This window comes from Onychomys torridus, chromosome 7 (genome assembly GCF_903995425.1).
Source record: "Onychomys torridus chromosome 7, mOncTor1.1, whole genome shotgun sequence".
Lineage (NCBI taxonomy): Eukaryota > Metazoa > Chordata > Mammalia > Rodentia > Cricetidae > Onychomys > Onychomys torridus.
Window position 1 is genome coordinate 33,015,729 of NC_050449.1, and position 72,089 is coordinate 33,087,817.

Genomic DNA, 72,089 nt, shown 5'->3' on the forward strand with positions numbered 1-72,089 from the left:
GGCTCTTATAAAGCATGTATGGCTCTTTAATGTTCAGGAGACATAAAAATGTCATCCATGAAACAACAGTTCAACAAATGGCCCACACTAAAACTTTTGCTAAAGATTGATTTTTATATTTAATTGTGTGAATGTGTGTATGTCTGTGAGGGTGTGTGAATGTGAGTACAGTTGCCAGTGGAAGCCTGAAGAGGGCATTAGATCCCTTGGAGCTAGTGTTACAGGCAACCGTGGGATAGCTAATATGAGTCTTGGGAATTGAATTCCAGTCCTCTGCAAGAGCAGCAGATACTCTAGACCACTTGGGCCATCTCTCCTATCCTGGCAAACAGTACTTTAATGTGAAAACCTACATTTGACCACATTTGGAGTTTGTTTTGTTTTGTTTGTTTGCTTGTTTGCTTATTTGTTTGTTTGAGACAGGGTCTCTTTATATAGAAATTCACTATGTAGGCCAGACTGGCCTCAAACTCACAGACATCTTCCTGCCTCTGCCTCCTGAGTGCTGGCATTAAAGTCATGCATCACCACGTCTGACCTGAATATTTTTTTTAATTATGTGTGTATGCCTGTGTGTCTTTGTGGAGGTACGTACACATAAGTGCAATTGTCAAGGAGGCCAAAAGAGAGTTCTTAACACTCTAGAGCTCAAGCAATTGGATACTGGGAACTGAACCTGGATCCTCTGGAAAACCAGCACACTTTTAATGACTGAACCATCTCACCAGCCCCTGGATCTGAGGAAAGTACAACTGATGAAACATTTGCTCACATGGAAACTCAAGAAGAAAAAAAATAATATAGCAAACATGCTGCTTTAAAACTGTAACTACTTCTCTAATTCGAAATTGAATCAATCAATAAAAGACCAATCAGCAAAGTCATAGTACAAATAGACACTTTAATATTGGTAAAACAGTAATCTGGGGGAATAAGGACATTTTCTAGGATAAGGTATGTGAAAAGTTAGTGTTCGAGTGATCATGGGAACCCTGTTCTTCATGCACTAGAAAAAAAAAAAACACTCAGGTATCAGCACAGCACAACCTACATTAATTCTGAGTAAACCAGGCCACAACCAGACTCATAGGCCTAGTGGGTTAATGCTAGTTCTAAGGATTTCATTATCAACCTATTACCGGATGATTAATGGTTAAGAATGGATGTCTATTCACAAATATGACTCAACTCAAATCACATAGGCAGGAAAAAGAAGGAATGGAGCATAGACTGACAGTAGGGGCATAAAGAATATTCCCAACAGTAACAATAGACAACACGAAACCTTGAGGCTCTGTGATCTTGAAGTTACATTGCCCCTGAAGCTGGCTTTCAATTTACCTCCAACTTCTTCCAAGAATGGGAAATTTCAAATCATCTTTGAGTATATAATGTGTAAATGATAAGTATGTAAAATGGCAGGAGAGTGAGAAGGGGTAAAGACAATTCTCTAATCCAGGCATTACCTACCGGAGTGTAATCTGTTTTTAAAAGCTGAGAGAAACATTACTGCATGCAAATGTTTTGTACTACTCCAATATAGGAGATAGTTTCTATGGTTACCATCACTTGTCAGAGGGGATACACAGACACTGAAACTTGTATCCAGTGGGAGCTGGGTAGTCAAAGTAGTGTGATTACCCTTCACTTTTATAGTGGAATACAGGTCATAAGGTACTCAAGACAAAAATCCATCTCAGCAGAAGAGAAGGTGAAGGACTTAGCAGGAGGCAGAAAAAAAAAAGACTTCTTTCTCCTGGGTATCAGCCTTTAAAAGTAAAGATCGAGGAACTCACAGATGTCTTCAAGAGTTTATTGGCAGTACGCACATGCTTGGTGAAGCCACGGGCTGTGAGGAGAACAAGAGTCAGGGCTTTGGGATAGCAGATAGGAAGGAAGCTCTTTCCTTGACCCCTCTCAGCCTCTCAAGACATTACCCTCATCCCTACTATCTTTCCTCCTGGCTTTTCCTTTCTGTGTGCCCCAATTTGCCTTTAATCCACTCTGATTCAGAACTTTCATCAGCAGGGAGACAATGAATGCCCAAGGAGTATTTGTTCTCAGTCCAGGATCATAGAGACTCAGCTCAGTACTGAGTGAGAAAAGATAGTTACTGCTATCCTGTGTCTTTGCCACCTCCCCATCCATGTCCCTTACCCCTTTTCTCATTTCTTTCCACCCCCAATTACACATTTCAACCATATTTCACCATAGAAAGACAAGCTAAGGGATCAGGAAAGCTGAGTCAGCATGGGAGAGGTACATGGGGGACTTTGCAGTGCTCACTCTCTGCCAGGCCTAGAGGCACAGGAGCTGGCTTCTTAAAGGAGAAAAAAAGGGGGGGCAGGGAATGTGCTCCTACCTGCATTGTTGTGAAGCCACACCACAGCCTTTCTTTCTAGAAGTCCCCACTCATCCTTCAATTCTTTGCCATTGCCATGCAGCCAGATCACAGCCAGCATTGTGGCCCAAGCTGAGGGTTCCACCACCTGCACAGACAGTGAAGATCCTGATACCCAGGATGGAGCAAGAAGTCTCTCAAGTTGACAGAAACAAAATGTCACTTATTCCCCATCACATATCCCCAAACTGCTGGTGCATGGAGTTCTTTGGTTCCCTTCTAACCCCACCTTGCACTTAGTGTGTCAGATGTTTTCCCTGACTATCAAGTTAACAACCCACTGAGTCTTAGGATGGAAAAGTCTCTAGCTATAAGTCCAGTGCAACCACTAGGTCAGCCGTGGGAACCCATCAAACACTTCTGAAGAGGATGGTCCTGCTGTGCCCAGAGAAGAACATACATAAATAGCTGTGTTTATAAAATATTTTGGTTACTATGGAAGGGGGAAACAGGAAAAAATAATGTCAACTCAATAATTATAACACACACACATTAAAACAAATGTCATACAAAAGTAAAATGGTTTACCCAGTGTTATCCTGAACGATAGAGGTGGAACCAAAGACCAAATCAGTTTTTACTAATCACATTGCTAAATTTGAAAACCTTAGTAAAATAATATCACCCACGGGTTTTTACCCACTGTTTTTAGACTCAGCAGAACAATGGACATTCCTGCTTTAAAGTGTGACTCTCCATATTCAGAAGCAGCCATTTTGTCCTCTATGAATGATGGCATTTCACTACTTTGGCTTCTTCCCTAGGAAAGCTGCTCATGGAAGAGTAAGAATGCCAGGCTTGTTCTCCTTCTCTATGAGATCATGACAATTTTTTAAATATACCCTGAAATGGCCACATCAGGAAGTAAACATATTTGTGAAATTCACTGGTCACAGCAAAAGGATTGGGCTTTACAGGTCAGCCTGTGGCCTCACCAAATCTCAAACCTCTTGCTTCTTGACGTATTATCAGCCAGTTGAAATGTCTGGTTTCACAAATAACTTCTGGTAAGACATTGTGTCTTTCTTCTCCTTGTATAAGTGAGAATTTAGAACCAATATCTGTATTTGCTTCTATTTATAGTATATGTTGTGGTCATTTTATGAAATAAAATCCAGATGATCTGATCTAATACTTTTGGAACCCAGACCCACTTCTCTATTATTTTGCCCATCAAGATTCTATTGCATAGCTTATCTCTTAATTCTGTTATACATCAATAGGAACATTTGGGCCTACATGTTCATCAGAAACTTCATTGGGAATACTAACCTACAAAAAAGGCAGAACTTGGTGTATTTGAAAACATTTCAGTTTAAATACTTAAGAAATACTACAATTTAAAATACATTCACTATTTAGTGCTATGGATTTTCAATGAGTTTGCACTTGGTCCAGATACTTATTTTTCCAACAAAATCCCTTGTACTCAAATATTATACACCAGGTCTCTTGATTTCTTCATTCTGTTAGCCTGGTTGCCATCTTCAAATGAAAGCTGTTCATCTCATATGCATTGCTCTCAGTCAATCTGTGCTAAAGTTTCTTGATTCCTGTATCATCTTACCAATTTTTATAAATTATCCTTTTGGTTCTTTGTTCTAAAACAGAATTTTCATATGAAAACACAATGCTAGACATATATCCTTTAAAATTTCCAAACACCCACAGTTTTAAAAGTAAAAATAAACAGCATGATAATTTTAGTATTTTGTTGTTGTTTTGAGGACTTCAAATTGCAGGGTCTTGTACTTGCCCAGCATGAGTTGTAAATACTTGGGAACTGTATCCTTCAGTTGTTCGTGTATTTTATGTAACTCCATATACTGCAAATCAGCAGCTTAACATGTAATCCAAAGCAAATAAGTTCTGCAATGTGTTTTTGTGCTAATTCTTTGAAATAGCTATGTGCTCAACACACTGTACTTTAGTTTAAACTGTGGCTTCTTATTTTCCATTAGTCACACTCCAGAGATATAGTAGCCACCTACCACTAGTGGATACTATACTGGACAAAGTGGCTAGAGACCACATGGAGTTTATTTCATCACATTCCAGGTTTAGAAATTACTCAGAATAAAATTTGTCCTTCATTTTTCTTGCAATTTGTCCTATATTCCACAAATTGCTCACCAGTTAGATGGTTTATCAAGTTATCTGACACTTTTCAGTGTAATTCATCCACACCACCTTAATTCAATACATTTAAAGTAGTTGGTCAGCCTATCATAACTTCAGTAAACTCCGAGTAAAGTGTAGACCATACCCTTTGATCAAAGGTGAAGCCATAATGGGACTGTTATTAGGGTTCTTAAGAAACAGACTAGCATTGAACACAACTCTACCCATCACAGGCAGATAGCGATTGTAACATTCACTTACATCTATAAATAGTAACACAAAAGAAAACTTCTCTACTTAACTGACGTGAGGAACAAGTAACAGCATATATGCTAACTGCTTAGCTAGCTAATTTTTACTTTTACAACTAAAATAACTGGCATAGAACATAAATGAGGATTAGAGATTTTCTTTTGTCATCCAATACCCTTGGAATGAACTTGATATGAATATTAGCCTATTCTTGCTCCATTATAATCACAAAAACTATCAATCTCTGTTTACTAGATATTAATCTAGTCCATATCACCCACATATTCTCCTATTTTAAACAGACCTTGATTCATAAGTTTTACCGCTACCAGTATTATCTTCAAAAACAAATATTAATTTCTTTGATTTTCTTTGGGTTTTACCTCAGTAGGGTGTGCAGCCTTTATGTCTTCCAAACTAGTACCTAGAACCTTAGCCAAATCCTCATTCATATCCCAGGAACCATCTGCATTTTGGAGAAGGATCAGCTGTGCAACAGTATGCTCCATGCTCCCTTTGAGAAGAGAAGAAAAGATAAAGTGTTGGGAAATTCTGTTGCTGCTGCATGTTTGGCCTACCTGTGTGGCTTTCTGAATTATGGGCCATGCAGTAGCAAGAGTGCTGCAGAAAGAAAGCCTTCAGAGATACTCATGTGGTGTCTTCATGCCCCAAATGTGAAGGGATGGCCAGAATAGAACAAGCCAAATAAGATGTCAGCTCAGTTCTGTAGGCCCTGCCTAAAAAGAGTATATGTAGGAAGGGATGGCAAAGAGGGATTTGTCAGTCTAAAAGGCTGGGAGCCCATTAGAGGTTTATAGATCCTATATTGTAGTCCAATGGAACTGGGCTGACCGTGGCAAGTATGGGTACTGGACAAATCTCACCTGCTATCAAGTGCCCCCAGTAGATTTCTTGGTAGGGAGATTTGGAAGACTGGTTCTTTAATCCCCATAGATCGGAGAAACAAACTAAGGTCTGTCTCACCTTGTTCATGAGTAGGCGATCTGTGTATGTTGGGCGGCTCAGGGTGAGTATCTGTGTGAATCACGCATTTTGTCGTCTGGCTGTAACGAGGCTGTTGGGGTGTGCCTAAATGGATGTGTGACAGACAAACCTTCGTAAGACAATGTCCTTGGGAAAATCACCACTGAGATTGTAGGGACCATTACAATACGTTGAACTTAAAAGATTCTCACCGTCTGGCATGCGCGCTGTGAGTGCGCAGTACCCGGGGCCTGCACTCCTTGGAGGCTGGGCTACGGGAGTACTGGCACAGGGTAGAAGTAGGGGGAGACCTGAAAGACAGCAATACCAACATTTACACTGCAGTATCCATGTTCTCTGAAGCTGAAAGTGATAGTGAAATTGGATGATTTGAAACACAAGCACACGCATCTCCTTCAGCTTTAGTCAGCACCTATGCCTCTCATTCTTTTCCCACATGTGGCAGGTCTCCTTGTGCACTCTCCAACCCACCCTGCTTTCTACCTCCCTCCCTCTGAAACCCCTAACACACAAGAAATAATCTTTGTGTGTGTATCTGTGTGTCTGTGTGTTATTTCCTTGGAAGAGGGACATTTAAGACTTGTCATATGGAAGGACAAGAAATAAAATGGAACTTAAAACTTGAGAATGTTTTAAACGTTTTCTTTACGTAGTATTCTCATAGAGTAAAAACAATCCCTTATTCATAGAAGTATTTATAGGCTAAAACTTACCATTAGAATAACTTCTTGGCCTCATGGAGGAACCACAGAAGAGAATTGGCCTTGGAATATCTCTATGAAACAGGGGCCCCTGGACAGGCTCATTGAGCTCCTTGTTGATGGCAACAAAAGCTGTGAAGGAGCTCATGACCCCAGACTCTAAGCTGATGTCCAGCACATCTCTCTTATAGATTAGCGTTGTCTCCCTGTAGCCAAAGTCTCTGGCCTGGATCATGGACTTTGCAGCAAGACGATGAATGGTGAGGCTGAAAGAAGAAACTTCCCGAGAGTAAGAGGAAAACCCACGTGCCTCGTAGCTGGAACTCTGAAAAGTTACACATCACAGACATAAGGGAGTGGGAGAGCAAATGGGAGGGAACAGGTGAAGTAGCAAGAAACAAAACATGGTTTTAGGGATGCAGTTGGGTTCAGAGTCAAGGGAAGGAACTCAGCCATCAAAACCATAGGGATAGAAAAGAAAGAGGGAGAAAGAAAACAGAATTCTCACTTGTCATCAGGCTGGGGTTGTAGAGAAAATGTCACCTTTTCCTCATAACTTTTGCCATGAAGGGTGTATTTGAGACACGCTTCACCTGTAGCCTCGTCTTGCTATAAATTAGAGAAGAAAAGTGAAAGAGAGGCATCACTAGGAAGATGGTGAGGGTGTAAGCTGCAGCCCTCTCCATCCCCAGCTTTATATATTCAACTTTCTATCCAGAAACCATGTGTTCAGGAGAGCAGAAACCTGGTGTGATGAGAAGAATGCTTGGCCAGATCCAGGTTGCAAATACAATACCCTATTAAAATTAAAAACCATCTACTTTATTTACTGAATCTGCCGGGGCAATAGTTGCACCAAGAAGAGAGACTAATATTGTGGACTCACCGGTATCTGTCCAGTCAGCAGGCTATAGGTGATTAACCTTTGACCTCTAAAGACAACAGTTTGCTCTGGAGATAGCATGTGTACAAACAGCCCAGGAGGCAAATCCCAGCTCAGAGAGATATCCTCTACTACAGACTGTAAAGAACGTCTCAGGGACCTAAGCGCCTGGAGGAGAAGAAAGGGCAGAGTCAGTCAAGCAAAGATAGTGATTGGTACCATTAATGACCTACTATACCTAGGGGTCATAAGACATAATGACTGTTATGACTAATTCCTACTGCTATATAGAGAGATGGCCTTATTGCTCCTCCTTTGCAATCTAAAGTTCAGAGATTTAACACATAAATGTGAGAGATTTACTAAAGATGGTATCAGTGAGGCAGAAGCTTAGGCATATGTCTGAAGAGGTCTTCTCTTTGCACATACGAATAAAATGATGCATTAATTTGAAGTCACTTTGATTTTATTATACATAGCCCACTTGATCCTTCTCCTTTGCTTGATATCCTTTGCAGTGATGGTTGGCTTTAACACTAGAAGAGGTCCTGAAGTACACACCTGGACTCTTAGGAACGACAACGAAAGCTCTTAGTCTGTCTCTCACGTCAACACAAAACCCTCAACTCTCAACAACACATCTCTGAGCTTATGCCTAAGAGGACTAAAGACAATTTTTCCACATACTATATTGGGCCCTCTTTCCATAGGCTAGAATTTTCCCCACTAAGTACATGAACTAAATATTGGAGATATGAGGAAATCTGCCCTGCAGGGAAGTTAGACTCCTGCCCTTGAAGAAATACCCCACTCTGTCTCAGATTTTATTTATGCTATTCACTTCTTTACACATGGTGCCCCCCCCCACCTTGGACTGCATCCTGTCGTTGCCTGTGATAAACTCTGCAGTTCCCCCTGACACCCGAGCAAGGTTCTTTATTAAGCTGGTAGAGGCCCCTTCTCCAATGCCAAATGTGAAGCATCTGTGAATGTAAGAAGATGGAGGTTAAAGAGAGAACTTGATTGGAATGATCAAATTAATGCATCATCATCAATTATATGAATACAATGTACTAAGGAATAACTGTCATTCACTGAATATGTTCTATTCTAAAGATACATAATAATACATCTCATAGTTACAATACAATTTATCTATCAGGAGTCTCCTGAGATAATCTCATATTTCATTTTTCACATGAAGATCTGGAGCATAAAAATTAAAGAAATCTGTCCCAAGTCACATCCTACTGATCTTTACACACACACAGTTTCTCTTTAATTTAAAAAAAAAAAAAAGACATAAAATGTCAACAGCAGCTGGGCAGTAGTGGTTCATGCCTTTAATCCCAGCACTGGGGAGGCAGAGCAGGCAGATCTCTGTGAGTTCAGGGCCAGCCTGGTCTACAGAGAGAGATCCAAAACAGGTACCAAAACTACACAGAGAAACTCTGTCTCAAAAAAAAAAAAAAAAAAAAGTCAGCACCTTCCTGACACTGACAATGTTTGTCCTGGCAGGCGCAATGTCGGGATGAGGAGTATGTTCCTTGCCCTTCTAAGGGTAGTCCTCATTCTGTCCAAGTCTATGCATAGCAAGCAATGTTTTATCCATGGTTTAATTTCCCAAGAAGAACAGTATACATACAGGTAGTATACTATTAGTAAAACTAGCAAGCATTTTAGATGACATCAAACATTGTAAATCAACACACTGTAACTTAGGACTGTTTATTGGTCTCTTTTTATTGGGTTAGTGTAAGTCATAGCTCCCAGTGGCATCAGTTTTAAGATCAATGCTCTAAAATATTCAAGAACCAGGACCAACTCATAATTACAGAGAACTGACTGGGATTTCTCATCCTATAGAACACAGCCCAGGGCTGGAGAGATGGCTCAGCCGTTAAAGGATAGGCTCACAACCAAAAAATATAAGAACACAGCCCACCATGATCTTTATTAAAATTTCTAATATAAACTTTCAAATGTGATCTATATCTAAACTATAAATTATCTTTATGTATAAGACCAAATTGTAAGTTTATAGCATTAGACTTTTTGCCTAGAACTCACTAAAGTGCTTCATATGGGTGCTAATAAAAACATTAATTACAATGACAGCAAAATTTCATGACACTTAAACTGTATCAAGATAATTCCTGATGTTTATATAATTTTATTATTTAACAATCACAGTAAACCAATTAATAAATACTATTACTTTCTCCATTTTTCAGGAAAAAATATAAAGCTTAGAGAGGTGAATTGAACTCATCATTTAGAAAGCAAATAACTATGTAAGTGTAACTTACAGGAATTAAATAAATAGCTTAGGTTCAAACATTCATTGTGAGCTCTGCTCATGGGAACACTAGCTGCCATTTCCTAAACCAGCAGAAAACTAGAGAAGATCTACAAATATTTCCCTTTCATTCTCTGAGAGTTTCATGTATGTCTACAATGTATTTTGATCATGTCCACACTTGATTACCTGCTCCAAGTCCTCCCAGACCCTCTGCTCCATCTATTTTCCCTGCCAATTTCACATCCTCTTTTTATAGGCCAATGAGTCTAGTCAGTGTTGTCCCTTTGTGAACGGGTGTAGGACCATCCACTGGCACAAGGGCAACCTGTCAGAGGCCACTGCCCTGAAACAAACTGATTTCCCTACTCTAGCAATTTGCCTATTTGCCCAAACTTCACAGGTAGAGTGTGTCTCTCTCCTAGCCATGCCAAAATTTCTACAAAGTATTTTTTTTACTAAATACCATTTGAGAACATTAAAATATAAGATAATTGAATTATGTCTTTACCAAGATAGTAAGAACATATGAGTTAAGACCTTAAAAGGCATCCATTACCTTCTGGAACAAGAAACAAATACAAATGAACAGGCAAAAATGTAAGCTTGGGTTTTCAATGAGCAGTGTCCCTTGTAATAGAGTGTTGAACAGAATCCTCTGGGGACATACTCAAAAGGTTCAGGTGAATTGGAAAGGGACAGGCCATGAAATTCACTAGGCTCTGGAGAGATTGATGTTGTCAGCTGCTGGGCTATAGAACTCGGAGAGGAGAGTAAGAGCTTTCAAAGGAACAGTACCACTTGGACACTAAAGAACTAGAATTTGTCATGGGAAGCATCTGAAAACAAAAATGGGAAACTTTCAAGCATTGGGAAATTGCATAATGCAATTATGAATGAATGACCATAAAAAGCATTCAAACATTGGGAAATTACATAATGCAATTATGAATGAGTGTGCATAAAAAAGAAATCAAAGTTAAGAAAAGTTCTCAAATCCCATTACAGAATGGCATGTCTTGATTTAGAATTCAGGTACAGATATGGATAAAATTTATATCTCTAAAATATAAATCATAAACCGGATAAACTCTTTTAGTCAACCATCTAAGCAAACTTCTCAAGATATGAGGTACAGAACAGCCAAGAAATGCAAGGACTTTAGAAAAATAAAATAATAAAGTTAGAAACAAATGGTAATAAACAACAAACCATATTTTGAGGAAGGGTAGGTTTTATTCTAGGTCTAGACACACACAGGAGTTACACAGTGTGCTCATATGCATTTATTTGCCCTAGTACTTATGGTTTTGGTAGATTTCTACATTTTACTTCTTATAAAACATTTAGAGTAAAAAAAATAAAATGACCCATTGATCTATTTACTGTCAGTTTAGAAAAAAATAGGGCAAATTAGTTTTTTATGTAATTGATGTTATTTGGAATATTGCTTTTATTGGCCTTGCTAAAACTCAGTTTCCCCAGTAGAAATGAGACTGTCCTTCTACCTGTGCCTTTTGCTGTGGAACTTAGCTTCCTTGATTACATTAAAAGTTTCAGCAACTTCTCCATCTGTGAAGACAAAGACCTGCACAAAACAAACACCAGAACACCCATAAGGCCACTGTCAAGTTCATATTAAGAGAGTAGAACTTAACTCGAAACAATTCAACTAATTTACATCAAAGTGTCTGGTGCCTCTTTAAACAGGCAAGAGACTCCTAATCTCCAGTGTTGTGTCATTTAGAAGGTTTGCACAGGGTCAGTGCCAGATGCAGAATCCTTGTGAGTTTCAGCCATTACCTACATTAGTTTGTCTCAGTTAAGAAGACAATCTTCATTTCACTCTCCCATATAGTAGAAGCCTGAACTACATACAGCATTTCCATAGTCTTGCACTAATATTCAAGACCATACATTCTTGAGAATTTTCATCCCATCCACCTCTTCTGTTAGTCTTGTTCCAATTCTTACCTGTAAGGGATGCCCTGGAATGGGGGTTTTCCTAAAAACTTTCCGTAGTGGTGTTAAAATTTCTGTCCCTCCTAGATCTGCCAACATAAGCTTTACTTTCTCCACTGCTTTCTCCATGGATTCCTGAGTGTATTTCACACTCTTCCTGAAAGAAGAAAGCACATGTGGTCACGTGATGGCAGCATCAGGTTGCCAGGGCTGAGGAGCCCCATCAAATAACAATCCTATCCAAATTCCCCCAAGCCCAGTCAGCTTTTCACCAACCTTTTCACAGTGCATTTCCTACCCTTAAAATATATTTTATATGATTTTACAACATTCTCTATGTGTGTGTGAGCGCACGCCTTCTTGCACATGCATATGAGAGCATACATGTGGGAGATCAGAAGACAACTTATGGGAACTGATTCTTTCCATCCACCATGTGAGTCCTGGGGATCAAACTTGGGTTGTCAAGCAGGGCAGCCAGTATTCCTACCTAGTGTATTTCTACCTGTGTTGTATGTTCTACCTGCGTTGTATATCCTATCTGTGTTGTATGTTCTACCTGCGTTATATGTTCTACCTGCATTGTATCTTCTACCTGCATTGTATGTCCTACTTCTGCTTGACCTCTCTTTCTAGAAACTTACGGAAAAAATGCCTCATGAGTGGATCCAAATCCATAGATGTTGAAATAGCAGCCCAAAGGCAAACTCTTCAGTAGCAGAATCAGTGTTTCCTGAAGGTGAGGAAGTAGGATGAGTAGAGTAATTAGGCACAAACATAACACAAATGCCTGCTATGACTGAGGAGATTGTGGACCGTCATGCTACTTCTTTCTGCCTTCTACTCTAGGGAAAGCCTGAGAACTCAGACAAGGAACAAACCTCCATCTCAAATGGACCCTAACTGAACCCCTCAGATCCATCCTCTGTGAGCATATTATTCATGGGAAAGAAAGAAGCTGTTTACCTTGGCAGCATCTATTCTCAGTTGAGACCTGTTCTGGCCACTCATCGGGCTCTTCATACTTCCTGAACGGTCCATAAGGAACACAAATTCTCCACATTTTGTTGAAGTCTCCACTTCTGGTATATCTGGATAGAAACTCACCATTGCAGAAGGTGCTCCCATTAGAGTATCTATACAGAAAGAATAAGGACCTTGTAAGACAAATAGAAACTCAAGAATCCTAAAATCCCAAGAACACTTTGCTGATACAGCAAATCTCAGTTACTTGGGAGGCTACAACAGAAAAATTACAAGTTCAAAGGAATCTTAGCTACACAATGAGTCCAAGGCCAACCTGGGCAGTTTAATGAAGTCTTTTCTCAAAGAAAAAAAAAAGGACAAAAAGAGTGCTGGGGATATAGCTCAGCTACAGAGTTTGCCTAATATGTGAAAGACTCTGGATCCACTCCCCAGAACACATACTCTCATACACTCACTCTCACTAATCTCCCTAAGTCTATTGTGGCCAGAACAGTGAGGTGGGAAAACTCAAGCTCAAACCCTATTTTTGTTGTTGTTGTTTCTTTCTCTCTTATGAACAGTCTACTTGCAAAGGGCTGGAGGTGAGTTACCTATATTCAAGAGATACAAGTAGAAGAGATGTGAACATGAAGAAAGAGGGTTGGCGTGCCCAGGTAACAGTGAAAATTCTGTCAGTGCTGATACATGTTCATTTTCTGGTACCTCAACAAATTAATGAGGCACACTATGTTAGCATTTGCCAAAATCAGCCAATGAATTTGAATGCCCTCAACAAATCAAAGCCATGGGAATTTATTTCATTGGCCATTAAGACTTAGATTGTCTCATATAGCTTGGCAGGTAAATCTATCTGCTGCCAAGCCTGAAGACCTGAGTTGCTGTTCTGGACCCACATCATGGAAACAAGGAGTGACTCCTGCAAGATGTCCTCAGGCCTCCATACATACAACATGGCACACACAGCACTATGGCACACAAGTCCACACGTCCACACACACAGAGTAAATAAATATATAATAAAGATGTTTTAAAGACTAAGTACAGTTGAAAAGTGATGACAATGCTCATGAATGTAATTCTTAGGTTGACAAATTATAAGAAGGTTGCTAAGAATTATGTATGCCAGTGTAAGGCTATCTGCTTTGATTATGATGTATTCACTGATATTCCACAGATGAAAGGGATGTCTTGATATTGATGCTGAACTTCAAGGACCTTATTGAAACAATAGTCTGAAGAAGACTGCTCTATATGCATGTGTTGTTGAAATCATGGATACATTTTTATTTAAAACCTAATGAAAATTGATTATGGGATTGAAAAACAGCATTGAGATGTAGGTTCATTGAGAAAGGCAAGGTTGTTGTAACCCCAGAACTATTGTTTAGAAAGTCTATGAGATTACACAATTATACTGTACTATCATTGCAAAGTCAATCTGGGATGTCAAATCTGAATTCTTACTAGGGCTGTGGCTCAGTGTAACCATAGATAAAAGGGTTCAGGTCATTGTCTTATCCATTGTATACTCAAATAATTGAATAGATAACATAATAAAGTAGGTATTATCTAAGAAGGATTTGATAGGATATTAGTGAAAAGATAATTATTACAGGATCCAAACCCTAGGATATATAATATATAATGTGGCAATAGCTTTTTGTTTAATGTGTGTGAGATGGATTACTTCTCTGGATAAGATGAGCTTACTGGTGGAGTACTTCATGGCTGCTAAAGAAAGCGTTCACTAAAAGCATAGGGGAGGAACAACTAAAGTACAAACATGGGATGGAACTCCATGGGAAAGGAATTGCTTCTAGTGAGCTGTCTATAACTGTCTTGGGAAACTCAGCATGGGCAGCTGGCTCTATGGAAAAATGACTGCAAAGGTTACTTCAAATTAAAGCCCAAAGGTTCATATTAGTGAATTTAAATATGAAGCTGTATTGGACAAATGTTAGCGATAAGAGGTTGAGATGGCATTAAAATGAGTCCAAACAATGGGCCGCACGCAGCCAATAACAACTAAGAATATGGCCAATATATACATGTAAATCAAGTGTATGGTTCTTGAAGGTCAATTTTGTAGATGATGATGCCATGTTACATTGTCAAAAGGCCAGGCAGATCTGCATGGACAAAGATGGTCAGTAATGCATCTTTAAAGCATTTGTAAAGATACACAATCATAATCTCAGCCACGGTCCCTAATGATGCAGAACTATACCTACATGGAAAATATCCCAGAAGCAACAGGATCACTGAACCAAGTAGTATAATGAATGGTGGCTTAGGAAGGCCCAAGATTACAAAAGATTGACATGTGCTATACAAGATAGAGTTACAAAGAAATCCCCTGCCCTCTCTCTCTCTTACTTGAGGTTTGGAAAAAGACAGACCTTAAATCAAGAGACTAAGCTTACTAGGAAGCTAAAGAGAAATTTACATACTATATTTAAGAAATTAAGAAACTAGAGGAAAACAAACCATTCAGAGGTAGATGGTGATGGTTTAATTAATAACCAGGCAGACACAGAGCTTGGCGTATAAGATAATTAAAATGCTAAAATGATGTTTATATTATCTTGATATGAAAAATACTGAACTTCACATGAGATTACGTGCTGATGTGATCAACTGATAAAAGTTATTCATGGAATTTAAAAAAGACAGAGCTCAACAGTCCCAACCTAACCACAATGACTGCTTTCATATTTCCTACATTTACAAATGACTCCTTCTAATCTCTCTATATTATACGGTAATTTGTTATTTCTGAGTTACTTTTCCCTTGCTTTCCATTTTTAGAGGGTTTTTATTCTAAATTATTTCAACTTGTCAATGAGTATTATTTTAGTAAGTATGCTTTAAAGCATGTTTTTGGAAGCATAGGAAATTTTATTCCAGTGGTATTTTCTTATTTACCAATACTACTCTGCTATGTTTATTCATATCTACATTTGTTTCCTGAAGATTCCAAAAATTAGAATTGTCTAAATTATCATGAATGTTAACACATCTGATGCAAATTCTCCTACAATGCCAAGTTATCTTGCTGCTGACTTTGAAACAGGCAAATTTTATTGTATTTATTTTTAGTGTTCTCAAAATATATTTTTATTTATTTTGATGACTTTATATGTGCATATAAAAATTCTGGTCATACTCACCTCCCCACCCTCCCTTAGATCTTCCCTACCAAACACCTTTTATTCCACTACAAGTTCCGTCCCCAAATCATGTCTTTCGTTTTGCTTTTGGTTTTGTTTCATGGCCCCTGAATTTTATCAGGGCTGTCCTCATGGGCCTGGGTGTTTCAACACACTTTCTGAAGCATGAAGCATTATCAGATTGGACATGTTTGATCTTTTGAGAAATGAAAATGTTATAGAACTATTTTGAATTGTATTTCTCTCAAGACTGGTTATGGTTCATGTTTATACCATTTACATTTTTTTCTTTTGAGTTATTTGTTCACATTCTTTCTCTAACTATTTATTAGTGCGCTTAAATTTGTCTACAAGACACAACCACCTTAATCTTTGCTAAACTAGTTTTGGTTGTAGAAGTGCAAAGACTCTCAGTATTTTGTACTGATAATGTTTTCCTGGCCACTTGACAGAACAACGAGAAGGGAAAATGTTTTCAGGGGGGTTTTAAGACAGAGTGTCCTGCTAGCAGGTGACTTACAAGTGAGGAAGAAAATACCTGATTCTCTTTCAGGCATCCCCATCTCCACAGCTACACTGGGGCTGTGGACCTTCCTGTAGAAAATCAGGAGTTCCACATCCCGGTCAAACTTGTGTCCTTCAGCCAAGGTAATCTGAGTAAGAGACCAGCAGAGAAGACACATTAGAACTGCCACTGATCGCTTCGAGAGTTTGAAATCAGAGCTAAGACTACAGGTTTCCATGAGCAGCATGAAAAGAGTTACTGTACAAAGGGTATGTACAAAAAAGCAGTAGGTCAGACAGGGAGGAGGATCCAGGAAGGTTGAGTTTGGACCAGGTCAGAAGAGGATCCAGAAAAGTTGTATTAGGACTAGGTCAATAGCTAAGGCACAGAGGATTGGCAACTCTTACACTATTTACCTGAGCAGAGGTCTTGCTCTCTCCAATGTAGTCAATGGAACTCAAGGGACAGTTGCATTGGATTGTCCTGATACCAAGCTGGGAGCTGATGGTGGCAACCATGCTGAGTGTGTAGGGCAGGTCCTCCAAAGGGACTATTGGGGTCTTCAGATCCAGGCAACTGTCCACAGATTGATCTACAGAAGGAACCTTAATTCTGTTCCTTGTCAACACATCAAGCACTCCAGAACCCTACAGTGCTTTCCCAACATATGCTACCACAGACAGGTATCCAAAATGGAGAGGTACTCACCAGAGAGATGGTATCTAGGATTCAGGATTGCTGGCAGCACATAACGCAGGGCCCCATCATCTTCCAGAGGAAGCTCTTGCACATATTTCAGGGTGAGTGCCACCTTTGACCCTGGCTGCAGGTTTCCCACGTTGCAACGGAAGACATCCCTGGAGCACTTATCTTCTTCTAATAAGTAAGCCTGAAATCCCCCAGAGAGGGCCTCTTCATACTCTTGGTGGGCCTAGGGGGATAATGGGAGGGGTGGGAAAATAAGATGAAGCAGACATCAATGAATGGACAGGATGTACATAACACTCAGTCTGTTCCAGAAGGACTTTGATAGGTGCTATAACTGGTAGAGCTACACTCTGGGTGTGTCCCAAATAATTTTAGGCAAATGGATTAGAAATAAATGAAGGGAAGAACATTCAATACTAGAATTTTTAAGTTGCTCTATTTGATAAAGTCTAAAGAGGAAGTCCTATGGAACCATGCAGGGGAGACATTGAACTCATCCTTCAGACCTGGTACTTGTCCTGCAACTCTGCCACAATTTTCTTCCCATCCACCAAGGCCTCAAAGCTGTGAACAGCAGAATCTTCATCCATGGGAAACACAAAGAAGGCCTCCAAGGGGACTTTCTCCTCATTCTCATAATTTAAGGTTGCAGACACACCAGCCACAAAATCATTGATGGACACAGTCACAGCAATGCTCTTCAGTGCCACTGGGGAAAGATCAGTGTTCAGTAGTTCAACAAGATTTGCTAGAGTCAGACTCACAGGCTAGAACTATCTAGGGTCTAAAGAATTTGGCATTAAGAGTCTTGACTCTTGCTTACCTGGGTCCTTTGCACCTGTGAGTAAGCCACTAGAACGCACCATGTTGACACTGTGTTTCTGTGAAAAGACACATTATCTGCTACAGCAGATGGTTAAAGCCCACCATTCAAATACCAACATCTTATGTTTCTCTGGCAGAATGCAAGGAGACACGCAGAGGGGCAGATTTAGAACCAGGAGGAAGAGGTGTGGAATAAAGGAGACAGAAATGTCAAAGATAAGCTTCTTTTAAAGGGCACCCCAGGTGGGAAGATGCAGGAATCCTGAGGTGCCCACAAACAGGAACTCTTGAGGGTTGGTTTACACTTCAATTCCATTTTCTCTAAAGGGTGACTAATCCTCTACATCTCATGCATACTGAACAGGTACCATAAGTTTAGCCCTTCAGAATATCAGTATGCCCTCTTTAAGATGAGAACCATAGTACCAGCATACAAACGTGTCAATTCATATGGATGAGCTTGCTAGATGAGGGGAAGATCCTTAGAAGGCATTCATCAATGATGACAGATGTTAGCAGTGTTCCTGTTTTTATATTCTGTATTTTTCAATAAATATCTGCTGCTTATTACTTCATTCATACTATTCAGAGACCTGTATGTGAGTAGCTGTGTAATCCCAGGGATGCCTGCATTTTGACTCCTTGTTGGTGAGCTGTTTTGTAGGTCAGAATTCAAACACACCACCAGTTTTCAGTCCAAGGGGTTTTTTTTTTTTAAATATACATATGCGTATTATAAGTGCAACATAGCCTCGATTTAAAACTAGTATATCCTGCTAGGCGTGGTGGTACACACCTTTAATACCAGCACTTGGGAGGCAGAGGCAGGAGAATCTCTGTGAGTTCAAGGCCAGACTAGTTTACAAAGGGAGTTCCAGAACAGCCACTGATATTACATAGAGAAACCCTGTCTCAAATACACACACACACACACACACACACACACACACACACACACACTAACCTAAGATATTCTAATTTTATTTCTATAATATTATAATATTTTAAAAATATAGCATATGTTATGTTGTAAAATGATGGACAGAGTGCATGCTTCCAGGTTATGATTTACATGACAGCGTTATCATAGGGCCTATAGATTGTTTGTGTCTCAGTGTTTGGTAGCTATCCAAATTTTAACAGCCTTGAAGTCCATTAAGGATAGACCCCTTCCTCATGGCTGGCTTTGGACCCCACATCCTGGTAGCACTGAAAAGGGAAACATGACCTTGGTCCCACATTCCCACTTTAGGATTGAAAATACATATGGTGTGAAAAGATGGAAGTACTAGGGCTTTGTTGGAGGCCATTAAAGGAAAGGTCCTTTATTGAGGTCAAAAAATAAAATCTGAGTTCTAACTTTGGTCCTGGGTAGCACCATACATTACATATTATTGTCCTTCCCTTAAGAGTTAATCCAGTTGGGCCTGTCAATCACCTGGCCAGGAAACTCTCTAGAAGGCTGACAGCTAAGGAGATAGGGGGAACAACTGTCTTTTTAATGAGATAATCAACTTACCAACCCCCTAGCCCTCCTACAGTGTGGAGTTCACAGAGCTCCTATACACAGGCCTCCAATGTCTGTTGGCTTATGTGAATATTAATGCAAAAAGCTTTATCTTTTCCTTTGACTTATTTTGTGTCTTTTTTATATACCAACCCAAAGCCTGAGCATGCTTTTCTTGGCATTATGGCTTTCTGGATGTTTCTGTAAAGCCTGTCTCTTCTTTCTATAGCCACTTACATGCATAACTTAAAAGGCACCAATGGCCTCTCTTTGTCCTCCTGGCATATGTCAAGTTGGTTTTTTTCTCCATCTCTAATATCACTAGCCTTGAGCTTCCTTCCAAGTTTGCTTCTAAATTCTTTTATTAAAGAGACTACAAACCCATGAAAGTGAACCCTATTTTTCCAGTAGCACTAATGATGGGCCTAAAATTTTCCATGAGAGTATTCTGTACCAGATCATTCCCTAGCTTTCCTTCCCCAGCCATAACAAAATGTGCCCCACACTGCCATGGCAGGCACCAGCAAGGGTACTTTTCACTGGAGCTGAAGTGCCACTGTCTGGATCACACAGCATGCTAAGGACAACTGTTTCTTTGATGCAGGTGTGTTGGCCCCAGGGCAGCTGATTCATGTACCTCCCCTTCCCTGAGACCTACAAGCCATGGAAATGAAGGCTCTTGAGAGGTCAGCTTTTCTTTGTAGCACATCCTCACCTCAAGGATTCTAAAGCACTTGACAGTGATACTCCTGGGCCAGTGATCCTCATCTAAATCACAATTTCAAATGCATTCTGAGTTGTGAAAAAACATTTGCTTAACATACAGAGCATGTGTGTATGCACACACACAGAGAAGGAGGGAGGGAGGGAGGGAGAGAGAGAGAGAGAGAGAGAGAGGGAGGAGAGAGAGAGAGAGAGAGAGAGAGAGAGAGAGAGAGAGAGGAAGAGAGAGAGAGAGAGAGAGAGAGAGAGAGAGAGAGAGAGAGAGAGAATGCACAATCACCATGCTGATCACACATCTGATATACCCAGCCCCACTCCCACAAATCCATCACAGCTATGATTCTGGCTCTTCTCTCCACATTATTCTTCAGTAACTGTGGAATAAATCCTGGCTGTTAAAATGGTTTCTCACTTGATAGCAAAACAGGAATTGCAACAGATGAGCACACCTTAAAATAATATTCTGCAACAGGTATATGAAAGCAGGGAGCAGCTAGGAAAACAAGCTAAGAAAGGGGGGCTTCCTTTAAATGAAAAATTATGTATTTCTAATAGCAGCAACAGGGAGGTTAGAGCAGGAGACTCACCCCAAAGCAGCTCAGCTGGAGGATGGACTGTGTCTAACAGAGGAGATCCCAGGCTTGGCCGTGGCCACTGCAGGAGGCTGAGAGGAGAGAGGCAGACCACAATCACCTGTAATGAAAAACAAAACAAAAACCCTTTATCTCCTGAAGCCAACCTCAGAGTAAATTTCCCTCACGGAGGGATTTCACCCTCCCTTCCAACCTTTCTCATATGAACAGTCAGTTGTGGAGTCTTTTTTCTTCTGTGTCTCAGGAAGAAACTGAGAAAGGTGCCTTTAAGTATGTAGAGGGGGAAAGTACTCCCAAGTGTGACCAGAACTACTGACCCTGTTGCTGCTGGAGGACAGAGGGATTCTCACTGAGTCGGGAGGGATCTGCTCTGGTGTGGACCCCTTGAGCAGCGAGACTGCAGTGACAAGGGGTGGGAGTGAGAAGAAACAGCTGGCCACACCCCCGCAGTTGGCTGATGGGAAATCCAGAAGCTAGAAGCATAGCTTTCCAACAAAAAGGGGGGGTGGGCATTGCAACTTTAAATTGTCTGCCCTTGATTTTCAGTACCCTAGAATTTATAAAAGGTCAGTTTTCCTGAGGGATTTTTTTCTTTTTTTTTTTCTTTTCTTTTTTTTTTTTTCCTTTTTTTTGCATAAGGTCTTGAGGGCTCCAAGCAGTTTGTGAGGTAAGAGGCTCAAAGCTGCACTTATAGCACGACTTTACCTAAAACTGATAATTTAGTTGACTGTGAAAGGAAAGAACTTTGGAGCTGAAAGGAGGAAAGAGTTGAGGAAGTAGAGAGAGAAAGAGGCGGGAAGAAACAACAAACAGAAAAGCAGACAGACAAACAGAAGAGAGGAAGAGGGGCTTGCTTGAGGCTATTAGATGATTCAGTGATTGCTGCAGCCGGAGAAGTTTTCCCTAAACTTCCAATGGCGCAGAAATCTCCCACAAGTACTCACTGGCTGCAGTTTGAACAAACCCCTAAAGAGGACGGGCCTCCAAGACCTGAGGAGATGGGGGAAGGGAAGGCAGTTTAGGTGGGGGAGGGAGTAGGGCAGTGTGTTTCTAGAGCAGAGACTGGGATTTGGTCCCAGAATCTGCGCTGCCCTCACTTACCTTCCCCAGAAATCCAAGAGCTGTGAGTCAGGAAAAGTGAGAACAGCTGCAGATGATTTTCCTGCAGGACACGCCCACTTCTCTGGCTCTGCTGTAACATAGCAACTCCGTGACTAAAGCATCCGCAGAGAAGAGAATCCCTTTTGAATTTCACAGCTTGCTGCTTACCTCTGCCTGGCTTCTGCAGAGGAAGGAGTATAGGCCAGACAAGCAATTTGTTTTTCAAGAGAAAATGTTGTCAAATTACAAAGAAACAAAACAAAACAAAAAACCATAAACAAACAAACAAAAAACCGGCATGACAATGAAATACTTTTGTAGGAGACTTAATTGCCAACGGCTTTACATCCCTGTGCTTCTAGTTTCGAAATTGAGGCTTGTGTATGGAGGTAACCATTGGTCCAGAGCACACATGTTGCCCCAAAAGGCAGCACAGTGTCTGTGTAGAAATCACATCTGGTGTCGTTTCTCACTGTTGACTGGCTGGAGTATCTGGCAGCAAAAGTCAGAAGCTGGCAAAGTGAGCAGAGTTCTCCCTACAGTCTGGTGGAATAAGAGCCTTAAGACTTGAGTCTTCTGCAGGGCAGATGCGAAGAATATGTTGTAAGAAGCAGAACTGGGCAACACTTATGGCACACTGTACACAAATAAATAGGACTTTATCGTTAAGCATAAGTCCAAACTTGATTTTAAAACAATGCATGATTTTATCTTTACAGATATATATATATAGCAATGTTGTGCAAATTTGTGTTTTATCAATAATAAAAGATAAAAATATTGTTATCCAACTATATGTAGCTGGAGAGCTTCTCTCCAGGTGCCACCAAGCCCCCATGTCCCACAACCCACGTATAAAATAATCACTCAGCCGCTTATATTACTTATAATCTGTATGGCCATGGCAGGCTTATTGCTATCTACTTCTTTTATCTTAAATTAACCCATTTCTATTAATCTATAACTTGCCACATGGCTCGTGGCATACCTGTACCTTACACCTTGCTTGTCATGGCAGTGGCTGGCAGCTCTCTCCGCCTCTGCCTTCTACTTCCCAGAATTCTCCTCTCTGCTTGTCCCACCTATACTTCCAGCCTGGCTACTGGCCAATCAGTGTTTTATTTTAACCAATCAGAGCAACACATTTAACATACTTGAACATTCCACAGCAACTATATTAACGAGTTTTTATATCAGCTGGACACAAGCTAAAGATTCATTTGGGTAGAAGAAACCTAGATTGAGAAAATGGCCCCCCAAATTGGCCTGTGGGCAATCCTTTGGGACATTTTCTTTTCTTTGTTTTGAAACACACACACACACACACACACACACACACACACACACACTTTCTCTTCATCATGGGTTTTAGACATTTGCACTCATATTTACCATTTTTGCCCTTTTGTTTTCCATATGTTTCTGTCTTCACTTTTACATTCTCGTTGCTACGGTTTTCTCACTCTCTTTTGTTCAGTTTTGGTATTGTTTTTCCACTCTCTTTCTCTGTTTCTCCTAGTTCAGAAGTCCCAAACTATCTTCTTTCTAGCTGCCTCCGGTTCAACGATTAAAGCTTAAGGGACAGAAGGCCTTGCCCTTTCCCCCAGTAACTCAGAAACCTCAGGGTGCTCTGACCAGGGTCACCTCTTATCCAGCTGAAATCACGTCCTTTGCCAGTGTACCAGGCTCTTTCCTAAACACCAGGCAGAGGGATTGTTCTGCGCAACCCTAGGGCTTCAGAACAGCCCTCGCTTGCTGGCTTGCTCAGCATTTTTTATCTCGGAATATTGCACCTTCCTGAGGACATTTCCTTCTTTCTGGACACATTCTTTGATGAAATCCCTTCACAGAGGTCTGCTGTGGTGAGTACTTCTGTAATTTGTCCAAAAACATTTTTGTTTTCCCCAAATCTTTAAAAGGGAGTATCTTTTGAATTCAATTCCAGTTGGATTTTTATCTTACAGTTTCTGTTGTCCTGAGAGAGAGATCTGCCTTTGCTAAATGACCAATTTTTACAAGTAAAATTTTCCATTTCCTTTCTTGCTGCTTTTACATTTGTGTGTGTGTGTGTGTGTGTGTGTGTGTGTGTGTGTGTGAGTGAGAGAGAGAGAGAGAGAGAGAGAGAGAGAGAGAGAGAGAGAGAGAGAGAGAGATCTTTAGTTTCACCACAAGGTTTATTACTTGAATTTAGTTGATGTTGTTGGATTGGGCATTTGTTGAAACTCTTGAATCTGAGAGAGAACAGAAGTCTTTATCACCTCAGAATGCTACCCACCTTTATCTTTAAATGCCATTCTCTGTATAGTCTTCTGTCTTAACTTCCAGCAGACATTTGTGAAATTAATGCTTGAACTCTGTTCTTTGCCACTAATTCTCTTCCTAATGGTCTCTAACTTAGCATTGAGTTTTCATACTCAGTCATTTCCTTCCTCCCTTCCCTCCTTTGTTCCTCTCTTCCTTCTTTCCTTCCTTTTTTTTAACGCAGAAACATGACAAAATAAAATTTAAAATAAAGCAAAAAAAAAAAATCACATCAAGGCTAGACAAGACAAACCAACAGAAGGAAAAGAGCCCCAAGAGCAGGCACAAAAATCAGAAACTCACTTGTTCACACACTCAGGAGTCCCATAAAATACTAAGCTGAAAGCCATAATAATACTTAGAGGACCTGGTTCAGGCCCATGTAGGCCCCTTGCTTGCTGCTTCAGTTTCTGGAAGTTCATATGAGCTTTGCTTGTGTTGATTAAGTGGCCTGGTTCTCCTAGTGTCCTCCTTACCCTCTGACTCTTACAGTCTTCCTGCCTCCTCTCCCTTGGAATTCCCTGAGCTTTGACAGGAGGATTTGATGGAGATTTCCCATGTAGAGCTAACTGTATGTTCCAAGGAGACTCTCTGTCTCTCTCTCTCTGGCTCTGGCTCTCTCTGTCTCTGATGATTGCTGAATAAGGCATTGATCTGTAAGTGTAGCAGAATAGCTCTCAGAGTCATTTTACCAACCCTTTTTAATTTTTTTTATTTGACCAGTAAAATTTGGTTTTACCCCAGTACTTTGAGCTATCAGGTCTCAGATTCCTGGTCACCCAAGCAGTGTCAGGTATGGGTTCCATCTTGCAGAGTGGGCTTTAAGTCAAATCAGATGTTAGTTGACTACTCCCACAAGTTCTGTGCCACCATTGCCCTAGCATATTGTACAGGCAAGGCATGTTACAGGTCAAAGGTTTTGTGGCTGGATTGGTGTTTATTTTCCTCTTTTGGTAGCCTGTAGATTACCTTCCTGCACCAAAGATACTAGAATTTAGGGGTGAAGGTTCTATGTAGGCACCAGCTCAGCATCTCCATGTTCAGTGAGTTGTGAGTATGTTGTCCTTGGCAAAGGAAGTCTGCTGTCAGTTTGTGGAGAGCAACTCACTGATTAGACAAGGTTGGTTGAGGATTTTTCAAAGGGCCCTTTTGGCCAGCAACTCTCTCTCTCTCTCTCTCTCTCTCTCTCTCTCTCTCTCTCTCTCTCTGCATTCCTTCCAACACTATCTCCCCAGCATCACCCCATCTGATTCCTACCTCCCTCCTCCAGTCCCAGTGTACTCATAAGATATACTCTATATTCCACTCCCAGGGAGATCTATGTATCTTTACTGCCACCCTAGTCCCGTCCTCTATGCCTAAATTCTCTGGGTCTACAGATTTGGGCTTGGTTATCATTTATTAATGGCTAGTATCCTCATATAAGTGCATACATACCAGATTTATCTTTCTGAGTCAGAGTTACCTTACTTAGGATTAGTTTCTTCTAGTTCTGTCTATCTGCCTGCAAATTTCATGATGTCATTTTTTTTAACAGCTGAGTAATACTGCATTCTCTAAATGTACCACATTTTTTTATGCATCCTTCTCTTGAGAGGCATTTAGATTGTTTCTAGTTTCAGGCAATTGGTTGAGGAAGTGTCCTCATGGCAAGATGAAATGTCTTTTGAGTATATGCTCAAGAGTGGTACAAGGAACCACCGTATTGATTTCCATAGTGGTTCTACAAGTTTGCTTTCCCACCAGCAATGGAGGAGTGTTCCCCTTGTTCCACGTCTTCACCAGCATTAACTATGTTATTAATTTTAGCCATTCTGAGAGATATAAGATGAAATCTCAAAGTGTTTTTGATTTGCATTTCCCTTATGTTTAACATTTCTTTAAGTGTTACTCAATCATTTGAGTTTCCTCTATTGAAAATTCTCTATTTAATTCTCTGTGCCTCATTTTTATACTGTACTGTTTGTTTGTTTGTTTTTCCTGTACTTTCTTGTGTTCTTTATATTTTTGATATTAATCCTCAATCAGATATGAAATTGGTAAAAAAAAAAAAAGCCTTTCCCATTCTCTAGGCTGCCACTTTCGTCCAAATGAAGGTGTCATTTGCCTTATAGAAGTTTTCCTGTTTCACAGAGTCTCATTTATTAATTGTTGATCTTAGTGCCTGTGCTGTCATTGTTCTGTTCAGAAAATTTTCTCCTTTGTCAATGAGTTTAAGGCTATTCCCTACTTTGTCCTCTATCAGGTTCAGTGTGTCTGGTTTTATGTTGAGATATTTAATCCATTCAGATTTTAGTTATGTACAGGGTGATAAATATGAATCTATTTGAGTTCTACATGCAAGCATCTAGTTTAAACATTGCCATTTATTGAAAATGTTATCTTTTTTGTCTAATGTGTCTTTATTAAAATCCGATGTCCATTGGTGTGTTGATTTATGTCTGGGTTTTCAATTCAATTCTATAAGTCAATGTGTCTGTTTTTATGCCAACACTATATGGTTTTTATTACTATAGTTCTGTAGTACAACTTAAAATTACACATGGTGATATCTTTGGCAGGTCTTTTATTGTTCAGGATTATTTTAGCTATCCTTTTTTTTCCATAAGAAATTGAGATTTATTTTTCAATATCTATGAAGAATTGTGTTGGAATTTTGATGGTCATTGCACTGAATCTGTAGATTGATTTTGGTAATGTGGCCATTTTACCAAGTTAGTCCTATGAATCCACATACATGGTGATCCTTCCATCTTCTGACATCTTTGTCAATTTCTTTCTTCAAAGACTTGAAGTTTTTATCATACAAGTCTTTTACTTGCCTGGTTAGAGTTACACTAAAATATTTTATATTATTTGAGGCAACTGTAAAAAATGTTCCCTTGGTTTCTTTCTTGGTCCATTTACCATTTGTACATAGGAGGGCTACTAATTTTTGAGTTAATTTTGTATCCAGCTATATTGCTAAAAAGTATTTGTCACCTGTAAAAATAATTTTTAGGGTGACAAATGTATTCTACCATATTATCTGCAAATAAAGATCCTTTGACTTCTTCCCTTCCAATCTGTATCCCATTGATCTTCTTCAGTTATCTTCTTGCTTTAGCTAGAACTTCAAGTACTATAGTGTTTAGATATAGAGAATGCAGACAACTTTTCTTGTTCCTGGTTTTAGTGAAGTTGCTTTATTTATTTCCATTTATGTTGATATTGACTATAGACTTGCTGTAAACTATCTTTATTGTGTTTAGATGTATCCCATGTCTCCCAATTTTTCCCATTTATCATAAGGAGTGTCAGACTTTGTCAAAGACATTTTCTGCCTCTAATGAGATGATCATGTGGCTTTTATTTTTCAGTTTTATATGGCGGATTACATGGTTAGATTTTTATATATTAAACCATCTCTGCATCTCTGAAATGAATCCTACTTAATCATAGCAGATTTTTTAAATGTGTTCTTAGATTTGGTTTGCAAGTACATTATTGAGCATTATTATATCATGTTCATCAGAGAAATTGGTCTGTAATTTTCTTTCATTGTCAAATCTTCATATGATTTGGAAATTATAGTGACTGTGGCTTCATAAAAGAACTTGGCAGTGTTTCTTCTATTTCTAACTTGTGGAATAATTTGAGAAGTATTGGCTTAAAGTCTTTTTTATAGGTCTGGTAGAATTCTGCTCTGAAATCATCTAACCCTGGGTGTTTTGGAGAGGAGTGGGGAGACTTTTAATGACTGCTTCTATTTCCTTAGGGGTTATAGATCTATTTAAATTTATCTGATTTTGATTTAACTTTGATAAGTTGTATCAACTGAGAAAATTATCCATATATTTTAGATTTTCCAATTTTGTGGAGTATGGGTTTTTGTAGTATGACCTAAGGAGTCTTTTGATTTCTTCAGTGTCTCTTGTTATACCTCCCTTTTTATTTCTGATTTTGTTAATTTGGATAGTCTTTCTGTGTCTTTTAGCTATATCAAAGAAGGGTTTGTCTATCTTATTGATTTTCTCAAAGAGACAACTCTGTTTTATTGATTCTTTGTATTGTTCTCTTTGTTTCTATTTTACCTATTTCAGCCCTTAGTTTGATTATTTCCTACTATCTATTCTTGTTGGGTATACTTGCTTATTTTTATTCTAGAGATTTTAGGCATGTTGTTAAGTTGCTAATATGAGATCTCTCTAATTTCTTTATGTAGGTACTTGATCACTGAACTTTCCTCTTAGAACCAATTTCATTGTGTTCCATAAGTTTGGATATGTAGTACATTCATGTTCATTTAATTCTAGGAGGTCTTTAATTTCTTTATCTATGCCTTGACACAGTGTCTTTCGGTAGAGAGTTGTCCAGTTTCCATGAGTTTGTAGGGTTTCTGTTTTTCTTTTGTTGTTGATATCCAATTTTAATTGTAGTGGTCTGATAGGATGTGGGGATATCTTCCTCGTTCCCTGTATCTGCTGAGACTTGTTTTGTGTTAGATTATGTGGTCAATTTTGGAGAATATTCCATTAGGTGCAGAGTATAAGGTATATTCCTTTGTGTTTGAATGAAGTGTTCTGTAAATACCTGTTAGGTCCATTTGTTCTATAAATTCTGTCAGCTTCAGTATTTCTCTTTTTGTCTAGATGACCTGTCCATTGGTGAGAGTGGTGTACTGAAGTATCCTACTATCGGTGTGTAAGAATCAATATGTGATTTAAGCTGTAGTAGTATTTCTTTTGCAAAAGTAGATGCTCTTGCGTTTGGAGCAGAAATATCATCTTGCTGAATTTTTTCTTTGATGGGTATGTAATGTCCTTCCTTAATTCTTTTGAGTAGTTTTGGTTTCAAGTCTATTTTAATGAATATTAAAGTAGCTACGCCACCTTGCTTCTTAAGTCCATTTGCTTGGAATGTCTTTTTCAAACCCTTTCTCTAAAGTAATTTTTATCCTTGATGTTGAAGTATGTTTATTTGATGCAACTAAAGGATGTATCCTGATTTCTCATCCATTCTGTTAGTCTGTGTCTTTTTATTAGGAAATTAAAACCATTGGTATTGAGAGATATCAGTGACTAATGATTCTTTTTATCTGTTACTTTGTCGTTGTTGGTGGTGGGGTGGTAGTGGTGGTGATAGTAGTGTGTGTGTGTGTGTGTGTGTGTGTGTGTGTGTGTGTGTGTGTGTGTGTGTGTGTGTGTGTGTGTGTGTGTGTGTGTGTGTGTGTAAGTTACCCTTCTTTTGATTTTGTGGGTGTTAGGTCATTTATTTCCTGTGTTTTTATGTGTGTAGTTAATCTCCTTAGGTTGGAGTTTTCCTTCTAGGGCTAGATTTACAGATAGATATTGTTTAAATTTGACTTTATCATGGAATGTTTTATTTTCTCCATCTATGGTAACGAATACTTCTGATGGTCATAGTAGTACAGGCTGGCTAGAATCTGTGGCATCTTAGAGTTCAGGCCCTTCTCCATTTAGAAGTGAGGTGTAATTCTAATAGGTGTGCCTTTAGATGTTATTTGGCCTTTTTCTCTTACAGTTCTTAATATACTCTCTCTTTTTCTGTCCATTTAATGCTTTTATTATTATGTGGTGTGGGAAATTTCTTTCCTGGTCCAACCTATTTGGTGTTCTCTATGCTTCTTGTACTTTTATAGGCATCTCCTTCTTTAGGCTAGGACATTTTTCTTCTATGATTTTGTTGAAAACATTATCTGGGCCTTTGAGCTGGGTTTGTTCTTCTTCCTCTATATTTATTATTCTAAGGTTTAGTCTTCAGATAGTGTCCCATATTTCTTGAATGTTTTTGTCAGGATTTTTTTAGATTTGGCATTTTCTTTGACCTATGTATCCATTTCTTCTATTGTATTTTCAACGTCTGAGATTCTTTCTTCCATCTCTTGTATTCTGCTGGTCAACCTTGACTCTGTAGCTCCTGTTCAAATTCCAAGGCTTTTCATTTTCAGAATTCCATCAATTTTGGTTTTCTTTATGTATTCTATTTCTAATTTCATGTTTTGGACAGTTTTATTTATTCCCTTATACTGTTTGTTTATGTTTTCCTGGATTTCTTTAAAGGATTTATTTATTTCCTTTTAAGGACCTCTGTCTTATTCATAAAAGCTGTCTTAAGATCTTTCTCATGTGCTTCAGCTATGTTGGAATATTCCAGGTAGGATAGCTGGGCTCTAGTAGAAATATATTGTCCTCGTTGTTGTTGGTTGTGTTTTTATGCTGACCTACGTATCTGGAATTGGATAATTAAAGATCTAGTTATCAGTTTCTGGATTTGTCTTTGTTGGGTGGGTGTTTTGTTCTTTAGTTTGTGTTTCCCCTCTGTGTTTTCAGAGAGTGTGATTGCTGTAATGGTTTGTGGGATCTACAGGAGATGTGGGCAGGGGTTAAGAAAAGCCCTAGCTGGTGTTCTATTGCAGTGCTAGGGACTAGACTTGGAGATTAGGTCTGGGAGAACAGAGAGAGAGGGAAGATCTGTGGGCAGCCTATCTGGTTTTCTTGCAGGCATGGACTGAAGTCAGTAGTCAGCACTCCTCCACAGCTTCTGCATCTTTTCCTCCCTAAAGTTCCTGCACTTACTTCTCTGGATTGTAGACTATGATCATGATGTGTGGACCAAATAAGTCATTTCTCCCCAAGTTCCTTTTCATTAATGTGTTCATCACAGCACTAGACACATAACAAAACCACCAACTGAACCTAATACTGTAAAGGGATAAAATAAGTGAGGGGAGCACAAAGATGATCCAGCAGGTAAAGGCACTTCTTGCAAAGACTGCTCACCTAAATTCAGTCCTCAGATCCAAATGACATAAGGTGAGGCCCAAGTCCTGAAAGGTGTTTTCTGACTCTACATTCATACCTTGGCATACAAATAAAATGTAATAAAAATAAATAAATGAAAAAATATTGGTAGCAAAGTGGTTAAAGAAAACAAAATACCATCATGGACCTTAATTTCTAGGTACAGTCTGAAAAGTGGGTCCTTTGCAAGTTCTTCTAGAACTTTGTGTATTTACACAGATGATATCAGTCCATTACTTACAGTGGACTCTTGAGGCAGAGGAAAGAACTGGTCAATTAAAGGTGTATGAACGCACTCATGGCATACTCTTTCCCCAGCATGCTTCATTTTTATATAAATAAAAGGAGTGCAGTCTAGATTGATGACAAATGTATAAAAATATAAAAGCTAGCAATGAAGTAGTTACTATACTATTAATTATTTTTCCATTTTAAAAGTATATGTACTAAACATGTACATGACTGGTAGTACAGAAGGTTATTTTATTACCAGTACAAACAAGAAACGTATTGTTTTATGATATTTTTATTTCTATGACATCACTAGGTAATAGGAATTGTTCATTATTCAGCTACTTAGTAATTTTCTGCAACTCTACTCACGGGTGTGGTCTGGTTGTTGGTTGATAGAATTATTTTTATTCTGTGAATTACTATAGTATAATAGAGAACAAGTCAAGGCTACTTCAGATTTGATATCTCAACCCAAAAGTCTGTCCTTCTGATATATACCACTACTTAGCATATTAAAATATTGGTTGTTTTTTTTAACCTTTGTTTGCATGCTAGTAGAATCTTCAGCTTGAAATAAGTATATGGTTGTTCAAAAATTTCCCTGCCTCCATTAAACTGGTACATCCTTGTGAATGATTTCTGACCAGTTGAAGAAAGAAGTGACAAGAGATAAGAGATGAGGCAGAGACTGGGCGGGTGGAATCCCTACGGTCTGTGGAGAACACCAACAGTCAAAGAATACTTGCCCCACATAGGAAAAAAAAAAAAAAAAAAAAAAAAGGATTACCTTGATTATTGTGAAACTCTTAACACTGCACTTAATTGCTCCCTATACTCAGAGGGCTGAGGCTCTCTGAGACTTTGGATAGATTGGGGATGAGGCTCTGCAGGGACCCAGAAACCATTTAAAGTTCCACAGAAGATGATTTCATTTCCATTAAGGACATCACCCTGCTTGCCATCAGATATGCAGCACCCTCTCGGTGTGATTCTGAATGAATACCACCTGGAATCTGATGCTGCGGAATAGATGCCCAATTCTATGGGAAAAGAAAAGTGCGGGATGGCGAGCTCAGGACTACATAGAAGAAACTGGTAACAGCAGGAGGGGGAATCAGCCTTGCTTCGTTGAGTCCCTCACGATTCCTTATCCATGTAAGTGCCCACCGCTTCTCTTACTGTTTCTCTCATTTAGTGGAATAATAACTGTGGAGGCTTCCTTCTCCTGTAGAAGGATGGCCGGGCTCCTTTCCCCATGTTCTGTCTTGCATACAGTGTGTGGGAATGCAGGCCTTTATTATTCTTTGCCAGTTAATTCAACATCTGTTGGGTTCCTGTTCCAAGAGAAGTGACATGAATAAAAATTGTTTGGGTGTATTCTTTACATAGAGAAAATAATAATTATGAGAAAAGGGTATATAAAGACAGTTTCCTGACTCCCTGAAGAATGGGAACAGTTCTTGTAGTGTGGCTCACTTTCTCTCGTCTGTTCCTACAGTGTGATTTTCCTCTAAAAGTCGCATGCCAGCCTTGTTTGGTCCTGGCCAAACCCTGCTTCTCTGAATGATCCCATTGGAAGTCTCAAGTACTGCCTTCACGAGGTATCTTCTTAACATCTCTAGTACAAAGCTGCCTATAACAAGTATAATCACAGTAAATAATTGGATAGCATCTTACTGTATATCAACACTTTCCAAAACCATTATTGTGTGAAATCTTGACAGTGACATTGTGAAGCAACTATTATCAGTTAGCCAAAACCAAGCACAATGCGCTCCCTACTCTATAACAAGTACAATTATGACAATATTCCTGTGTTCACTGAGCAGTTACAATGTTAATTGCTGAACTACAGGTGTCTGGGACACAACTGAAAACTGAAAAGCAAAGGAGAATATTCTACTGGCATGGGAGAGACTTTCCTGTTTTTACCCTGTTTTTTGGCATTATTAAAAATGATCCCTGCCGGGTTGTGGTGGCACACACCTTTAATCCCAGCACTTGGGAGGCAGAGGCAGGTGGATCTCTGTGAGTTTGAGGCCAGCCTGGGCTACCAAGTGAGTTCCAGGAGAGGCGCAAAGCTACACAGGGAAACCCTGTCTCGGGGAAAAAAATAAAATCCCTTAATCATATAAACTACTGGATTATAAAATTTAGCTGGCTAGTTTGAGGTTACTACTGTGAGAAATTCTTTCAGTTTCTTTAAAGATAAGAAACTAAGTTTCAGAAAATATAAATGACTAGTTCTTAGTCCTATCAACAGAAACCAAAACTTGAAAGTGGGTTTTTAGATCTATAGACCAAGTTATATGAATTTTCCTCTGCCATTTCATTCCCCAGTACATTTGAATTTGATTTCAATCTTCTAGAGAAGCTGAATGCACCTCCATTATGGGTGAATACATAGACTGTCAATTAATTGTTTTTCTTTCAGTTTTGTTTTTGTTTTCTTTCTGTTTTATTTTTTGAGACAGGGTTTCTTTGTATAACTGCCCTGGCTGTCCTGAACTCTCTTTGTAGACAGGCTGGTCTTGAACTCACAGAGATCTCCTTTCTCTGCCTTCTGAGTGCTGGGAATAAAGACATGCACTACTATAAAATTAGTTTTTATTTTTGAGTCAATATATCTGTGATGTCTAAAAGAATAGTTAGTGATGGGTATAAAAAGGTGATATACATTAATCTTCAGGATTTAAAAAAAGCAACATTTGAAATTATAAGGGAAATTTGATTTTATTTTAAAGTTTTCATTATATTACATTTTTTTTTATTTTGTGTGTAAGTGTGCACGTGTGGTGGTACATGCCTGGCACAGCATTCCTGTGGAAGTCACATCACAATTTGAATAAGTCAGTTAATTCCTTCTACCAAAGAAAACCTGGGGATTTACTTTAGGTCCTTGGGCCTAGTGTCAATTGTCTTTATTCACTGAGCCACTTCATTGACTCTAAATTATCTTTAAATGGTGGAAACTAATCTCAGGCTGCAATGAGATAAATTTCATGAGCTATATCTCATAGATTTCCTTGTTGGGAATTTTAATGTTTCTGGAAATCAGATTCATGCTGCTTTAGAGGCTTCAGCACTGAGAGTCATGCCATGGCTCCCACTGCACACCACCGATCACATGTACCACATGGTTCATATTTGCACTCTGTTTTGAGTGGTTTGGAAGAGAGCTTACATATGGACAGTAAATGTTTCAGTTAACCCTTAAGTCATGGGTTTCAACCTTTTCCATTGTATATGTTAGTTTTCACCTTTAAAAATGCTAAGTATTCTTAATGGGGATTCAAGAACACATTATAAAGATTTTTCCTTATTCTGAGTTATTTAGAGTTAATGATGTTCACAGGAATATCAAGCCATGCATTGTAAGAGTGCCCTTGTTTGATGTCTTTGTCTTTTATTGTTAAAAATAGAACTTAAATTCTTTCAGATGGTAGGCAAGAGCTTTTGCTCTGAGCTATAACCCAGCCCCACAAGAGCATTTCTACTCACCTAGATTGAGGGAGTAAATAGCTTTTGCTAAGCGTCTTCAGATCTGGTTTGTTCTAATAATGGGGGTGGGGAGCAGTGTACTACTATACTTCTTTCAGAGATTAGAAACTGGAGGCATATAAAAGGCACAAATTCAGGTAAACAAGAGCCAACCCAGACAAAAATCTTAAAAACCTTGTGTTTTTTTTTTTAAATCTCTATTCTTTATGGTCTCCTTTCTCAGAAGCTAGCAATAGAATTTTCTATCATTCTTAAAGTTATTTCATGAATATTGTGATACTTAAACTTCACAGCATTCCCAGGATAAGGAATATTTTTTTCCAGAGCTGAGGCCTGAACCCAGTGCTCTACCACGGAACTAAATCCCCAACCCCGGGTATTTTATGAGTTTATCAATAATGAGCATTTAGTGAGGAACTGATGTACTAACCACAATAATAGTAACAATCCACAGTTTTAAATTTGGTTCTTCAACCAATTCATATTGATTTCTGACTGCAAAAACTATGACTTTAATTTATTCCTTAAGTTTTCACAGTTTAAAGGTCATGTATCCCACCCAAGTTTTCTGTGCCACATATTTGGATGTGCTTGCCTAGGAATATGTTCGAATACTGAAGACTTAAATGGCAGTTATTCGGTGTGCACTCATTCCCATTAACCTCAGTTTTACAGTTGCTCAGAAACCTTCTGGGAGGCTTTGCGGAGAGGTTCATGGCATGAGAGCCACCCAGGGGTCATGGTGACCTTGCTCTCACAGTAGGTGAAGTGCCATCAGAAAGAGAGGGTAATAGGAAACAAAAAGGAAGAAAAAGACTTCCTTCCAATGAAAAGTATCAAAGGACCGACCATAGACTGAAGGAACTTGATGGGATGAACTGTCTATGGACAGTATCAAATGGGAATATGGAAATAATCCAATTGAACTGATGAATTATGTATATTACATTAGTTATCCCATGACTAAGACACGTGACATAAACCCAGTATCTACGATTATACACATCATGGTATATAATTCTGTACTAATTTAGGTAGTTTTGTGCTACATATTGCACATTGTCACAGAAAATACCCAACAACCAAAACTTTCCCATTTTTCCTTTGAACAAAGAACTCCATTTTTTTTTTTTTTGCTTAATTCTTTCTTCCAACTTATCATATGCATTTTTTCTTTGGGAACTTGATAATCAGTTATCAGTAATTATGAAGTTCTCACTGAGTGAATATATATATATATATATATATATATATATATATATATGTACATATATGTATGTGTGTGTGTCATATATGTCTTATTTCATTACATAAGCTTCATTTACTATGCTTAATGCTGCAGCCCCAAGGACTAATCACTCTCTAGGAAATTGACTCAATTCCATCTGAAGTTCTTCTGTATAGATGGAAAGAATTGGTTTAATCTTCCAATATTTAGAAGGCAAATGCACCAATCAGTAACAATAAAAAAATGATTAGACAAATTGACCATAAATCAAAGTTAGTAATTGGGATAGTTATAATTAGACAGTTTTCATACACTTGGTTAAGTCCAAACTACAGATCATAGAAGTAAAGCTGTTGATGGAAATATCACATGTGCTTGCATGATTCACAAGGACCTTTGCATGAGAGTACTGTGACAGACAACCACCACAAAACTCTAGAAGAGCTGACTGATTCTCAGCAGCTTACTTCCCTTCTTTGATTCATAGACAACAACACAGAGCTGAATAGTGTTTGCCAGGAGCAGGATCAGGGGAAAATCATAATCTTATGCTCTGACAAAGCTGTGATGCTCAAGTCCGTGTTTGATAAATGTATGGGATGTTTGATGAGTGCTTTGAATAATTCTGCAAATGCTTTGAAAAATAATCAGAAACTTGTGCTTTCAGGTCATTTTGTTAAGCATCATTCATATTATGCAGATGGTTAAGGATATGTAGTATGTTTTTCTGTTTAGAAATGTGAAGGATTTTCTGAGGCAATACTTAGGTGGCAATGTTAAATTTTACTTAGCTTTGCATTAATAATTAGTAATGAATATAGTGTCTCCAAATATGGAAACATAAATAATTTTATTAATGCCAAAGTATTTCTAGAAAAATATCTAATATTCAATTTCAACATCATCTGTAATGATTAGAAGTGTCTAATAAAACTAACATTCAAATTTAATCTTCTTTTAAAACAATTCAAATTGGTGTGTGGGGGGGTGTCAGTTTGTCTGTGTGTAATCTCCCTTTTGAAGCATGCAGAGATAGAACTAAGTCATAGGGATAGAGAGGATGACATTTTCCTGCAGTAGTGAACTAATTGGCTAATGGGCTTTCTCTACATTGAATCTCTTTGAAAAGCCTATTTGATGCTTTTTCCTTTGGTTAACACTGTTCCCAATGTGAGAACATTTACTGCCTCCAGATTCTGCAGGTAGTCCTCATCAAGAAGACCCTAACCAGATGTGCCCTTGCTACATACACTCTTACAGAAATATGGATTAATCAAGCACTTACTGTGCATGATGTATCAAGTCTTGGATACTGTTGGATATAATTGTTTCATAACCATGATAGACCATGAGATGAATTTTAGATTTTACCAAAAATGATGATTGATTTATTAGTGTTGCATTTATTATAATTGCTTTATTTCCTTGTTTTTGTGTTTAGTTGAAAATTATTTCTACCAAGATTACTTTTGAAGATAATGAGGAATTACACACTACTCAATGAATTTATCCTACTGGGAATACCCCAGACACAAGGACTGGAGACTCTACTCTTTGTCGTGTTCTTATTCATCTACTTCTTCACCCTGCTTGGAAACTTGCTCATCTTTATAGCAATAGTTTCTTCACCTACCCTTCACACCCCTATGTATTTCTTCTTGGGAATTCTATCCATTTCTGGCATGCTGTTCCCATCAGTAACCTGTCCCAAGATGCTGCTTTATCTCTCTGGTCAGAGCCCAGCCATCTCTTACAAAGGCTGTGCTGCCCAGCTCTTCTTCTACCACTTTCTGGGTTCTACTGAAGGATGCCTCTATTCTGTGATGGCCTATGATCGCTATGTTGCCATTTGTCACCCACTGAGATACATGCTCATCATGAAACCTGGAGTGTGCCTGAGTTTGGTAACAATAGCTTTTTCAGTGGGGTGTCTTCATGCTACAATCCTGACCTCTTTTACCTTTCAATTAGTCTACTGTGCATTCAATCAAGTGGACTATTTCTTCTGTGACCTTCCTGCACTTTTACCCCTGGCTTGCACTGATAGCAGACTGGCTCAGAAGGTGGGTTCCATTAATGTTGGCTTTCTGGCTCTGATGCTTCTCTTCAGTGTTTGTGTCTCTTATGCACACATTGGGATTGCCATTCTGAGAATCCGTTCAGCAGAGGGCAGGCAGAAAGCATTCTCCACCTGCAGTGCCCACCTCACTGCCATCCTCTGTGCCTATGGGCCTGTAATCATCATCTACCTGCAGCGCACACCAAACCCTCTGCTTGGTGCTGTGGTGCAAATATTAAATAATATTGTCTCACCTATGCTGAACTCTTTAATCTATTCACTGAGGAACAAGGAAGTGAAGAGGTCCCTGAGGAGAGTTTTCCAAAGTGTCATGCTTACTGTTCAGAAATGAATTGTGGACATAATAATGATATTTAAAACTTTGTTTCTTAGCTTCCTCCACCAGCAAATGGGGATAAGTACAGAGACCCACAGCCAGACATTATGCTAAGAGCGAAAGACTTGAAATACTCAGCTCTAAACAGGATGTCTCCATCAAACCCCTCACCTAGGGCTCAGGAACCCTAAGGAACAAGAGACAAAAAGACTGTTAAGAGCCATTGGGAATGAACAACACCAAAGAAACAAGGCCCTATAAATCAACATAAGCAAAGCTCATATGAGCTCACAGAGACTGAAGCAGAAAGCGTAGGGCCCAAATGGGTCTGTACCAGGTCTTTTGTGTGTAGTATGCCTTCCATTTTAGCATGTTCCTGGAATTCCTGTGTGTGAACTAGTGGGCCTCTGTTTCATGTGCCTTGTATTGGGCTCTTTTCTTTGTGTTTGTATGTTTTGTCTAATTTCAAAGTACTATTTGTTGTTTTATTGTATTACATTTTATTAATAAAAAAAGAAATGACCTAACCATTTTGCTACAGTGAGATAGTATAAGGTCAAACAATCTGCCTCAAATTACATTAAACTCCCTGTAAACTTAAATTCAATTTGTCTTTTAGATTGGTTTGTTGTTTTTAATAGATATATAGTAGTTTTATTTTTCACTCCTGAATATAAACCCCTTAAGGAAAATAATAATCAAAACATGTAGAGGTATTAAAGGACAACACAATCTCAAAAGAGCCTTTCTTCCAATAAAGCTTTGTCCCTTCCTATAAATCTTCAATTCCCTGATCTTTAAATAAAGAAATGAATAAATAAAATAAACACAGGATAAAATATCTGAATGCATGTTGTATGTCTATAATACTTTCAATGTTCTTCTGCCTCTACAACCCCTCCTAAGAAACTCTATAACCAACTACAGAGGCAAATAGGCCTGAAATCTGAGCAAGAAATCCAAGGAGCAATGTAACCAACAGAAAGATTTCCTATATCTATAATGTTCAGCCCACACATATCTCCTGGTTGAGACAGATTGGAGACAGCTGTGACCTTATTCATCCCTTCCCAGTGTCAAATCAGTCTCATTTCACACTTCTGCTTTACTTAGAATGGGATTACTTTCTCTTTCTGCTCCCAAGCACTTCAGTTCCCTATTTCACAAAAAGAATGTGAGATGTTTATAAGGCATGATATTTATAAGGCATCACTGTAATGCCCTCTTCATGACTGTCTTCTCCATATATGTACACATCAGTCCTTAAAACAAATCTTTACCACTTCTATATGAGAGTTCCCAGTATTAGAAACCTCAAATGACAGATACAGAATCTCACATGAATTAGCATCATGGCCTCAAACATATCTAGTTAGCTAAGAGACTCCTGTTCCTAATTGCCCACCCCTCCTGGAGCTGCCCTTCATGACCTCTGTGGTCACTTAACACACTTCATCATCTTGCAAGACAACTCATAATATTAATAAATTGTTCAGGAAGCAACTGATAATAAGTGCTATGAATAGGTCTTTGATGTACACTGACCTCACTGCTAACTCTATTTTAATCTCTCCATTTCTCCACCTGTAGTAAGAGCAGTTAATATCTGATCCCTGCAGCCATCTATTGATGGCTGAACCTGGTCTGGGCCCAAGTTCAATGCTTCCTTTCTTCATACTGTGTTAACAGCTTGACACTGTCACAACCAGGAATCACAGGGGTTTTGTTTGTTTGTTTTCTTGTTTTTTGTTTACAGAGCATGGATGATTCTATTACAGTGTGGACCACAATTGGTGTTTTCATAGCATGGATGATGCTGTTAAAACATGTACTACAATTGATGTTTTCAGAGGATGGCACTTTAAGATTTCACCTAGTTTTGACATCTTTGAATATCAATTCCTCCATGATGGTGATGTCATCTCAACTCTGAAATTTCTTAGCCTCTAGCTAAAACTATTTTGGGGAGGATAGCCTTCAGGCTCTCCACAAATGAGACCAGTGTTATAATGGTGGCTTTTTAGGAATTTTCAGTTGACTACAACAGATGTGCTCAATGTCTACTAGCTGGCCATCTCTTAGGGCAAGCAGCTGCTCTGGTGGGCACTCAAGTGCCTTTTTCATGAAGTATCAGTGTACCACTGACTCAGTGATTTCTGCATTGTCAGCCAAGCAAATCCATCACTGTACTTCCATGTAGTACCTAAAAAGTTTTCAGATGACAATCACTTTAGTCTCTAGATGTTTCTCTAGCTATTCCTTATCAAGAATCCATGGAGGAATGTCACAGAAGAGTTCCTAGTGTTTTAAGATGGCATGCAGAGCAGCATTCTCAAGGTGTGTTGGCATACATTGGGATACTGGAAGAAAAAGGACTAGTGTTGAGAAATAGTAATATTTGATGCATTTATTTCATTATGTCTATGTACTGCATCTCACTGCAGATCACCATTGAATGTCTTTTCCCTAAGTATGTACTTTTTAGTGGCAAAAATTTCATCTTTGAATTAGAACAGATAGATTGTGGAGAAACTAAAATCCTGCCTCAATCCATGCCAAAAAGAGTGAACATGATATTAACCAAATCAGCATTGATGCAGTTCCTGGCTGAGTTCCATGTGCATTGTTTCAAAATGATTTGCAAAGGACCACTTCTACTGGAAATATTTCCAAGTTTATTGCTTCTCCACAATCATCTGATTAAAACTGAAAACCACATTATGCTTCTAGAACTAGACATGCCCCTTTTCATAGTCCTTTTGTACAGTGGCCTTGTACATAGTCATAACGATGTCACTCAGGTACTTCTGGCGGATCTCCACAATCATGGAATACTGGTTATCACTGACCCAGCTCCTAGTTAACAGATTCAGTTCCAAGAAGTCATAGAAGCTCTCGTTCCTGCACATCATTGCCTGCTCTGGCCCTGAGGTTGCCTTCTTAAGCCTATCTCTTAGATAGCCCACCAATTGCCCCATCATACCATTTAAGAGAAAGCCTGCTCAGCCATTGTGGAAATATCCTAATTTTCAGTTGTTAGATTCTTCAACTGGTTCTACCTATAAACCTTGTCTGACAAGACTGCAAATAAAAATCATTTTCCATGATTTTTCAGATTTTATTTATACAGAGCGATATCCACTGGAGGTGTGTTTATTGGGTTACACACATATTTTTCTGATATTATTTTCATCTGTGATTTTTTAAAATTAATCATTTATCCTGAACTCTAGATCTATGAGCTTAATAAATGTCTTCCCTTTAAATACTCAATGCCTGGAATTTTATTATAGCATTGAAAAGTGGATAAAGTTACCTTTCAAATTATGATTGATTGAATATGTTAGGCTACATCTTACCAAGTTACCCATGAAAAACTTGACTAGCATCTTCACTCAAGAAGGATTAAATTTGTGAACTTACTCACCCAGACTCCCAAGAAACTGAAAATAGAGGCTCTGACATTCAGGCCCAACTCCTAAATTCTTTAAGCATGTTGAGTTCCTTCCCATCATGCAGAGTGTACATGCCAATGCCTCAGTTGGGAAATTGCTTTGTCCTTCCCTACCCCATCTGCTGATTCACATTACAGGTACCAGCTAAGAGAACATTTTCTGAGAAAGCACTTCTCTCGCCTTCAGAGAAACCTACCTCACGATATGGGGCAGTATGTGACAAATAGAATTTCAGAATTATCAGCTTTGAAAATCTTTAGTCACAGGTTAAGTATGTGAGAAAAATATTGAGGTTTCAAATGAACATTTTTGAACAGTATTAGCCCTTAAGAATATTCACAAAATACATTGAAATACTCCCCCCTACACCACCACATAATTAAAGCAAGTAGTTAATGAGATGTTTTTTCAATAAGACTCCTTCCTCTGGGGATTGATACCCAAAGGATGATCGCTATTATTTAAAATCTCTTGTCTTGTGAATTATTGCAGTTCCTGGAACTTAACAGGAAATTGCTGCCAGGGAGCTGAAGCACACTTAGATGTATGGAATTCTACTGGAAACTGATTAAAATGAGGAGGAGGCATTATCAGTTCCAACTTACAGACTGAAGGATGGTGAGGCTCCTTTCCTTCTGCGGGAGGTATACAGGAAAAGAGTGCTCAACAACACCATCCATCACACGAGGCTTCCTAGTGGCTCAGTAAGTGCCCAAAAGTCTCTTTCACCTTTATCAGAATGCTCAGTTGCCCAGTCCCTAGGGACATGACATGTTGGGGTCAGGGAGTGCAGAGTTTTAAGCAATAGATTTTCTGAGTTAGCCTGTAATTTAAGGACTATACTGTATTAAAACAATTAAAATATGTCAGAAAATTTCAAAATATAAAAACTTGAAACGAGTGCTTTCTATGCCCACCCCTTATCTTTAACACAGTATGGTTCCAGAATTAGACTTTGCAGCCTGAGGTAGTGGCAACAGTAGCTTTTCTGTTCCAAGTGGAATGTCAAGGTCTTTGTTTGGGTAGCCACTCTTTATTGTCACTCATGACTCAATAATCATGAATGGAGAGTTAAAGGAAGTTGACGTAGGATGATACATTTTTATGTTCAGAGATTAAACTATGAGACTGAATGCAATCTTTCTTTGTTAACAGCAGGAAAACTGCATACCTTTTTAAATATCTGTGACTTTATTGTTTGCAGTGTGATCCTTGTGCATCCTGTTCCTTCCATACATTTGATCAATAAAGTGCATTTGAGGTTGTCTTCTTGAACTCCACACCCTTAGTTTAATTTTTGTGAGATATGTGACAAATGTCCTTTACAAATGTAACACAATGTGATTAGTGAGGTTTAGAAATGAGTCCCTGTCTCCCTCTCTATCTGTCTCTGTCTGTCTCTCTCTCTCTCTGTATGTTCATATATGTGCACATGAGATGTGTATATATTATGTGTTTAATAGAGAATGAAGAGATAGAGTAGACACAGCTCTGCTCTCATACAAGATGTGTCTATAGAGCCTTCAGTCGCTGTGTTATTTTCAATGTTTCTGCTTACAAGGCACTGGATAATCCAATGTACAATCACACATCCTCATTATTTGCCAGAAGAGATAGCAAGCATTCATGCTGCCAACTAAGAAAAACTTAGTGTAACTCATTAAGCTTACAATTCAGTGGTGTTCACACTTTAAACTTGTGAGATCTATTCTTTGCTGTTGTCATTTTGTAATAAATACTGTAGGTTTGATCCTCATTTACCTCAGTCCTAGAACATGGTTGCTAATATTATTTTAAAAACATAACTGTGCATTAATTAAATTTGTTTTTGGACAGTTTCATATCAGTATATAATATATTCCGATTATTCTCACTCCCCATTCTTCTTATCCCTCCCTTACCCTGTTTCTTCTCCACCCTCCCTACAAGTCCATTTCTGGAGTTTTTTTGTTCATTTTAGAATCACAGTAGAGCATCTGGAATGATAGAATAAGATCATTTATATGAATTTGAGAGCAGAGGAGAGTAACCTTGGAAGTTAATTTCTGGATAGGATTGTTAAGACACTTTCTACAATTGCCCTGTAAGTTATCTTCGGGCTGAGATTTTAAAGCAGCATTATCTGCAATTAGGGGGCTAACTACACAAAGATACCCCATCAGCAGGAAAGGCAATTCTGTCTAGAACATCTCTCTATTAATACCAGTATCTTTTTCTCTTCCACCTTGGTAAATTAAACTCATCTCATCCACATACATAATAAATTTTACATCTTTCCACAGACCTCCAGAAGCTGATTCTTCCATAAACATGACAAATCACACCATGGTGACAGAATTCACCCTGCTGGGCATCCCTGAGACAGCAGGCCTGGAGAAGGTCCTGCTCTTCCTCTTCTCAGCACTGTATGCCGGTGCCCTTCTGGGAAACTTGCTCATTCTTACTGCAGTCATCTCCTCCCAGCGACTCCACACACCCATGTACTTTTTCTTGGGAAACCTCTCCATCTTTGACTTGGGTTTCTGTTCCACAACAGCTCCAAAGATGTTGTCATATCTTGCAGGACAGAGTAGAGGGATCTCTTTCCAGGGTTGTGTTGTACAACACTTCTTCTATCATTGTCTGGGTTGCACATTGTGCTTCCTGTACACAGTGATGGCCTATGACCGCTTTGTTGCCATTTGCTTCCCTTTGAGATACACAGTCATCATGAACCACAGAGTGTGCTGTGTCTTGGCCACAGGGACCTGGATGAGTGGCTGTGTGCACTCCATTATCCTAACTTCCCTCACTTTCCAATTGCCCTACTGTGGCCCCAGGGAGGTGGGTTATTACTTCTGTGACATGCCTGCAGTGTTACTCCTGGCCTGTGAGGACCCCTCTCTAGCACAGAGGGTAGGCTTTACAAATGTTGGTCTTTTATCTCTCATTTGTCTTTTTCTCATTGTTGTGTCCTACACTCGCATTGGCATCTCCATCTTAAAAATCCGCTCAACAGAAGGCAGGAGGAAAGCCTTCTCCACCTGCAGTGCCCACCTCACTGCCATTGTCTGTGTTTACGGACCAGTCATCATCATCTACCTGCAGCCCAATCCCAGCCCATTGCTTAGTGCAATCATTCAGATTTTGAACAATCTTGTGACACCCACACTCAACCCAATGATCTACAGCCTGAGGAATAAGGAAGTAAAAGTGGCCCTCAGGCATATATTTTTCAGGAGGTGTTTCAGTCTTGAAAATGAATGAAAACATCTAAATTTTTGCTGGATAAAGTTTTATTCACCATTTAATAGGACAGATTTGAATCTCCAACTTATAAGACAAATTGGCATCCATAACATCCAAGTCATATTCAAATGAAATATATATTACACAAATTTACCACTTCCTTCATTGTTTGAAGATACATATTTGTTTTGTATCTCCTTGTGTTTTATAATGAAATATAAGTGACAAGGTCTCTTAGCAGATGCAGTGTTGATTTTGTGTGTGTGTGTGTGTGTGTGTGTGTGTGTGTGTGTGTGTGTGTGATGGATTTCTTTGTATAGCCTTGGCTGTTCTATATCTGTAGACCAACCTGCCCTCAAAGGTATAGACAACCACCTGCCTCTGTTTCCCAAGGGCTGGGACCAACTGGCCTTCCTGTGTTGATGTTGTGTTGTGTGGATTCTCTCCTAGCACTACTATTCCCCAAGCATTTATTAGTCTTCTAAATCTTTAAATGTGATCCCTCACAATGTAGCTGTATGTATCTTACATGTGCCCAGAACATTTACTGGTAATTTTATCTCTAGAGAATAATCCAGTGCAGCGTCTATTTCTATAACTAAATGCTAACAGCTCATGTATGCACCCTGATGGGCATATTGTAGTCATGATAAAGATGATATACTATTTTAGAATTCTGGCACACCACAGTACAGCATATAGCCTCAGTTAAGTTACAGTAGTGGTTGCATGGCTGTGAGTTCAGGATGGCTTGCATTGCCTTACCTTGTGAAAGAGCATTACACTGCATCTCATTGCCTTATGGGCAGATCAAAATTCAGACTGTGAAATGCAGTTTCTATTGACTCTATACCACTGTTTACATTGTCATGAAAGCAAACATACTAAGCAGAATGGTTGTGAATGGGGGATCATACACAGCAGAGTTACCAAATAATGAAGTCCAAACTTCATCAACCACACTTAACTTACTAATGAGTTTCTACTGAGGACTACTTCTCTCCTGAAGGGCTCACTTCAATTCTTTCTGTCAACACAGCATTCTAACAAACTTAGTGAAGCTAAGCCCACCTTGTTGAGCTGTGAGCCTGACTTAGGAGAGGAAGTGGTCATAAGAGGACAAAATCTGTCATTCAGAGAGAAACAATTCCTTTTCAGAGATGAAAAATACATCAAATGATGAAGTTCATCTTGGACTAGAGAGCATTTATTTCCCCCACCAAGTCTGAAGCACTAATTGTAATTGCATGTGAGTATCTACAAATTTTGGACTGTTGGGAAAATGAGAGTATGGATAGAGGAATAGATGTCAAATGGTAAAGAATAAAGGGAGAGAAGAATGCTATTGCTTTTCCACTTGACATATAATCCTTGTTAACAATCAAATAAAAACTATTTCTCTTACACTTGCCTGGTACCAGCCAGAGACAAATAGTGGATCAAATAATAGAAAAGAATATTGGTCAAGTGAATAACAAGATTTTTCAGTTTTAAGTATGTAGGAGACAAGGGATAAAATCAGGGTAAATTACAGAAATACCAGCAACACTGTCCAAGATAGAGGTTTCTGGGTTCCAGGATATAAACCTGCATTGAGTGCAGAGCTATTCAGATAATATGAGAATGAGTAGGTTCATTTTAGACCCTTTGAACCACTGTTAATTTTTGTCCTACTGACACTATTTAGTGGCAATAACTTATGTTCCACTAACAACTTCAACCTCATCAATATCAACACTACAAGGTCACACAACTCACAAGATTATGAAGTCTTCATACTTTCTAGCCCTTGGGTCCTGTTTCTACTGTGACTAATTTTCTGAACTAGGTTCTGTAGCAATAGAAAAATAACGTTACCCAGAATTCTCAGAGGCTCACCTCAAGGATCCCATCTTCCATCTCTGTCCTTATCTAAGCCCTTAGGCCACTTGCATTACTTATCTTTCCATATGTGTGATCACAGTACCTGACAGCACAAATTAAGGTGGAGGGTCAATTTGAGCTTGTAGTTACAGAGTCTTCATTGCAAGGTCACTTGATTCTGGGTTTCTGGGCCTGTAATGTAACTGTAAATCCTGTTGCCAGGAATATGTAGTAGAAGGTATTCACTTGATGATGGGCAGAGCGCAAAAGCAGAGAATGACAGGGCTTATGACAAGTTCTAAGCCTTCAAACACATTCCCATGAACTATTTCCTCAAGATAGATGAACATCTGAAAATTTCCATCATGAGTACTAATGTTAATATATGAGACAACATATTCCAAATCTGACATTGTCTCCCTTGCACTCAATATCTCATACCCATCTAATAGTTCCAAGACCACTTATTTTCTCTCCATCCATTTTCTTTGTGTTTGTTTGTTTTAGTATTAGAAATAGATCTTTCTCTTACACAATACATCCCTACCCAGTTTCCCCTGCCTTCATTCCTCTTGGCTCCCCCTACCCCCAGTTTCAGCATTGGTCAAAAGTTCAAGCCCCTGCCACCATCTATGTCTAGGCTCCAGGAAGTTAGTCCCTGTAAATCCAAAGTGGCAGAGTTCCAGTGCACAGTAGCACAAGGTAAACATTCTAATTTCCAAATGAAGAAATGGAATAACATGAAGGAGCAATTAGACTGATGCAAGACTAAACAGGGCAAACACGAAATCCTGTAGCTGTTTGCCCAGGATCTAGGAATCTCAAAGATTGTACATTTGATCTTGCCATTGGTGCCCACATAGCCTTTTGTTAAAAGACATAATTCTTTACTGATTCTTTGGGAATTTCACATCATACACCACAATCCCATTCACTTTCCTCTCCCTCCTATCTGCCCCTCACACATGCAGCATGCTCCCCCTATAATTAATCAAAAACAAACAAACAAAAACCCACCTCTATTTTCAGTCTTTCCAACACCTCTTCATTCATCCCGGTGGCATCTGGAGCTGTGGTGTGTCACACAATATACCTGTTTGTCCAATCAGCTCCACCTGCAAAATGTTCATTGCAATGAGTCACTGGTCTGGTTCAAGGCCTCTGGCACATCATCATCACTCCTCACCCAAACTCCTCTTGGTTATCCTGCTGTACTCCCAGTAATGGAGATCCTGCAGTTAACAGTTATCCTTCCACAGGAGGAGTTCATTCAGGCAATCCAGCAGGTCAGAGATGGGCTAGATGTTAAGGTAGGCCAACCCAAGACCCAGAATTTGGGTCTGGGTGAGCAAGCCAGTCTTGCCACTGTCCCCCCTCCAGCTCTCTTAAGCCCATGCCACCTAGGCCATTTCTCCTACATCAGTGATGAAGGTTAGGGCCATCTCCCTGGATTGCTGGGGCCAGCTCTCTCATGGGAGAAGGGTCAGCTCTCCTACAATGCCCGCTGAGGGGCAGGGTCAGTTATCCCAGGGCAAGTAGAGATGGATTCATCTCTCTTAGGCCCACGGCACCCAGGCCAGCTCTTCTACATCAAAAATGAATGGTAGGACCATCTCCCTGGATTTCTGGGGCTAGCTCTCCCATGTGAGTAGTGCCAGTTCTCCTTCTTCAATGTCCTTGAGGTCCAGGGTCAGCTATCTCAGAGCAAGTGAGGATGGGATGGCTCAACATGGCCCTCAGATTTCAACACACATGGTTCTGATGACCTCTTGTGGTAGCCATTGGCATCTTCACAGACCCCAGCTTCAACAGAAACATGGACATCACCATGGTCTAGGTAGAAGCACAAACCACCCTGATCAGTAGGTACAGTAAGGCCCCCAGACACAAACAGGGTCTCAGGTGGTTATTCAGACCCCAGGAATCAGCAGAGGCCCTGACTCATGGACATTTTTTTAAGCTGGCTTCACTAGTTCCTGCGACTTTCCTTGGGAAATGTTCCATATTCTAAACTTATCACATCCAAAGATCTCCATACTTGCTTAGCATTTATCACCAGAGCTTCATAAACCACGCTGTCATGGACTGCCTGGAAAGACTGCAATCCATTGCCTGGCTGCAGTGACTTCCCTTTCAAGGTGAGTGGAAGCCTCCATGTCTATATAACCCTTGCAATTTACATTCCTGCATATTTATTTAGATTTTCCAGAAACAGTTATGTGTCAGACACCTGTGTATTTGGGGTATATTTCTTTCTATTGGACAATAGTCGAATAGTGTGTAAATCAGTGATATCCAATCAAGTATAAACAACATCTATGGAAGGAGATTTGGACTAGGGATAATGCAAAGCCATATGCACTTTTTACCTAGTTGAAAACATGGTTCCACCTCATTATGAGACTAGATTTATTCATAATTTATAAGGCAATAACATAAGTCTCAAAAGAATGGAATTTAAGAGTTTACATATAAATTAGATTGTGAAGTGAATAATTCAAAAACAGTTATTGATCCCCTACTCTATACAATAGTCAGGATCTAGTACACAAAATGAATATGAGGAGTTGACCAACATAGCATGAACTCTACAATTTTTGGTTTGCTTTGTTCTTTGTTTGTGTGCTCTTATTTGGTTCCAATTTGGAGAGTTTAGGGGGGTATTTTATTTTGTTTTGTTTTTTGTTTTTGGAAGTTTTTTGTTGCTGTTGCCTTAGATTTTTTTTTGTATGTTGAGAAGGCACTTATGCTAGGGTGGGGAGAGAGGGGAAGAAGATCTGGAATGACTAACATGATGAAATACATTTAAATTTAAAAATTGTGTTAAATAATAAAACGGAAAGCAAGAAATGCACACCAAAAGGAATAAAGGACCTGTGAGGAAAACCCAGATACTATAATGTCACTGCTTAAATTTTTGACTAATTTCCAAACAAGAGTACTTTTCTTTCCATGGAAGAATGAAGAATCTATCTTTAGGTTCTTTTCTGGGTATGGCAGCCATGTGAACCATCTGATCCTCTCAGTATTGTATTGATTAATATTTAGTTCTAAATCCAGATCCATGGTTATTGTGCTCCAAGAAACCATGCAACCTGGTGTGCATCCTGACAGTGCTGACAGCACCATCCTCTTTTCCTCTGTGATCTCCCTCTCTCTCTTTCTCTCTCACTATATATATCTCCAAACCATGAGGTTTCTCTTAGAATTTTTGCAGAAGCATAATATAATTATTTGAATTGGAATATTATTAAATGTCTGGGCATTTTTTTGATTTTGAACTGTTATGGTGGCATGTGAATATTATGAAATGCATATTTCTGCCCTTGGGAAAGTAGAAATTAAAGTCCTTATGTTGGAACAAATGAAAATGAAGTAGGAAAAGAGCCTCACCCTGTTCAATAATGAATGGACTCAGAGACCAGTAACAGGGAACCATGACCCAGTTAAGACACATCAACATCATATTAAGGTCAATGTGCAATTGTAGATGAAGCTATTTGGGGCTTATACTTCTTTAGGAAATAACCAGAGAATAATTCATATTTACCTCTTAATATCTTTTCTAAAACATAGGAATATTCACAATCAGAATTAATACACTTTTATAGATTAATAAAATTGGCATTCTATTACTTTACAGTGTTGTAATTACTTTGCAGTTCATTGTATTAAGATAGAGTAAATATCATGCCCAGACATAATTTAATGGAGGTGACAGATGAGATAATGCATTTTGGCTATATGCAAGTATTTACTGGATAATGTATTTATGTTCCTTTTTGGAATGAAGTCGATAGGTGGCCTGCTGGAATACAGCATGTTGGTTGATTCAGGAAGCTACCTTGTGGTTGCCTGGCAACAAGTTCCTGTGTGGTTTTTGTTTGTTTGTTTGGCAGTAGAATAGGCACATCACCTGAGATTGTACTAAAAATAAGCAGGATAAAATTTTCTATTTCAATTAACATCAACCTTTATAGAAATATGTATACAAATATGTATAGAATATATGTATTTATACAGAACTATAGATATTAAAAAGAAACATAAAAAGCATACAGAAACATGACTAACATCTTTCAAGTCCCCAGAGAGACTGAAATATATTGAATTTTATTAGTCAGGGTGAGGAAGTCAGCAGAAAGATGGTTGGTAAAGGCCCTCAGTACACACAATTTCCATGTTTTCTCCTTAGTTTTATAATGTTCCAAAAGAAAAAGTAAATAAAACCTTCAAGTTCATTTTTTCCTGAAAGCTGAAATGCAGAGGACTTATACTACCCCTCCTGAGGTTACATTAAAAACAAACAACTGGTGGTAAGAAGAGACTCTCAGACCAGCAGAGCTAGCTGCTTACAAGTCCCTCTAGGAGCTCAGGAATGCATCTTTCCTGAGTCTCTATCCAGGCTGGGATGGGCTTCTCTGTGATGCAGCTGCCTTTAAGTCATCCAAACTACAGTAAGTGACTGCTCATGCACCCTACTCTTAGTAATCCCATCAACTCATTGGATAGGCAAGTTGGCCTTCAGTTATCATTTTGGATTAACATCAGGTTGTTTCTCATGAACAGTTCTCCATGAACTTCAGATGCTGGATGACTCTTCAGTGCCCTTTATGGTGCTGCATAAGACTATAGTACTCTCTGTGGGGTGAACACACTTGTTTTGTGCTCCCGTGGCATACAAAACACATCTCTGTAGGTGTTTCTAGTCACCAGCATAGAAGTGAAACCAACTGACTTGTGATTTCTTAGCCACACTTTGTTACCTTCAAATAATGTTTGAAAGTCTCCATTTATCTCTCCCAGATATTCTCCTCACATAGTGTGCATGTCTCAGAGATGTTGACTACTCCTTTGCGAGATTTAGAAAAATCAAAATGAAGAAGTGTTGCTTGGAATCCCACAGTCATATTCACTGCCTGTGCCATTGTCCTATCCCTTCAACTTCTGTGTTACATTTCCTCTCTCTTGATTCTGAGCAGCAATACTTCTTCAGGTAGATACTGGAAGGAATTGACGATATTCATTAAGCTAATGAGCCACAATTGCAATGATGCCTCAAAGAACTAAAAAGATATTTTGGACAATTTTAGTCAATCCCAAATCATTCCAAGCTATATGATCAAACTAGCTAATGAGCACTGAGCACAATAACTTCAAGTGGTGGATATTGAAGAAATATTTCATATACTATTGAACTTTGTCACTGACACCAGAGTTAATTCACATTAATTAACTAAGATTTCAATGAACTAACCACTTATTTCGGAGATACAAACACCTTAAAATTATCCTGATATTAAAAAATAAAAATTAACATAGGCTAACTAAACAGCTCAGGAACCAGTGTTCTCGGAATCTTCAACTGAAAGTAATTTTGCTTAGCAATCATTATTGGGTTTTGTCAAAGATTCAGTTATTTTACTATTGACTAATATTGTAAGAAGAACTCACAAATCAACCTCTCTATCATACCTGTAAATATGGAAAAATTACTGGGTCGCATTTTTTCATTAAAAACCCAGACATTTGGAAAGACCTGCTTCACCTACAGCAAATGGAAGCAGAATCTGGAGTTTTATTCCAGAAATTAGTAGTTTGGTAAGGGAGGTTTCTGCTTTGGGTATCCTAGCTAGATAGCATGTGTTATGTTTGCCTGAAACAGTATTCTGTGTTAATAAATAATAATTAAATACCATTTAATTAAATAAAAATAAAATAAATAATATTTAAAGGTTTTATTTATTTATCAATATATATATATATATATATGCATGTAGAGAGTACAGATGCCACATGTGTGCATGTGAAAAGAATTCTAAAGGAAGGAGACAGTGGAGCCTTTGTGTACAAAGCTTAGGAATCACAAGAGCATCTGATTACATAAAGGCCCAGTGATCACTTTGAGAACATGGTCTATTACAAGGTTAAGGATACTTTACCATAGTTCAGTTAACATTGAGTTTTAGTACATCATACTAGAGAGAACATATGGAAAGTTAACTGTAGCTATGGTGGAAACAGTAGTTATAATGAGCAGAAGGATATTCCTTGGCAAATAAATGTCTCAGACTAGAAAATTTAAAAATAGTTGGTCAAAATGAAGTAACGAAAACAAGAGGTCTGATAAATCTGCTAACATTGTCTGTGGTAAAGGTTCTTTTTTTTTTCCTCTAACCTCATAGAATCAATAAAGCCCTTTTATTTGTTCAATAATATTAATCATATTTCAATTCTCATTAGCAGGAGACACTCCCCTCCCCAGCCCCAACAAACAACCTCTGTGCACATCCAGGGACTGAGAATCAACAGGAGAGAATAACAATTGAAAATGAAAATAACTTGCCAGCAATGTGGTGGCTCATGACTTTAATCCCAGCACTAGGGAGGCAGAGATAGGTGGGTCTCTGTGAGTTCAAGGCCAGTTTGGTGTACAGAGTGAGTTCCAGGACAGGCTCAGTTTTTTTTTAACCTTTCAGTTTACCTAGCATTGTCCCTGTCACATCCACCCCATTTGTGACTGACCCAGTAGGTTGTTTCCATTAATATGGGATTGCTGGTCTGATGCTTCTCTTTAGTGTTTGTGTCTCTTGTAGACGAATTTCTAAACAGTCTTATTAAATAAGAAACACAAAGCCAAATATAGGGGTGAAAGCTGGAGAGATCAGAGAAATAATGATAGCCACCAGCTAACCTTACTCACCACGCCACTGTAGCTTCCCCCACAGAAACAGCTTCTTCCTATCAAACCTGCGCCTTTATTGCCTTGCTGTCCTGCCTTCTCATGGGCTCTTAGCCCAGCCACCTCACTTCCTCATCACTGTCTGTCTATGTGGACCTCCAGGTCTCTATGGTTGGTACTAGGATTAAAGGCGTGGATCACCACACTTGGCTGTGTCCTTGAACACACAGAGACACTACTTGCCATGTGATCGGATTAAGGGGGTGGGCTACCACCACCTGACTTTTGTTTATGGCTGGCTATGACCTCTGATCTCCAGGCAAACTTTATTTATTAACATACAAATAAAATATCACCACATTTCAGCACAAATAAAATATCACCACAGTCTCTTATGCATCCATTGGGATTGCCATTCTGAGAATCTATTCAGCAGAAGGCAAGCAGAAAGCATTCTCCACCTGCAGTGCCCACCTCACTGCCATCCTCTGAGCCTACAGTTCTGTAATCATCATCTACCTACAGCGCACCCCAAACGCCCTGCTTGGTGCTGTGGTGAAAATATTAAATAATGTTGTTTCACCCATGCTGAACTCTTTAATCTGTTCACTGAGGAACAAGGAAGTAAAGAGGTCCTTAAGGAGATTTTTCAAGGGTGTAATGCTTGCTGTTCAGAAATAATTTGTGGAATTAGTAATGATAGTCAAAACTTTGTTTCTTACAAAAAACCTTCATTTCCTTTATTTAAATGAAAAAAATGCATTAATGGGCACACAATGGAATGTCTGAAAACATGTGGCATGCCTGTAACACTTTTTATATTCTTCTGCCTCTACAATTCCAGAGTACTCCTACATAACGCTATAGCCAACTACAGAGGTTATTAGGGCTGAATTCTTAGTAATTCTGGTAATTACCAAGCCAAGGGGCATAGTAACCAACAACAAAGGGGTTTTCTGTGTGTATGTATAGATATATAAATATAATCCTCATCCCACACATACCTCCTGGTTGAAGATTGGAGACAGCTATGACCCTTTTCATCCCTTCCCCATGTCAAATCAGTCTCACTTCACACTTCTGCTTACTTAGAATGGGGTTACTCTCCTTTTCTGCTTCCAGGAACTTCAGTTCCCTATTTCACAAAGAAAAATGTTAGACACTTAGAAGGCATGACATTATCTGGTGACTGTGATGCCCTCTTCACAATTATCATCTCCATATATGTACACACCACTCCTATAAAGTAAACTTTACCATTTCTATGCAAGAGTTCTCAGCATTGTAAACCTCAAATAACACATATTAAATCTCACATGTATTAGCATTATGGCCCTCAAGCACATATCTAGTTAGCTAAGAGACTACTGTGCCTAATTGTCCACCCCTCCTGGAGCCACCCTTCATGACCTCTGTGGTGGCTTAACACACTCATCACCTTGCCAGAGAACTTTTCATAATAATGAATTGTTCAGAAAACAACTGATAATAAGTGCTGCTAATAGGTCTTGAGTATATATGGACCTCAATGTTAACTCCATTTAATCTCTCCATTTCTCCATCTGTAGTAAGAACGGCTAGTATCCGATCTCCTGCAACAATCTATTGATGGCTGAACCTGGTCTGGGCCGAACTCCAATGCCTCCTTTCTTCATACTGTGTTAACAGCTTGATGCTGTCACAAGAAGGAACCACAGCTGTCTGTTTTCACAGCATGGCTGATGCAATTACATCCTAGAACCATTGTTTGTCTGACTGTTTTAATAGTGTGGCCGATGCTCTTACACCCCAGAATCACTGTTTGTCTGACTGTTTTCAAAGCAAGGTACTTTAAGATTTCATCCTGGTATTGGTATCATATTTTAGCAATTTTTTTTATGGTGATGTCATCTCAACTCTGAAACTTCTTGGCCTCTAGAGTAAAGTTATTTTGGGAAGGATAGTCTTTGTGTTCTCAACCTGTGTCTCAAGGGCTACAATACAGGCTTTTGGGAATTTTCATTTGGCCACCCCAGATCTTCTAAATGTCCCATTACTGACTGTCTCTCAGGGCAGCAGCTGCTCTGGTAGGTGGCCAAGTGCTTTTTCACGAAGTACCCAGATACCATTGACTCAGTCAATTCTCCATTGTCAATGAGGTGAATCCATTGCTGTATTTCCAGGTTGTGTCTAAAGAGTTTTCAGATGACAATCACTTTAGTCTCCAGATATTTCTGTACCTCTTCCTCATCCAGAAACTGACAGACATGTCAGAAAAGAGCCCCTAATATTTCAAGAACAACATTCTCAACCCGTGGTGAGATGTACAGGATACTGAAGGAGAAAGAACTGGGGTTGAGAATTCTAAGTTGTATATACTTATTTCATTATGTCTATACAACACATCCCACTGGAGATGTCTTTTCCCTGAGTATGAATTTTTTTAGTGATTCTAGTCTGCCTTTGATTTAGAACAGATAGATTGTGATGAAACTCAAAGTCTCCCTCATCCTATGCCAAAGGCAGTGAACATGATGTCAGCCTCATAAGCATTGATGCGGTTCCTGGCTGAGTCCCAGGTGTACCATCTTTCCAAAATGACTTGCAAAGGACCACTTCTCAGAGTATTTCCAAGTTTATTGCCTCTCCATGATCATCTAATCAATACTGAATACCACATTATGCTTTTGGAACTACACATGGTCCTGTCCACACTCCTTTAGTGCACTGGCCATGTACTTAGTCACAACCATGTCACCCAGGTACTTCTAGGAAATCTCCACAATAACAGAACACTGGTTATCAATCACTGACCCAGCTCCTAGGTTATAGATGCAGTTCCAAGAAGTCATAGCAGCTCCCACTCCTTCATCTTACTGCCTGCACTGACCCTAATATTACCGTCGTAAGCCTATCCCTTAGATAGCCTAGCAGTTACACCATCATACCATTAAAAGGAAAGCCTTCCCATCCGTTGTGAAAGTGTCCTAATTATCAGTTATCATCTTGGTTAGCTGATTCTCCCACCAAGCCTTGTTGTCTTACTTCATGTCTAACAAGACTTCAAATGAAAGTCATTTCCCATTTCTTTTTTCAGAATCAGAGGAGCAAAAAGGAGGTGTGATTATTGGGGTTATACCCACATTTTCCTAATATTATTTTCATCTGGGGTTTTTAAATCAGACATTATCCTGGCCTCCAGAACTGTGAGCTAATAAATATCCTCCCTTTACACTATGGCCAGTCCCTGGAAATTTTTTTATAGCAATGAAAAAGAAATAGAGACTCCCTTCAAAATATGGATTATATATTTATTGCCATAAGAAGAAAGAACATTAATAACACATTTTTATGCAGAACAGTATTCTAAATTGGATGCACAGCTATACTAGAAATATACGGATATTTGAAAGTCAAAACATGAATGGGCACTCATTCTTTGACTCCTTCTAAATAATTTTTCAATGACTGTATCAAAAGCTCCAAATATTTTAAATAATCTCCAATTATAACACCCAAAATTAGAAAATTTAAAACTCCAGAGGATGTTTTATTGTACAGCATTATTTGGCTATCCTGGTTTTTTGTTTTTCCATATGAAGTTGAGTATTAGTCTTTCCAAGTCTTTGAAGAATTGTGTTGGTATTTTGATGGGAATTGCATTGAATCTGTAGATTGCTTTTGGTAAGATCACCATTTTTATTATGTTAATCCGGCCTATCCATGAGCATGGGAGATCTTTCCATTTTCTGACATCTTCTTCAATTTTTTTTTCAGGGACTTAAAGTTCTTGTCATATAGGTCCTTCACATGCTTAGTTAGAGTAACCCTGAAGCATTTTATATCATTTGTGGCTATTGTAAAGGGTGATGTATCTCTGATTTCCTTCTCAGCCTGTTTGTCTATTGTATATAGGAGGGCTACTGAGTTTTTTGAGTTGATCTTGTATCCTGCTATGTTGCCGAAGGTGCTTATAAGCTGTATCAGTTCCTTGGTTGAATTTTTGGGGTCATTCATGTATACTATCATATCATCTGCAAATAGGGAAAGCTTGACTTCTTCCTTTCCAATTTGTTTTTATTTATTTTTTTTGTTATTTATTATATTTTGTTTAAATTTTACACATCAGCCATGGGTTCCCCTGTCCTCCTCCCTCCCGTCTCTGCCCCCACCTCCCCCGAGCCTCTCCCCTTCATTCCCATCTCCTCCAGGGCCAAGACTCCCCTGGAGATTCATTTAAACCTGGTGGATTCAGTACAGGCAGGTCCAGTCCCCTCCTTCCAGGCTGAGCAAGGTGTCCCTGTGTAAGCCCAAGGATACAAACAGCCAGCTCATGCACTAAGGACAGGTCCCGTTCCCACATTGTCGAGAAAGAGGAAAGACTGTAAGGGCATGAATTGTTGAGACCAAAATTGGAAAAGCACAGGGACAAATAGCCAAACTAATGGAAGTACATGAATTATGGAGCCCCCAGCTGGATCAGGCCCTCTGGATAAGTGAGACAATTGAATAGCTTTCCAATTTGTATTCCCTCAATCTCCTTTTGTTGTCTTATTGCTCTAGCTAGAAATTCAAGTACCACACTGAATAAGTATGGGGAGAGGGGGCAGCCTTGTCTTCTTCCTGATTTTAGTGGTATTGCTTTGAGTTTCTCTCCATTTAATTTGATGTTGGCTATTGGCTTACTGTGAACTGCCTTTATCAAGTTTAGGTATGTTCCCTGTATTCCTGATTGCTCCAAGACCTTTATCATGAAGAGATGTTGGATTTTTTCAAATGCCCTTTCTGCATCTAGTGAGATGATCATATGTTTTTTTCTTTGAGTTTGTTTATATGGTGTATTATATTGATGGACTTTCATATGTTGAACCACCCTTGCATCACTGGGATGAAGCCTACTTGATCATGGTGGATAATTGTTTGGATGTGTTCTTGGAGTCTGTTTGCCAGTATTTTATTGAGTATTTTTGTATCAATGTTCATGAGGGAGATCAGTCTGTAGTTCTCTTTCTTTGTTGCATCTATAAAAACAGCTTGGTACTGGCATAAAAACAGACATGTGGACCAATGGAATTGAATTGAAGACCCTGACATTAAACCACACACCTATGAACATATAATTTTTGGCAAAGAAGCCAAAATGTACAATGGAAAAAAGAAAGCATCTTCAACAAATGGTGATGGCATAACTGGATATCAACATGTAGAAGGCTACAAATAGATCCATATCTGTCACCATGCACAAAACTTAAGTCCAAGTGGATCAAACACCTCAACATAAATCCAGTTACTCTGAACCTGATAGAAGAGAAAGTAGGAAGTAGTCTTGAATGCATTGGCATAGAAGATCACTTCCTAAATATAACACCAGTAGCACAGACAGAGAGAAACAATCAATCAATGGGACCTCTTGAAACTGAGAGACTTTTGTAGAGCAAAGGACATGGTTAACAAGACAAAGAGACAGCCTACAGAATGGGCAAAGGTCTTCACCAACCCCACATCTGACAGAGGGTTGATATCCAGAATATATAAAGAACTCAAGAAACTAGACATCAAAATGCCCAACAGTCCAATTAAGAAATGAGCTATAGAACTAAACAGAGAATTCTCAACAGAGGAAGTTCAAATGGCTGAAAGACATTTAAGGAATTGCTCAACATCCCTAATTATCTGGAAATGCAAATCAAAACGACTCTGAGATACCACCTTACACCTGTCAGAATGGCTAAAATCAAAAACACAGAAGACAGTTTATTCTGGAGAGGATGTGGAGCAAGGGGAATTCTCCTCCACTGCTGGTGGGAATGCCAGCTTATACAGCCACTTTGGAAATCAATATGGTGCTTCCTTAGAAAATTGGGAATCCATCTCCCCCAAGACCCAGCTGTAGCACTCTTGGGCATATACCCAAGGAATGCTCAATCATACCACAAGAGCATTTCCACAGCTATGTTCATATCAGCATTGTTTGTAATAGCCAGAACCTGGAAACAATCTAGATGCCCTTCAACTTAAGAATGGATAAAGGAAATATGGTACATATACACAATGTAGTACTACTCAGCAGAGAAAAACAACGACATCATGATGTTTGCAGGCAAATGGATGGATCTAGAAAAAAATCATCCTGAGTGAGGTAACCCAGACTCAGAAAGACAAATATGGTATGTACTCACTCATAGGAGGATACTAGATATAAAACAAAGATGACTAGACTGCTACACAACTCCAGGGAGGCTACCTAGAAAACAGGACTCTAAGAAAGACACAGGGATCGCCCAATGACATAGAAATGGATGAGATCTACATGAACAACCTGGACGTGAGTGGGAGTAATGAAGGGCAAGTTTTGAGGGAAAGAAAGCTTAGGGGAGCAGGAGCTCCCAGCTGGATCAAGAACAGAAAGGGAGAACAAGGAATAACAGACCATGATAAATGAAGACCACATGACAACAGGAAGAAGCAAAATTCTAGAGAGGCCCCCAGAAATCCACAATGATACCTCCACTGTAGACTACTGGCAATGATCGAGAGAAAGCTTCAACTGACCTAGTCTGGTGATGGGATGGCCGAACACCCTAACTGTAGTGCTAGAACTCTAATCTAGTAACTGATGGAAGTGGATACAGAGATCCTTGGCCAGGCCCCAGATGGAGCTCCAGGAGTCCAATTGTCCAGAAAGAGGAGGGATTGTATGAGCCAGAATTGTTGAGACCAAGATTGGAAAAAGCACAGGGACAAATAGCCAAACTAATGGAAACACATGAATTATGAACTGAGAGCTGCAGAGCCCCCAACTGGATCAGGCCTTCTGGATAAGTGAGACAGTTGAATAGCTTGAACTGTTTGGGAGATTCCCAGGATGTGGGACTGGGACCTGTCCTTGGTGCATGAGCTGGCTGTTTGGAACCTGGAGCTTATGTGGGGACACTTTGCTCAGCCTGGGAGGAGGGGTCTGGGCTTGCCTGTGCTGAATCTGCCAGGTTGAGCTGAGTCCCCAGGGGAGTCTTTGCCTGTAATGAGATGGGAATGGGGGGGAGGGGCTGGGGGAAGGGCAGGGGGAGGGGTGGGAGTGGGAGGGGGGAGGATGGGGGAACCCATGGCTGATATGTAAAATTAAAAGACAAATATCCATATAAAAAAATAAAATTCGGGGGTTGGGCATTTAGCTCAGTGGTAGAGCGCTGGCCTAGCAAGTGCAAGGCTCAGGGTTTGATCCTCAGCTAAAAAAACAAAACAAAACAAAACAAAACAAAACAAAACAAGAAAATGGCCAGGCGGTGATGGCGCACAGTTTTAATCTCAGGACTTGGGAGGCAGAGCCAGGCAGATCTCTGTGAGTTCGAGGCCAGCCTGGTCTACAAAGTGATTTCCAGGAAAGGCGCAAAACTACACAGAGAAACCCTGTCTCAAAAAACCAAAAATATAAAAATAAATAAAATTTGAAAAAAAAAAATGAAATGAAAATTTAAAAAAATTAATATATACAACTAATTCTCTCTCTCTCTCTCTCTCTCTATATATATATACATATATACATATATATATATATATATATATAAATACATACTATTAGAAAAGAAACTATTAAAATACAAAGTAATTATTTTGTTGATGGAAAAATTATGCTCTTCTATACTCTTTTATTGGCGAGAATATAAAATGGGAAAGTCAGAATGGAAATAGCATCATAGTTCCTTAAAAATAAGGAAGAATAAAATAATAAAATCAATCAATTCAGATTATTATTGTATATACAAAATGATCAAAAGTAAGATCCCAAAGAGATACTTGTGTATCTGTGTTCATAACAGTGTTAGTCACAAAGTCTAGGAACTGAAAATGTCTGAGTTTATGAATGGATTGTCTCAATGTATTATACAATGGATATACAAAGGGATATTTTTCAGATGTGAACAGCAAGGAGTTTCTGACACACATGTTACCCCTCACCCACATGGACAATCCTTGAGGAGAGTAAGATAAGAGGGAGCAGACAATCACAGTAAAATGAACATAGCCATTTTAGGCTCTAGAATGAGTTTCTTTTATTCAACAATGATGGTTAGTAAGGGGTGGAAACTTGGGGAGACTATAGAAGCAGAAGAAGAGGGAGCTTTGGTTTAATGGCTATATTTTTTTTCTTTTGAGATTATATATATTTCTCTTTCTCTTTCCTGCCTTCAAACCCTTCCATATACCCTGCCTTTCTCTTTCACCTTCCTGATGTCTCTTTTCACTGATAATTGTCACAGACATTCATGTAAATTATATATGTATATATCCCTAAATATAACCTGCACAGTCTAGATAATGTTGCTAATATGTGTGCATCTTCAGGGACTACCATTTGGTGTTGGATAGTCAATTGGTGTGCTCTTCCCTAGAGACTATTTCTCTTGCTTCCTGCATTCTTGTGGTTTGCAGTTTCTTTTAAACTAATTATAAGTTATTCTACATAATCAAGGTCATCACTATGACACTTTCAGCATGTTTAAGCTTCAATTCTGCATAATGGAAGGATTCTGTGGATTGTATAACAACAGCATTCCAAACTGTTGAAACACACACTACTTGAGGTTTAAAGCTCCATCTTTAAAGCTGTTGCCTGTTTAAGGACACATGCTTTTGAGGTAGTGAGATACCTTATTTTATTTTAACTATCTTCCTGGAGAATCTCGAATCACTCTATCTGAATTCTTTCCCAACTTCAATATAGCATGGCCAGGAAGCATCCAAGCAATAGAATGCAGGATGACTGAGAAATAGTGTTTACAGCATTAGCAGTGTGTTCCCAGTTAGCACATCACATTCCTTACCAGGCATGTGTGATTGCTCTGTGGCTGCACTCTAAGTGTGTCTGAGCTAGACTGCTGTGTGATCATCTTGTAGATCAAATGGGAATTGGGGGTGTTAGAATGTTTGAAGTATACACTTTGTGGAAATAAACCAGATCACAATTCAGATGTCCACCCATCTTTGCACAATGGAACAAAATTTACTAAAACTGAGAATGGTGACCATCGTTATCCCCTAAGATACCTAACCACTATGTCTACCCTGTTTATATCACTGGATTTTGTAGGCTTGTCCTCATATCTTTCATAGTTCCTCTTCTTAGCCATGGCTAAATTAGGTTTCTCCTTATTGGCTTTATTCATACAATTTTTCCTTTTGTTTTGTACAAATTAACCTTTCTCTTTTTTAATTTCTTATTATTCAGTTTCCCACCTTAACAGCTTCATTTTTCTCCTTATCTGGAAATAAATATCGACTCTGGCTCCATCATGTTAGGCTAACTAGCTCTTTACCCACACACACTCAAGATAACATTTCTCTGAACTAATAACTATTCTTTCTCCTTTATTCCCAACCAAATGTCTGAAAAGTCTTTAGTGCAAGGATCTTTCCTGAATATTTGAATAGCATCTTCTTCCCCAGAACTATTCTTCATACTGTATGTATATGTATTCTTCATACATATAATCATCTCTTTATATACATTCTCACCCACAATATACTGAACAGTCCTGCTGGAAATGGTAGCATTTTATCTACTCCTTAAAGTAAACAATGGGACCTTCAGTCATCATCTGCTGTCTTCTCTCTCTCTGACTTTATCTTACTTGGAGTTCTCTTTCTAAACCTCTAACACCCCTTCCTTTGCAGTACTACGGATTAAACCTGCATCCCTCCCCATGCTAAGCAATCACACTACAAATAAGCACACTTAAGATGAGCTCTATTTTATCCATTTTAATTTCTTATTTTGAGACATGGTCTAAACAGGCTTTCTATGCTAACCTTGAATATACTCTCTGTCACTAAGTATAGGTGGAAGTTTTTATCCTGCCAGCAACTCCCAAATACCCAGCAGCTGCTTTCCAAATTATCACATGGAGCCTTATATTAATTTTTATTTTTTGTTTTTTTGTTTTGTTTTGTTTTGTTTTTTCAAGACAGAGTTTCTCTGTAGCTTTGGAGCCTGTCAAGGACTAGCTCTGTAGACCAGGCTGGCCTCAAACTCACAGAGATCCACCTGCCTCTGCCTCCTGAGTGCTGGGATTACAGGCATGCACCACCACCACCACCACCAGCACCACCACCACCACCATGGCCCCCCAGCCCTTATGTTAATTATTAATGCTTGGCTGGTAGCTCAGATTTATTATAACTAGCTCTTACATTTAAATGAACCACTTCCTAGTCATCTATTTATTGACACATGGTCCGTGGCTTTCCAGTCCTCCAGCATCCTACTTCTTGGGTAGCTCATGATGTCTGTCCCAACTCCACCCCTCTCCCTCTGGGAGAAATACATATTTACAGAATACAAAAGGAACATCCCATAGCATTTTGCCTTTTCTGTATAATCAAAAAGGAAGATTTTTAACTTCAAGATGGTACGATTAAATATAACAAAACAAATGTCAAGCAAGAATTATAGGTATAATATCCAGTATATTTGTATTTGACAAAATCAGAGAAAACATTTAATTATCTATCCTATCTTGGTGAGTCTAAATTTTATATTTAATTTACCCTTTTATCATAACTAAGAAAAATTACAACTATGACTATCTAGGCTTCAACTCCATCAAAGACTTTAGAAGTTTGAAATGTTACCTAATGACAAGGACATCAGGCTGACTGGACAGTCACCCAAAGTTTCTCTGCAACTTTGGTGTATCTATCTTTGGCCTACAGGCCTAGAATATCTGACAGACTTTTTTCAGAAGCAGGAAATTTTGAAGGATTCTCCTTGGCAAAGTTTGGCAGTCACTTTTTTTTTTTTTTTTTTTTTTTTTTTTTTTTGCTTCCTGCTTGTCTAGATTAGAGAGTGTGCCTACTGTCAGCAGTCAAGGCAAGGGTAATCTCTTGCCCAATAGGCCAGTTGTGCCCAAAAGAAAACAAAATCCATATGGTCTGTCTTTGGTTCCCATTATCTTCTCTGAAGTAAATTGGTGCTGTCAGGAGTAGACGTGTCTCACTGTCATGAAAAGCCTTAGGTTATTGAAACATTTTAAATGCCGTATTCTGAGGGTCTTAGAAATGTTTGAAGATTACTCATCTAATTGAAATACATCTTTGTATACCTAGAAAACCTAACTAACATGACTATAAGTTTGACTATTATAGATGAGTATTAATATGTATTTTAACTATGCATTACATTTTTAAATAAGCTGAATAAACACAAAACCTTCAAAAATAGTAGAAATATACTTACGGTATAACAAAATTGACTTTATATTTGTATCAATAAACTAAAATCCATAACAATATAAAATATTTTGAAATTAACAGTTGTTTTGTGGACTAAAGTAGATTCAATAATCTTACCTTTTTCCTATCATAACTCTTTTCCCCACCATTTTTATATCATATTCCCCTTTCTTCTTCAGAAAGTGATTGACTGTGAACAATAACAACTTATAACCAAATCCCTGAAACAAAGACAAACACCCATAACCTATTTTGGGGGGATGTGGTTATAGTTCTCTAAACTACTTCCTGCTGACTGGGGGTACTGCTAATGATCTGGGACCCTGAGCAAATTTAAGATGATTGTTAAATATTGGCTGTAGTATTTTGTGAGGCTGGATCATCATAGTTAGCTACCTTGAGGCTGTTTTGGATGCTGGATCACCTGGGCCATCGTTTTTATTGCTGTCTGGTCCCCTTACTCTGAAAATACATAAACTTTTAAAAGTAACATGCATCTCCATATTAATACAAATATAAACTGTGCATTGTACATAAGCCAGGCAAAAATAATTATGTGAAGTTTATTTTCTCATGTCTGTAGTTAGGATTTCAGGGGTCTTCCTTGATCAAACCTGTTTTTTCTTAACCCAGAATGAATCCAGATCCTCTCATTTCCTGTGGAAGCAAAAATATAACCTCTTCCACAAAACAACATATCCCTTGACTTAAATTTTGAAGTCAAGACAATTTTAAAATATATAGATTGGTTTAATCTAGCAACTTTTATAATGTCTCTCACTAGTTATTATTTGTTCATTAGCCATCAAAATATTTAAAGACATCACAATAACATACAGTATACAGGCTCTCTGTGTATTTTCCATTTTATGTGGCTTATCATATTTTTGTTACTCTATTTCCTTTTTAAGGACCTTACTATTTTTAAATCAATTTTTATGACTGTTATTACCCTTTCTCCCAAGCTTACAAATATTTTTTAAACACATTTAGAGGTTTTATTTTTCTGAATCTGTCTTTACTGCATATGTCTTTTACTGACCACATGAGGCTTTAAATTGCTAAATGGGATGACTAGGACTAAATCAGCTGGTGCCACTCCATTCCTCAGCTTCCTGAGAGTCTAGCTTCATGGTGAAGATACTGGCTGGAGCCATGTGTATCATGCCAACTCTAGGGAGATTCTACATCCATGGTGCCACCAAGTAGCATGTCACCCACTGCTCACAAACTCCATTTAAGTGTTTGGTAGCAGGGCTTCTTTTAAAAGCCACCCATTTTTGCCACTAATACTGAGTCAGGACGCCATCTCTTAAAGGAGCTGTGCCTCTGCTTGCCACTTGCAAATAGATCCTACCCAAGAAAAAATGGATACCAAGAAGCCAAGTTTGATTCAGTTTTGTGCGTTTAGAATCCTTTTTAAAGATTTCAGCCTTTATGTGGAAATTCTTGGTGAATGTTTGGGTAGCAAATGTAAAAACAGGTGGAGTTTCTATCCCACCAGCAACTCCCAAATACCCAGCAGCTGCTTCTCAAATTACCATACAGAGGCTTATACTAATTATAAATGCTCAGGCTATAGCTCAGGTTTATTATTAACTAGCTCTTACATTTAAATTAACCCATTCCTATTCATCTATTTATTGCCACATGGTCCATGGTTTACCAGTCTTCATCTTCCTGCTTCTTGGGTGGCTTGCAGCCTGTCAGGACCATGCCCCTCTTCCTCTGAGTCCTAGTTTGACTCTTCTGCCTATCCTCATCCTGTCTTGCCATAGGCCATAACAACATTATCATCAACTAATTAGAGAAGTACATATTCACACCATACAGAAGGACTGTCCCATAGCAATTCTAGAAGGTTTATATTTGTGATCCTATTCCCTCAGAGTCCCAAGAAACTGAAAATAGAGGCTTGTGGAATATTTTTTACGTTGTATGAATATATGTCACTGTAATTGGTTTAATAAAGAATCTGACTGGCCAGCAATTGGACAGGATAAGGTTACGGGTAGAGCCAAACAAAGAATGCTAGGAAGAAGAATGGTGGAGTCAAAGAAACAGCAATAAGACACAGAGAGAAGCAAGATGGACATGTCATACTGAGAAAAGGTACCAAGCCATGTGGCAAAGCATAGATAATATGGGTTAATTGAAAATGTAAGAGTGAGCTAGAAACAAACCTGAGCTATTGGAAGAGCATTTATAATTAATATTTAGCCTCTGTGTGGTTACTTGGGAGTGGCTTGTAGGACAGAAACATCCACCTACAGAGACTATGTTATTCAGGCCCAGCTCCTAAATTCTTTAAGCATGTTGAGTTCCTTCCCATCATGCACAGTGTACATGCCAATGTCTCAGTTGGGAAATTGCTTTGTCCTTCCCTACCCCATCTGCTGATTCACACTGCAGGTACCAGCTAAGAGAACATTTTCTGAGAAAGCACTTCCTTCGCCTTCAGAGAAACCTACCTCACCATATAGGGCAGTATGTGACAAATAGAATTTCAGAATTATCAGCTTTGAAAATCTTTAGTCACAGGTTAAGTATGTGAGAAAAATATTGAGGTTTCAAATGAACATTTTTGAACAGTATTAGCCCTTAAGAATATTCACAAAATACATTGAAATACTCTCCCCTACACCACCACATAATTAAAGCAAGTAGTTAATGAGATGTTTTTTCAATAAGACTCCTTCCTCTGGGGATTGATACCCAAAGGATGATCGCTATTATTTAAAATCTCTTGTCTTGTGAATTATTGCAGTTCCTGGAACTTAACAGGAAATTGCTGCCAGGGAGCTGAAGCACACTTAGATGTGTGGAATTCTACTGGAAACTGATTAAAATGAGGAGGAGGCATTATCAGTTCCAACTTACAGACTGAAGGATGGTGAGGCTCCTTCCTTCTGCGGGAGGTATACAGGAAAAGAGTGCTCAACAACACCATCCATCACTCTAGGCTTCCTACTGTCTCAGTAAGTGCCCAAATGTCTCCTTCACCTTTATCAGAGTGCTCAGTCGCCCAGTCACTAAGGATATATTATGAGGGGTAAAGGAGAGCACACAGAGTTTTAGGCAATAGATTTTTTTAGTTAACCTGTAATTTAAGGAGCATACTGTATTAGACAAATGAAAAACTATTAAAGTATCAGAAAATTTCAAAATATGATGACTCAAAAGGAGTGTTTTCTGTGTCCACACTTCTCTTTAACAAAATTTGATTCCAGAATTAGACTTTGCAGCCTGATATAGTGGCAACAGTAGCTTCTTCGTTCCACATAGAATGCTAAAGTCTTTTTTAGTTGCCTCTCTGTCTTGTCCCTCATGCCTAAGGAAATAACCTGGAGCATCAGTGTATTTACTGTATGAGTCACTTCAAAAACCATGAATAGATAGTTAAGGGAAGTTCACAACTGATGATACATTCTTATGTTCACAGATGAACCTATGAAATTGGATGCACCTTTCTACATTAAAAGCAGAAAAAGTTCGTACCTTTTTAAATATCTGTGACTTCATTGTCTAAATTATGATCTTTGTGCATCCTGTTTCTGCCATATGATTGGGCAATAAGGTGCTTTTTAGGTTGCTTTTTTTTTAACCTCACATAATTATATGTGACAAATACCCTTAAAAATTTAACACAATATGAATTGTGAGGTTTGGACTTAAGTGTTTGTATGTGCATGTGTCTCTGTGTATGTCTTTCTGTCTTTGTGTACATCTGTGTGTTCATGTGTGTATATGTGAGGTGTATATTATGTTTCCAAGAAACAGAAGCAGAAGAATCTCTGCTATTATAAAAAGTAACTCTGGAGACTGCTAGTCTCAACATCCCTTCCTATAATCCACAGAATTATCCCATGTAAAATCACAAATACTCATTTTTCACAAGAACAGTAAGCAAACATTCATGCTGCTGTGTAAGAAAACTTTAATGTATTCATTCAGCTTCCAGCTCCAGTTATGTTCAGATTTTGACTTTAAAATCATGAAGCATATCCTTGACTGTTGTAATTTGTGTCATAAATGCTATTGGTTTTGATTCTCATTACCTGTGGTTCCTGAAGCCAGGTGCAAATGTGATTGGAAGAAAAAGTTTTCACTAATTAAAATTTTTCTTGGAAAATTTCAAAACCATGTATAATGCATCCTGATTATTCTCATTCCCCACTTTTTCTTATCCTTTTATACCCCTACCATTTCCCCCATCTTCCCGAAAACTCCAATTCTAGTGTGTTTTTCATCATTTAAGAATCAAAAGCATTTGGAATGGTGGAATGGAGCCATTTACATGAATAGGGAAAGAGAAGTGATTAGCCTTGGAAGTTACTTTCTGAGAAATATTGTTAAGACACTATCTGCAACTGCTCTGGAAGTTAACCTCTGAGTGACAATATTAGGAAGACCATCAGTAACCAGGTGCCTAAGTGAAGAAAATTACTCCATCAGCAGGAAAAGCAATTCTGTCTAGAACATCTCTCTATTAATACCAGTATCCTTTTCTCTTCCACCTTGGTGAATTAAACTCATGTCATCCACATACATAATAAATTTTACATCTTTCCACAGACCTCCAGAAGCTGATTCTTCCATAAACATGACAAATCACACCATGGTGACAGAATTCACCCTGCTGGGCATCCCTGAGACAGCAGGCCTGGAGAAGGTCCTGCTCTTCCTCTTCTCAGCACTGTTTGCCGGTGCCCTTCTGGGAAACTTGCTCATTCTTACTGCAGTCATCTCCTCCCAGCGACTCCACACACCCATGTACTTTTTCTTGGGAAACCTCTCCATCTTTGACTTGGGTTTCTGTTCCACAACAGCTCCAAAGATGTTGTCATATCTTGCAGGACAGAGTAGAGGGATCTCTTTCCAGGGTTGTGTTGTACAACACTTCTTCTATCATTGTCTGGGTTGCACAGAATGCTTCCTGTACACAGTGATGGCCTATGACCGCTTTGTTGCCATTTGCTTCCCTTTGAGATACACAGTCATCATGAACCACAGAGTGTGCTGTGTCTTGGCCACAGGGACCTGGATGAGTGGCTGTGTGCACTCCATTATCCTAACTTCCCTCACTTTCCAATTGCCCTACTGTGGCCCCAGGGAGGTGGATTATTACTTCTGTGACATGCCTGCAGTGTTACCACTAGCCTGTGAGGACCCCTCTCTAGCACAGAGGGTAGGCTTTACAAATGTTGGTCTTTTATCTCTCATTTGCTTTTTCCTAATCCTTGTGTCCTACACTCGAATTGGAATCTCTATCTCAAAAATCCGCTCAACAGAAGGCAGGCAGAGAGCCTTCTCCACCTGCAGTGCCCACCTCACTGCCATTGTCTGTGCCTATGGACCAGTCATCATCATCTACTTGCAGCCCAATCCCAGCCCATTGTTTGGTGCTATAATTCAGATTTTGAACAATCTTGTGACACCCACACTCAACCCATTGATCTACAGCCTGAGGAATAAGGATGTGAAAGCAGCCCTGAGACACATATTTCTTAAGAAAAATCAACATCTGGAAAGTAAATAAAAATGTCTAAATCTTTGCTTAACAAAGTTTGAGTCAACATTTAGTAGGTCATAATTGCATCTATAACATATTTCACAAGAGAAATTGATAGCTATAACTACTAAGCCATATTGAAATGAAATGCACATTACATAAATGTACCACTTCCTTCTTCGTTTGAAGATATATATTCATTCTATGTTTCCATATGTTTTATAATGAAATATAAGTGGTAAAGCCTCTTAGCAGACCCTGTGTTGATTTTATGTTGTTTGCATTCTCTGCAAGCACTGCTATTCTCCCGTGCATTTTCTGCTCATCTAACTCTTTAAAGGACTGAGACATATTTACTCTCTCAAATAGACTAAACCAGAATTTTATATCCTTTCTGAAATAGAAAGGTAGGCTCAGTTTTCTATCAGAGACTCATAAATTCAAAGTAATTAAGTTATATTTAAGGTGAGCTCTTCCAAGCATACACTCTTGCATGATTTCAAACTTGTTCCCTGTGCACATCTTCTGGGACTGAGATATGTGTGCTGTTCTGTAATTGTACCCCTCAAAAGGCACAAATGTGGATTATTTCTCAAGAGGTGGTCAATAAATCCCCTTTGTTGTTTTAAAATTTGTTTAAATCAGACAAAAAGACCAATAAATTGAAATATATCTGTGCATTTTATGTGTCTCCATCAGGTAGCTATAGTAAACTTTTAAAGAAAAACATGTGTGTCTCGTCCCTTTTCATAGTAACATCTACAATGAATTTACCTTTCTCTAACCTCTACACTCCAAAATGCCAAGAAATAAATAGATATGTTTCATATGTAGAACCTAGTTACATTTCTAAATGAATGTATTCTTCCTCTTATCTTGGTTTTAGTTTTCACTTAGTTTTTATATCTTCCTGATATCCAGGGCTATTCTTGAATTCTATATTCATTCCTATTTTGAAAAATAAATGATTAGATTATAGAGAGGGAGAGAAGAATGGAAGAAATTTAGCTGTGTTGTAGAAGAAAATTAGTACTGCATAATGAAACAATTGGTGTGTGTCTTTTTCATTAAGTTTTTGAGAAGCGACATGGGAAGGTGAAGTCTTCCATAGCTAGAAATTATAAATCAAAAGAACAAACCTGTAAGTGTGGGCAACTCTGTTAGAAAATATTCAAATGCCTCAGAGACAGTTCATTCCAATAACCAGGGCACTGTGATGTACTGTCTAAGGATCTCTAAGATAAAATACTGTAGATATCAGTCACTACTTCTAGAAATCAAAAAGACATTAGTATAACACAAGAAATCCTAGGTCCTTTCAGACGGCCACAATTAATTTGAAATATTAACATATTTAAATATTAAAGAGTCAAATGTAACCCACAGCTTTATACTCCCTCTGTATTCAACATAAACACTGAAAGTGGAATAACTACCCATTTCCTCAGGAGGTTACAGTGTCAAACATTCTGCAACTCAGGAACCACTACAGTCAGACCTATCTTCTTCCTCTGCACTTGCCTTCTGGACAGAATGCCAAAAGGGGTGTGTTTTACAACCTTGCCTCACTTCCCCACTTTTATTACTTTTCTCACATTTATTCTCCCTCTTCTCTCTCTCTCTCTCTCTCTCTCTCTCTCTCTCTCTCTCTCTCTTTCTCTCTCTCTCTCTCTCTCCCCCTTCCTCTCTCCCTCCTTCTCCCTCTCCTCTCCTCCATCCCCCTCCCTCTCTTTTTCTCCTTCTTCCCCTCTCTCTCCCCCCTCCTCCTCTCTCTTTCCCTTCCTCCTTCCCTCCCCCTCTCCCTCTCTCCCTCTCTCTTCTTTCCTCCTTCTCTTCCTTCCTCCCTCCCTCCTGTATTTCCTTCCCTTCCTCCTTCCCTCTCCCTCCCTCTCTCCCTCTCTTTCCTTCCCTCCTTCCCTCTCTTCTTCTCTCTCT

The 72,089-nt window shown here is 38.9% G+C and overlaps 4 protein-coding genes across 6 annotated transcripts; 3 read left to right on the forward strand and 1 right to left on the reverse strand.

Moving 5' to 3' along the window:
• Positions 1 to 881: 881 nt before the first annotated feature.
• LOC118587996 (von Willebrand factor A domain-containing protein 5A-like) lies at positions 882 to 21,943 on the reverse strand. Of its 3 annotated transcripts, none has more exons than XM_036194244.1 (20): positions 21,744 to 21,943; positions 20,637 to 20,713; positions 17,818 to 17,875; positions 17,501 to 17,703; positions 16,995 to 17,217; positions 16,703 to 16,878; positions 16,320 to 16,434; positions 12,591 to 12,760; positions 12,269 to 12,357; positions 11,637 to 11,781; positions 11,171 to 11,250; positions 8,232 to 8,346; positions 7,367 to 7,531; positions 6,989 to 7,089; positions 6,493 to 6,746; positions 5,971 to 6,069; positions 5,759 to 5,863; positions 5,158 to 5,288; positions 2,363 to 2,489; positions 882 to 1,849 (listed from the first exon to the last, which is right to left on the reverse strand). In XM_036194244.1, the coding sequence occupies exons 3-20, from the start codon at positions 17,858 to 17,860 to the stop codon at positions 1,764 to 1,766; spliced, it is 2,427 nt and encodes an 808-aa protein (XP_036050137.1). In that variant the 5' UTR covers positions 17,861 to 17,875; positions 20,637 to 20,713; positions 21,744 to 21,943; the 3' UTR covers positions 882 to 1,763. The 3 variants fall into 3 exon arrangements, with proteins under 3 accessions (XP_036050137.1, XP_036050136.1, XP_036050135.1); XM_036194243.1 differs by having other exon boundaries at positions 20,637 to 20,742; XM_036194242.1 differs by lacking the exon at positions 21,744 to 21,943 and adding an exon at positions 20,960 to 21,047 and having other exon boundaries at positions 20,637 to 20,742.
• A 15,345-nt stretch (positions 21,944 to 37,288) lies between these two features.
• On the forward strand, positions 37,289 to 38,221 carry LOC118587486 (olfactory receptor 148). Its single transcript, XM_036193498.1, has one exon. It carries the CDS (start codon positions 37,289 to 37,291, stop codon positions 38,219 to 38,221), a length of 933 nt encoding a protein of 310 aa, XP_036049391.1.
• A 5,747-nt stretch (positions 38,222 to 43,968) lies between these two features.
• Positions 43,969 to 44,911, forward strand: LOC118587487 (putative olfactory receptor 10D4). The gene has a single exon (XM_036193499.1). The coding sequence runs from the start codon at positions 43,972 to 43,974 to the stop codon at positions 44,905 to 44,907; it is 936 nt and encodes a 311-aa protein (XP_036049392.1). The 5' UTR covers positions 43,969 to 43,971; the 3' UTR covers positions 44,908 to 44,911.
• Positions 44,912 to 69,242: 24,331 nt separating this feature from the next.
• On the forward strand, positions 69,243 to 70,181 carry LOC118587809 (putative olfactory receptor 10D4). Its single transcript, XM_036193900.1, has one exon. The coding sequence runs from the start codon at positions 69,246 to 69,248 to the stop codon at positions 70,179 to 70,181; it is 936 nt and encodes a 311-aa protein (XP_036049793.1). The 5' UTR covers positions 69,243 to 69,245.
• Positions 70,182 to 72,089: the final 1,908 nt, after the last annotated feature.

Coding starts and splice junctions, on each gene's coding strand:
- LOC118587487 (XM_036193499.1), top strand. CDS start 43,972: ATGACAAATCACACCATGGTGACAGAATTCACCCTGCTGGGCATCCCT.
- LOC118587486 (XM_036193498.1), top strand. CDS start 37,289: ATGAGGAATTACACACTACTCAATGAATTTATCCTACTGGGAATACCC.
- LOC118587996 (XM_036194244.1), bottom strand. CDS start 17,860: ATGGTGCGTTCTAGTGGCTTACTCACAGGTGCAAAGGACCCAG. Junction 17,218..17,500: donor AGTTGCAGGACAAGTACCAG/GTCTGAAGGATG, acceptor TTATCCCCCTAG/GCCCACCAAGAGTATGAAGA. Junction 6,747..6,988: donor CAACCCCAGCCTGATGACAA/GTGAGAATTCTG, acceptor TTCTTCTTTCAG/CCTCACCATTCATCGTCTTG.
- LOC118587809 (XM_036193900.1), top strand. CDS start 69,246: ATGACAAATCACACCATGGTGACAGAATTCACCCTGCTGGGCATCCCT.